This window comes from Corvus kubaryi, unplaced genomic scaffold (assembly GCF_017639235.1).
Source record: "Corvus kubaryi isolate FWS band 111438036 unplaced genomic scaffold, C.kubaryi_AGA036_p1.0 split1-37374, whole genome shotgun sequence".
In the NCBI taxonomy this organism is placed as follows: domain Eukaryota; kingdom Metazoa; phylum Chordata; class Aves; order Passeriformes; family Corvidae; genus Corvus; species Corvus kubaryi.
The window spans coordinates 896,992-961,352 of NW_024582079.1; the positions used below are offsets into that span (position 1 = coordinate 896,992).

The 64,361-nt window shown below is 43.0% G+C and overlaps 4 protein-coding genes across 9 annotated transcripts in view; 3 read left to right on the plus strand and 1 right to left on the minus strand.

The window, feature by feature from the left end:
* LOC121657855 (leukotriene C4 synthase-like) overlaps positions 1–3,791 on the minus strand; it is a 6,371-nt gene extending 2,580 nt beyond the window's left edge. The window contains exons 1-3 of one of the 3 annotated variants that reach the window (XM_042014024.1): positions 3,535–3,791; positions 922–1,093; positions 24–123 (exon numbers count right to left, since the gene is read on the minus strand). In XM_042014024.1, coding sequence (XP_041869958.1) covers positions 24–123; positions 922–979 — 158 coding nt within the window. In that variant the 5' untranslated portion in view covers positions 980–1,093; positions 3,535–3,791. Of the gene's footprint in view, positions 1–23; positions 124–921; positions 1,098–2,957; positions 3,462–3,534 lie in introns of those variants that run through there. The other 2 variants (XM_042014023.1, XM_042014021.1) reach the window with 2 other exon arrangements.
* A 13,017-nt stretch (positions 3,792–16,808) lies between these two features.
* LOC121657793 (calnexin) lies at positions 16,809–36,949 on the plus strand. Of its 3 annotated transcripts, none has more exons than XM_042013894.1 (15): positions 16,809–16,871; positions 24,550–24,738; positions 25,203–25,276; positions 25,785–25,843; positions 26,076–26,217; positions 27,530–27,611; positions 28,748–28,940; positions 29,839–30,028; positions 30,773–30,886; positions 31,342–31,498; positions 31,806–32,021; positions 32,440–32,559; positions 32,663–32,801; positions 32,936–33,027; positions 33,623–36,949. In XM_042013894.1, exons 2-15 carry the CDS (start codon positions 24,553–24,555, stop codon positions 33,674–33,676), a joined length of 1,818 nt encoding a protein of 605 aa, XP_041869828.1. In that variant the 5' UTR covers positions 16,809–16,871; positions 24,550–24,552; the 3' UTR covers positions 33,677–36,949. The 3 variants fall into 3 exon arrangements, with proteins under 3 accessions (XP_041869828.1, XP_041869829.1, XP_041869827.1); XM_042013895.1 differs by lacking the exon at positions 16,809–16,871 and adding an exon at positions 17,102–17,205; XM_042013893.1 differs by lacking the exon at positions 16,809–16,871 and adding an exon at positions 21,688–21,747.
* A 571-nt stretch (positions 36,950–37,520) lies between these two features.
* LOC121657767 (mastermind-like protein 1) lies at positions 37,521–60,007 on the plus strand. 2 transcript variants are annotated; one of them, XM_042013840.1, is made up of 5 exons: positions 37,521–38,157; positions 46,746–48,143; positions 50,170–50,433; positions 53,349–53,463; positions 55,622–60,007. In XM_042013840.1, exons 1-5 carry the CDS (start codon positions 37,789–37,791, stop codon positions 56,611–56,613), a joined length of 3,138 nt encoding a protein of 1,045 aa, XP_041869774.1. In that variant the 5' UTR covers positions 37,521–37,788; the 3' UTR covers positions 56,614–60,007. The 2 variants fall into 2 exon arrangements, with proteins under 2 accessions (XP_041869774.1, XP_041869773.1); XM_042013839.1 differs by having other exon boundaries at positions 37,522–38,157; positions 46,743–48,143.
* Positions 60,008–62,347: 2,340 nt separating this feature from the next.
* The window catches only part of LOC121657769 (leukotriene C4 synthase-like), an 8,817-nt gene continuing 6,803 nt past the window's right edge, over positions 62,348–64,361 (plus strand). Inside the window, exon 1 of the mRNA XM_042013844.1 lies at positions 62,348–62,551. Within this exon, the coding sequence (XP_041869778.1) occupies positions 62,494–62,551 (58 nt within the window). The 5' untranslated portion in view covers positions 62,348–62,493. The remainder of the gene's footprint in view (positions 62,552–64,361) is intronic.

Sequence of the window (64,361 nt, forward strand, 5' to 3'; positions counted from 1 at the left end):
GTCAGATAAGAGGAGTTTCTTACTGTGCTCGAAAGATCCTTTCAAATTCAGGAGGGCCTGAAATCTTTGGAGGTGAAATGCCAAACAGCCTCCTAGAATAGATCACCTGGAGGAAGAAGTAAGCTGCAGCAAAAGAGAGAAAAGTAGCAGTGGTCAGTCAAGGTGGGGTCAGGAGCTGGCCAGAGGCTGGGGAAAAAGATCTGCAGTCTCCTCCTAACCCCACACCCCCACATAGCAGAGAAAGTTAGAGTAAAGTCCCAGGTACCTTTTAGATAAGCAAAAGGAATGACCCAGAGCTATACTGAAGCAAGGAATATCAATCACGTACCACCAGTGTTATCTGCTTTCTTGCATAATCTGCAGATGGTAATTTCTACAGAAATTGTTACACAATTCAGATGCACTTTGTTACTGACAATTTCAAGGTTTTTTCAATCTCTGAATTTTTTTCCCCTTCTGTATTCTGATATCTGTGTAGGGATGGAACTAATGCCGCAGATAAGCCACCCAAACACTGAATTAAATTGTCATGCAATGTGGACCCATGGCTGGGAGATGTTCCATGTGATCCACCACAGCCCATCCTTCCACCTTTTCACATCGCAGAGCTCTTCGTATGCACACATATTCATGCACTGCAGGAGCTGCTGTAAGCCCAAAGAGGGAAATCCTACATGTTTGTAGAGGGAAAGATCTACCAAAAAATTTCTGAATGGAGGGGGTAGGTCAGTTCAGAGAAAAGGCTTCCTATTCACCATTTGGTTGAATGTTTTCCAGAACCCAGACAAGATATCAGTTCACTGTCTGAAAAGCAGTGCCAGTGCCACAGGAGACATTAAATATGAAAGGAAAAGAAAATCAGTGGAGTTACAGCAGATTGATCCAGCAAGTATTTGAGCACACACATCCGATCATCCCTACCTTGCTCCAGGACTCCCAGGACTGTCACAGCGGCCAGCCAATGAATCTGATCCAACATACTGACTTCTCCAGACCCTAGAAAATCTTATTTCTTGATCAGAAGTTCCTCTGGCCAGGTTCAGTCCTTCCTGATGTGGCAGTTGGCAATGGTAGCTGGCAGCCTAGGTTTGTTCTAACTGAACAAACAAAGCAAAGATTTTGAGTGTGTTACTGACACCCAGGAGGAGCCTGGCTTGCCCATTATCATATGCACTGTGGAAATGTAAATCAGTGGAGACAGGCTTAATGGAGTATTTCCGTTCCCACCCACCCTTTTCCAGGAACAGAGTTATGAGGAAGTGGAAAAGCCAAGAGAGAGACAAATGTGAGAGATAAGGGAACTGGGAGCTGAATGGATGGACAAATCTCAATAGCCCACTAATCCACTCCCCCCAGGGCATCTGCTTTAGGCCAAGGCACATCCCTTTCGATGATGTTGCAGGAGGTACCAAAGCCCTGCTTGGGCTGTTAAGTCGCGCCAGAGCACAGGCAGCATTCCAAGGTATATATCCCTGTGTACATAATCCGACGTACACTCTGGGTAGCATGTGTTGGGCACAGAGAATGACTTCGGGCCACAACACTGAGACAGCCTCAAATAAAGCCCCTGCATGAAAAACCCTCTGAGAGGGTAAGACAGGATGTGATAAAGTATAAAAGGTCTTTAGATCTGTCCTGCACAATGATATTTTATCTGATGATGGGTCCTGCAGAATGACTGTCACCCACCAAGGGAGTTTCAGAGCCAACCCTTGTCCCAGAAAGGCTGGGAGATGTGCACTTAAGGCTTCTGATCAATCCTCAGCCCAATGAATTCTCATCATAAACACCAGAGTGAGTTCTTTCTGGGGAAAACCTGCAGAATTCATCAGGACATAGCAAAAAGAAAATTACATTTTCACGTGTCAGGAGAGACCCATTTATTTAGTTCCCATCTAACAGCACAAAGCTGGCACAGACAAAAGCTGCTGGGACCACCAGGTTTGTTTCCTTCCTCTCTCTTCATTTGAAGAATTCTCCCATCAGACCAGGGAAAAAGGAAAGTGGATTAACACAAAGTGATCGTTGAACACCACTATATAGAAAGTTATATTAAAGCAGTTTACAGAAATTACATCATATGCCTGATGTCTTTGATAGGCTTTCTAAGAAGCAATATGCTGGTTCTGGTTTTCTGCCTCTCTATAAGGTGTAAAGGCACCCGAAATGGCTATAACAATGTCCCAGCTTAGTATTTTTCCAAATATCAAATACACGCCCCATTGTTTTTCAAACACCAGCTCTAAGATTAATTCCTTTATTTCAGAATTGAACCTTTTTCATTGCAGTGACTGTTTAGAAATATGAGGAACATTGTGTTTTGTTTTCTTCTATTTAGTTGTCAAAGAAATTAAGAACTCCCCTGTGTCAGCTCAAGAAGGGCAGAGGCCTTGCAGTGCATAATGATGTTTGATTTCCCTCTGCTCCTGTCTGATAACAGACTGTTAGTGAAAGAAAATAAAGAAAACAACTGAACAGAAAAGATTTGAGTTTACACCTCCATCAGATGACAGTGCAGTGTAAGCTGCATCAACAGTGTGAAATGTGTGTAATGGAATCTGGGCCAGGAGGAGCTGCACAGGCTGCCATAGAGCGTTCCTGGTCTCCAGATCATCATCAGACACAAAACACTTCTAGTGTCATCATCTAGCATGGTCTAAATATAATAAAGGCCAACAGAAATATGAATGAATAAACAAGCACAGATGTCTCCCCCCTCCTCCTCCCTCCTCCGTAAGCATAATTTTTCAAGCTGTTTTTAAACTCCTGAAGAGCACAACGTTTTTCTTGTCCCTGTTTCTCACCATCAGAACTCGTTTTATTTTCAATTCTCCCTCAGTGTTTACAAGGAAGAGGCACAAGTATCCCGGTCCCAGCACCAAATGCCCCTGGATGACAGACTGCTGTGGGTGGGCAGCCTCCGCACCTGTGGACCGCAGCGGATTGCAAAACCTTACCCTCCGAGGCTGACACGGACCAGTTCCCTTCTAGGCAAAGACAAATCCTGCAGTCCTAGGTGCACCTCAGGATGGATTTGTTGAGCAGGAGCTACTGAAATGCTGTAACCCTGTCCCAATCCCCAGCTCTGCACTCCAGGTTATGCCCTGTGAATGTGTCCCTGCATCAAACGGCACAGACCAAAGTCCTCATACCTCCCACTGAGTCATCACTGGAGGCATTACTCTGTGCCCATGGCTGCCTCTGCCACCTCTTCCTGCAGCCAGTAATCCTTTCTGCCTCCTAATTTTCACTTCAGGGATGCACTTTGAGGTGGACTGCGACACCAATAGGGATTAAAAATCATCTTTGGGGAGAAAAATGATCAACACAATGCCTTGGAGGAGTTTTAAGCATCCATAGAGTTTGCAGCACCTATTACTTGCCCGGAGCAGCAGGGCAAGGAGAAGCCAGCAGTGCTGAGTCCAGCACCATTACATGCAGTAAGATTCCCTGGAAATGTATTTCAGGAGCGTACAACAGCTTGAGAGCTTTCTGTCAGTGGAAGGGAGAACATTTTGCAGATGAGCAACTTACCCTTCAGCTGTGAAGCATGGAGGTGCCTCGTTCTTCCAATCCTATTGCACAAATATGGAAGTATTTTCTAATGCAGGTCATACTTGTGCTTCCTTTCCTCCGAATCCTTTTGCAGCCACTGTGGATATCCAAACCCGTGACTGTGGAACTGCTTGTGAGAACAATTACTGTCTTTGTAACAACCACACAGAAAAAAAGAGGGGAGGGTTTATTCAAAAGAATTTTTTCTCACAGAGAAGAAAGAATTTTACTAGTTCAAGAGAAAGAAAGAGAGCTCAACTCCCAGCAACTCAAGTCTGTTCAAGACAGCTCCTCAGGGTGGGGTGGTGGGGTTGGCGATGCGCCTTCCTGAACTCCCATTCATTCCCATGGAGGCTTCTCTTAAACTCAGACTAACGTGTTGAGATTTTCATGGAATTCTTGGATTTTCCATCTGTGAAAGGAAGGACAGGCTAAAAATATGGCAAGAAAAAACCCCAATTCATTATTTTTCCCCTTAGGAACTGGCCACATGTTCCCAGGAACTGCAGAACAGCTGCATACAATTTCTGCTCTGTGATTCCCAACAGGACTCAGAGGAAGCCATGAGCTGGCTGAGATCTCCTGTGTGCTTTGAAATGTGTCCTGGGTTCTGCATTTTGATATAACCATAAAAACTCTGCATAACAAGAAGTACCATATCTTCCTAAAATGAGCATCTATCCAGAGGTTCCTCCTCTCACAAAGTAAAAGAGCAGGTGGTTGGTTTTATCAGCAACATCCAGGTTGGCATTATACAACGCACTTCTTGGAGTACAAACTCAGTGCGTATTGGAGATGTGCCTTAGCCTGTTCATCAAGACTGATTTCAGACCATATTCCTGGCATTTATATATCTATGGTGGATCAAAGCGATCACATAAATGTTCACAAATATTTAGTTACAGCAAAATTTCTAGGGGCCAAACCAATCTCTGGGCTGTTTGAATGCTACTACTGCATGGAGCAGGACCACAGCCAAGCACCTATTGACAGCACTTCTCATCTCAGTAAAGGTGAAGGGCTTCACTTTAGAGATCAAACAGGGAAAACATACAAAGTAATTTTCTAAAAAGCAAGATGGAAAGCCAAGTCTTTGGAAAGAATATATATACTCATTTATTTAGGGATAGTTTGGAGATATTTTTTTAAAGCTTTCTTCTGATGGAGTTTGGTGAGCTTTATCCATATACACCTTAAGTCTGACTGGAGGGCACATCAGTATAAAAGCAATGCCAAAAACTCTCCCCTTAATTCATCATCAGAAGGCACTGGTATATGCAAATGAATTATATCCCTTCATTTATGATCAACATCTGTTAAAAATATTAATTAAATGTCTCTCTTGCCCTGCCTTGTCTTGTGTTATTGTCACACAAGGTAAGCCTTTTCCATGTGTTTTGCCAATTTTCCTACCTCCTGTTCAACAGAAAGTCAGGAATAGCTAATAAACAAAAAGGAACAATGCCAGAAAGTGGCTAGCTCGAAGAATAAATCTCTGGAGTGATAAGTGCATATATCAGGGAGGGGACGGATTTCCCTTTGCAGAGGGACAAACAAGCCTTTCAAACATCTTTGGAAGCTCTTATGTTAACATACACTTAGTATTATCCTATAATGATGTGGGGGGAAAATTGCAAGTGTACAGGGTACATCAAAATACATCAAAGGCTGCAGAGTGGTCATGGAGTACAGCTTCCCTTTTCCTAAATTATAGAGGTGAAGAAATAGAGCTGTTTAGCATTTCTATCTTGTTTGGACCAGCACACCCAGATGCTGGCTGGCCCTACCCGGTTATGAGATAAAGCTGGGAAAGGCATTGGAGAGGGGCAGAGTGAGGACAGCTCTAAGGAGACATTTTTCAGGGGGAAGATTGGAATTCCTAATAGGTCTCCTGCTAAGAAGAGACTCTTGGCTTGTCAGAAACAGGGAAAGAGTCAGGGGAATTTGCCTGAAGTGGGGAGGTGTTGCTGTGCAAGGTCGTATCTTCACGGACGGGGCAATCAGGAGGGCACTGGTCCCTCTGCATTATGGTGACTTTTCACACCAAAGTTCTGTGCCTCATGGGGTTGGGGGAAAGGAGATGGTCTGGGGGGAGATCTGCCATAGGTCCTCACTGGAGATGCTCTTCTGTCCTTGCTTAGTGCTGTGGGACTGTGCCTGAACCCGAGTCCTGCTGAGTGTCCTGCCCTCTTGTCACCCTGCCCATAACACTGGGCCACAGCTCAGCCAGACAAAAACAGAGGGTAAGACCACAGACTGTCCAGCATCAGCATGAGGCCCATGGACAAGCTTGTGCAAGGGCAGAAGGCACCAAGGGCAGGAAACAGGCATGTTTCTGTAAAGCTCCTCTGACGTCAGCAGTCTCAAAAGTTTTGAAATATATCTTCAGAATGAATCATAGGTAAATGCTGTGGATGAGAGTAGATCATAATTTGGACTGTTCTTTTAACTCCTTTACTGTCATGCCCCCAGAAGATGCCCCAAGTGATGTGCTGGCAGGGAATGGAGCCCAGGTACCGGGTGGGACACTGCCAGTGAGGCGCACACACACCGTGCTGCAGCTGTGAGGCTGCCAAGTGCAGTGGAAGCAGAGTGAGGAGTCTGCCTGGGTTACATAAAGCCCTGAGCACAGAGGAACACAAACAGGCTCTGTTTCTGCTCTCATCTCCAAAGGAGAAATTAAACAGAGCCAGCCACTACATCTGCTGGCACAGGACCAGGGAGACAGCAGCAACTACGGGTCCTGGGAGCAAGATGTGAGTGTGGGAGCAGAAGGGTTTTTGGTTCCTGGCCATCATTTCCTGTGGCCTTTGTGTGTCAGAGACTGGCCAAGGTCAAGCTGCCCTGTGTGTACTTGACACTGGTGGCAACTGCATGGAGAGTGGGGCAGGGGACAGTCCCTGGGGAGAGCTGCCACAGGAATGTGACTGCTCCAGCCTCATATGGAACCCAGATGCTGTGTGAAGGCTGACCCAGCTCTGCTGTCCCCCAGCAAGGGCAGGTAACTCCTATCCCCAGCATCTCAAGTTAGGGGGCACCATTTAAGGTATCAAAAGTGGAAACTTCATCTGAGCCTTTCCCTTTCTGTCCCAGCTCCTGGGTTGCAAAGTTGGGCTAAGAGCAGTCCCAGAGGTGCCACTGGGACCAGACACCCATGCTGGCACCAGTCTTCTTCCAGCATCTTCTGAGCAACTTCAGCCTCCCCAGCTGTGGGGGTGCTGGCCCACAGATGCAGGCAGTGAGGGGCTGTGCCCTGGGATGCCAGGACAGACAGACAGGGTTAGAAAATCTTTCTGTTCCCAGAGGCCTTTAAGAAGTATCAACAACAGGGAGCTTTGGCCAAACATGAGAAGCCACCTCTCAGCAGTTGTAAATTGGTGACCAATCCCACACTGGGACAAAGGACTTGCTTTAGAAAAAAGCTGGGTTTATTTTAAGGGTGTGAAATGGTTGCATGACACAATAGTGTAAAAGAATTTAATGACCAGAAACAGTGCTAAATACCAGACTTGCCTGCACACCCTTGCTTTTAACCACTGGGAGGCTGAAATGGCAGTTGAAGCGATGCTAATTTGGTCACTCTGCCTCCCAAAGCCTGGAAGCAGGATAGATGGTGTCTGTAAGTGCTCTGACAAGAAGAGGATTCATTGAGTGACACGGGGCAGTTATTGAGCTCCTTGCTAGAGCTGTTCTACTGGCACCCTGGACCTCTGCTGGGGAGAAAGGCAGAAAGAACCTGCTGTAACTCCAGAATTTCCTGTAGCCTTTACACAAGAAGTATTCCACTGTTCCAGTTTCCTGACATAATTCCACTGCCCTCGCATAGCGAGGTGCATTCAATGTCTAAGGAAGACTTTCTTAGTGATACAAATCCCTCAGAAGCCATCACGCTTGTCCTCAAACCATGTGGTCACAGTGGTTTAGATTTTTGCCTGTGAGGGCAATAAGGTGAGATGGACAGTACTGGGATGTCCATCCCGCTGCCTGTTGCGCCACACTTCAGAACACCCATTTTCCAGCATCCACCTATCTGCTCCATACTGCACAGGATACTGGGATGCTGCCTAACTTGACATGTCTTGATGGTGGCCACTCCTGTTAGGAAAATTCTCAGTGCCAAGCCAGTGCTTGATGCCTCCTGGCTATGCCAGCTTCAGTCTGCAGGACAGCATCCATTCCCTGCCTCCCAGCACTGCAGGATTGGAGCAGGCTTTTATCCAGGGTCTGGGGAGGCTCCAGCACACAGGAGCCTGGGCTGTGCTGTTTGAAAGCCCTGATGTGAGTGCTGGTATTAGCTGTTTTACATCACAATTTAGTGCTTTTGTTCAGTACTTGCAGAGATGCAAAACGAATACAGTCTTTTGGTACAGCACTTATCAGGGACCAGTGTTAAAGTTACTACTAAAGCAAACAGAAAAATCTCCACCTATAATTTCCAGAGGTTCAATATTTACAATAACACAGTCAGCTACTATCTGCAGAACACTTTTTTTTTTATTCCTGTGAAAATCAGCTAAAATCACTCCCAAAGTCCTCAAATGATCAACACTTCTGGAATTTAACACTTATCATACCAATGGATCCTCTTCATCCTAAATATAGGGTTTCTTATCCAGATACATACAGGTAGACTTTTTTATGTATATATATGTTTTTAATATATATATAAAAATCTATGAAGAGCTGGAAAGCAGACTCTGGCTTGTAATCAGTTAAAAAAATTACTAAACAATTAGAAACAAATTTAATGCCAAATTTAATTTGGGGATTTTTGAGTTTGCCTCAGATTTACATCTGTATATTCATAAAAGGAAAAGGATCTCTGATTCTTTTTGGTGCCTTGTAAAAACATATCAGAAAACATCCTATAACAAAAGTCTGCCTAGGATTGCAGAAAGCTCACAGCTCAGCCCACTTTTACCTTGGATGGGGCTTGTCCAGCAGAAACAAAAGGAAAGGCCCTTGTCACTGAGTTGATGGACAAATTAAAAATGTACCCATGCACAGGACAAAGTCTTAGATTAAAGTACCCCAAGAAAATGAAGAGAATGTTGAGCTTCTACAAAGTAAGTCAGTGAGTGATTCCAGTTCCACGTATATGCACTTGCAGAAAGGAGAGTCTGGTGGGGGAGACATTTAGAACCAATGAAAGAAATGAATTGGAAATGTAAAATCAAAATAGTGAGCTTATTTAATATGCACTTGATAGTTATAACCCACAGTTTCTACAAAGTCAAATGAGGGGGCAGCTCAGCTCAGCCTCTTCATCTTGGGGGATTTAGCCCACTCTGAAAGAATTCAAGCTCTTACCTAGGCCAGTTTCTTGATGGAAAACTAAAGCACTATATTTTTGACTTTGGAATTTGTGTTTGAGAACACCAACATTCCCTAAGGCACAGCTGGTATTTTTATTAATCTTAATCAGATCTCTCTCTTCATCCCTCCTCATTCTTTCGAGTTTCTATTGAGCCTGGTAGCAACTTGCCTTTGTAATTTGATCTATTTCTTTCAGTTATAATACTTGCCCCATGATTAATTCAAGTCTCGAGTGATAAGATCTAATTCTGAGCTATTCGACTTGAAAATGAAAGGAAAGGCTGTCATGTTTCACTTGTGCAACCTTAACCATTCCCTTGCCTCTTGTGCCAAGCACGTTCTGTGACTGACTAGACCACCTTCATTTCCCTATCTGTCCAAGTAGTAAAGGAAGCCTCTCATCCCCCAACTTCTGCTTGCTTTAATAGCCAGCCAGTTCTAAATCACCACCTCTGCATTCCCTTGGGTTTCTGCATCTCCTAACTCTGCAGAGACTACTGCACCACTTGTTGTACTTGCACACAGCCACAGTGCTGCTTCATAATCCCTCACTCACCATTTTTCCTAGAAACATTGTTAGAATGGCCATGTTTATGGGGTTTTAACAATTTCCAGCTTTCCAGTCAGCTGCACTGAAGACTGGGGTGAAGCTAAAACCAGAACAGTAAAGAACAGCAAGAACATCACACCCTTAGGGCTATGCTGCTCAGTCTCCTTACTCTGAACTGGAAGAAAACCCTGCGGATCCCAGATTCTCAATTACTGTCTTCTTAGGTTGACATGCTCTTGCCTATATTTGCTTTTAAAAAAGGTTATTCGATTGCTGAAATAGCACGAAGCATTGTTTCCTTTCATTCCCCCATAATCAAACAGCAGTGGCAGCAAGGCTCAAACTCAGTAGGTGAGCCTAGAGGACAGGCTCTGCTATTCCCTTGGAACGAGTCAGAACGGGCAGAAATGTTTGGTGTCAATACAGTTATCAGGGCCCTTGTCTCTACTTTGCCATGAACAAGCAGCTCCAAAGCAAAGACCTCTGGTGTGGAGTAGGGCTGCAGGGTTCTCAGGGTGATTGCTGGTGATGTGGACAGCCTTGGCTTCCCACCCAAAGGGTTTTCAGTTGTCTACAAAGATAATAAGGACACCACAAGCTGTATCTCAGGTTCACCCTACACTTCAAGGGCCTCCTGGGCAAGATACAATAAAAACATAGACATTCTCATAAAAGAAACCTCCAACACATCTCCACAGTGCACACCTTTTGCCCATTTCTAGACACTTTTTGGACAGAAGTTCAGACTGACAACAAATGAATGAAAATAAATTTTCCTCTGTAACCAAGGGAGGGAATGCACACATCACTGTAATGTTATTTTGGTTTTGCCAGCCACAGCAATGCAAGAAAATGCAGCATATTCCCACAGAAAATTCCGGAGGATCACCAGGTTGGACCTGCCAAGGTTGCTTTCACTGCACACAGCTCCATGCAGTGGGTTGGAAGCAGGGGCTTGACGTGGTCCTTCCCTTCACCCTGCTGCCACATCTGTGTTGACCCACTGCTGTCCCTGGGCACAGCATGGCTTGGCAGCCAGGCATCAGGCAGTGACAAAGTCCTCAGCACACTATTTGTTCCTGCTGGGCTTCGAAGGCCAGGCAGGCGTGGGACCACCTCCGGACCCCGCAGCTAATCCTTTCCTAGGAGATGTCTATGACAAATAAAAGCAGCAGCAAATCCTATAAGCCCTTCACTCCTGGCTGCTTTGCTCCCAGCAACCAGGGGTGGAAATCTGTTCACCATTTCTGACCAGCTAACCCTGGGCATCCGGAGTCTCAGAGGTGCCCACACTTTTTGGGGATGTTGACAAAGGGCTGCCAGGAGCTGGGAGTTCCTGCGAGGCAGAGAAGCGCTGGAGACATGTCTCATTTCTGGAGGCAGAGTTGGATCCTGCAAAACACAGGGTTTGTTTACCCCCTTCCTTCCTGGCACACAATAGAGCCTTTTCCTGCAGAAGAGAGGCGGAATTTTAGTACGGCTCTGCAGGGAGGGGAGGGCAGGCGAGACCAGGAAGGGTGTGAGACGGACCCCAAACCACACGCCCAGTGCAAGTGCCTTGGCGCCGGCTTGGGAGAATCCCGGGCCACGAGGGAGAGCCATAATGCATTTTTGCCACCAGAAGGCAGCGGGGAACTGCGGCTGGGAACAGCTGGTGTTCTCAGGACCTGCCCCAGGGAGAAACAGCAGAAGGAGCTTCTGCCTCTGCTGACTATAACCTGCCTTGTTACACTTCCCTCGTCTAGCCCCTTTCGCTGTCCTTAGGAAAGCACAGGAGACTACAGTTTACAGAGAAAGCAATTTTCTTATGAATTTCTTTGGAAAATAGATGTGCATCAAACTTGCCTTGCCCTCCCATCTGCTGAAACCCTCCGGGGGGAGCATAGGCGTGGATTCCACCCCGGCATGGACCACTCCCCTTGAACAGCTGTGGCACTGCTGTTGTTTTCGGAGAGGGAGCTGAATGTGTGAAGTCCCTCTGTCCTGCAGCTCCAATCTGTGACTCAGTGGTTATTAGGGATACAGTGAATGTACATGAAATCCTTGCTGGCTGGTTGCAGCCACCGTAGCCACAGTGCAGTTGTGCCGTGAACCCTCCCTGTGGGCACTTACTGCTCCCTACATCTCATACAGGATGGGGAAGGAGCCATTACTGGAAAGAGGTTTTCCCTGGGAGGGTTGTTTCTCAGAAGCAAGTGCCTCCTGCACCTTACAGAACTCTCTGACCTACCAAGCACTTGATGGCAATTTAGTAGGTTGTCAAGCTCAGTTTTCCACGTGGGCCATCCACCAGAAGATAATGCTCCATACCAGGGACAACTGAATAGGACATATGTCCCACCTGGGCCGCTCTGACGTATTTCAGCACTTGCCTTCATCAGCAGTTGCATTGGGCATTAGAGGTTCAAGTTCTCAAGTTGCTCAGGCACATCTACATCTGTGCTGCTCCTCAAAAAGCCAATTCTGCTTATCCAGCAGAGATCAAACCATGTGCCTTTTAGTTGATTTGCTTTCAGCTGGGACAGGTGCCCAACACCAGCCACGGAACTGCCACAAGAGCATGCAGGAGGAAGCCACATGGAGGGTGGAACGCTGGTAATAGAAAGAGAAAGAGGCTCAGTGTAAAACCACATGCAAGATTTAAGTGAAAACAGTAGGGAAGTATAAAAAATAGGGATCAAAAGGACAGCGTGCAAAGTACCGGCCACATCTGCGTTTCTGTTTTCCTTAAAAGAAGAACGTGGTGAGGTTTGATCAGACACAGACAAAGACCCATTTAAATGACTGAAATATGTGTTTTCTGTTGTCCAGCGTCTTCAGGTGCAGGAGCTGATGAGTGCAAGTGGGAGAGTGGCCAGTCTGCAGAGGTTACTGAGTTAAGTACAGCTAATTGCTTGTTTACTGACTTCAGTAAATTGGGATTAGGATGGGCCAGGGTTCCAGGTGGTGGCCTTGTGCTGTTTACATAGCAAGTCAGGAATGCAGCAACTCTACATGATTTTGCTTGCTTTTTAAGAGGATGTGATGGGGAAAGCAGGCAGCTGAGAGGGAGCACAGTGCTGAGGCCAGCTCGGTAAGCCCAGAGTTGCATCTGGCTCCAGATGCCTGGCTTCTTGTGCAGGGCTGGAGCAGTTCTTGTCCCCTGAAGCCAAAGGGTGAGTGGGATGTGGGTGGGGGGCTCCTGGCCAATCCTGGCCATGGGGCCTCACCGTGCTTCAGAGTAATCACATGTTGTTATGGGAGAAGAAGATCCTTCCTTTCTTCCTTGCTTCTTTCCTAGAGTCAGTCCGGACATCATCCTGCCCCTCTTCCCCCTAAATAATAAACCCATTTACCTCTTTCCTTTCTCCCTGGGTTATTCTATGTTTTAATGGAATTTCAGTTGCCATTAATCACATCCAATCAGTCTGTCAAAACTTAAGACATTCAGCAGCTTGACCATTGAAAACTGATTTTGTGTTTGTTTGGGGGGCAGTTGTGGTTGGTTGGTTGTTTTTGTTGTGGGTTTGTAAGGTTTTTTGTGGGGTTTCTTGGTTTTTGGGGTTTTGTTTTTTTTTTTTGTTCCTCAAAACGAAGAACTGCTTCCAAACAAAGAAAGCACAAGCCCTGAGCCAGACAGCCCCCAGCAGTACCGTGCAAGGTGGTACTGACTTGTAGAGGAATTATCACAGAGCCATGAGCAGCTGGGGGAGAGCAGCTATTGTCAGTCACTCTGCTCCAGTGAATTTGAAATGTGTGAGCTAAAGTGGAAAGACTGTTCCAGCATAGTGTCTCTCTTTTGGCCTTGCTGCACAGCCTCTCTCTGTGTCCTGGCTCTCAGCTATGGGGATCAAGTGTTTTCTTCTTTGCAAAAGGTTTTGAGCATTGCTGATGCCCTCAGGACACCAAGGTGGTGGCACCTTCTTGCTGTTGCTGGCAAGTCTTCAGCTGGTTGGAGGTTAAATCCAAAGGGTAACCTGCATTTCCCTAGTGAGGGAATAACTCCTGTTGCATGAGTTGCAACCATGCTTGGATACAAATGCCTCAATTATGAAACCCTCAGGGAGGACACAATTCTGGGGATATATGAGGGCCACTCTCAAGCAAACCTTTATCAGGTCCATGAAAGAACTGGTGGAAAGAGGCACAGTAGAAGCCAAATGGTGCCCAGCAAACTGGTGCAATGCCTATGGGAGCCACAAAAGCTGTGTACAACCCATAGAAACCATCAGGATTTCCCTGCCTTATGTCCAGACAAAACCTACACCTACTGTCTTGTCTTGGGTAACTCTGAATTTGTGGGTCCCAGAAGTCTTCTGTAAAGTTCCTGTTCTCAGGGACACTTCCCAGCTTGTGCAAATGGTATCAGGTGGATAGATTGTCTTCTTCCACCTCAGTACTGTGTCTGCCTGTCTCCTTCCACCCCTCTGTGAGTGCTCTGCTACTGCTTCTCTGCTGATTTTTTCTTCTATTTATCTGCTGCATCTCATTACAATTAATTTATAACACTTCTTACATTCCTGTTTATTAGCTCTGAAAATGGCAGGACTTCATTATTACCCTTTTAGATTATTATCCTCTCCCCCCTGTGATAATGTCCGTGCATCTTTTCCCATCCTTTTCTCAAGCATGCTCTCCAGAGATGTCTTTGTATTAAAATGTGTTTTCATGGAAAGCATTCCAGGGCACATGGACATTGCCCCGTACAGAGATGTGAGCTTGTCTTCCCTCCTGCAGTTCAAAGTTTGAAAGAGCAAAAGTCAGTGTTCTCTCACTAGTTGTCTGCCTTGACTGCCTGCTCTCTGCCAGTGTGGTGTCCTTCCTGTCACACTGACCTGCTGGATTTTCCACTCACTTCTTGCCAGTTTTCCAGAGGAGATGAGTCTGAAAAGATGTACTACTAGTGCTTGAAATGCAAGGAGAACTCTAGCAATGTGGCAGTGCCCCACAGGGATTAAGGAAGGAGAAACTCTTCAGAGACTGAGTTAGAGGGAATTAAAGTACCAGTGGAAAGCACATGAGGTTTCTCTGTCTGATAACACTCAGGACAAGAAACATTCCCCAAAATGGAATTATTTAAAGTTCTAGTGCATTTATAGACTGAGCATTGCCTCTCACCTCTGAGGTGTGCATATTCAGGCTCTGCCAGTCTCACCACACTCGTTGATTTCTGCCTTTCCAACTGTACTGCCAAAGTCAGAGAACAACACACTTTCCCAACTGTTTGTCAGTGGGACAAAGCAAATCTGCTGCAATAAAGCCTGAACACACAAAAATGTTTTTCCTTGACAATGTCATGTTTGCCATGTGGTATCTGCCAATCTCTTTCTCTCGTCTTCTCTGCCCTGGCACTCCAGAGTCTAAAAATACCACCTTCTCAGCTGCCAAAGCAGTTAAATCTCTATGCATGTTTCTTCTGTTTCCTTTACTCATCCATTTTGTTCTCCTTCTGGATTATCACTCTCTTGTGTTCATTCTGTATTCCTTTTATCTAAGTTCAAACATCTCGAAAATCCCTGCATAGGATATGCTTTTAGCAGATTCTTTTTTTTTTTTTTTTAACTTACATTGCTCTGTTCTCGTGGATGACAAAGCAGCATAGGCAGGAGCCAGCTCCAGGGCTGCCTGCCTGTGCCATGATTCAGCAGGTTGTAAAAGGAAGGAATGTTTTCTTTTTGGGGAAAGGGTGGGAGAGAAAGGGGAAGCACGCGTGACAGGCATGTGTGTATATTTGACTTCCTGGTGCTTCTGTGATTTCAGTGGGAGTATTATGTTGTCCTGCAGTGGTGTTGGAGTTAATAACCTGTTTCAAAAGAAAGGCTTGAAAGACACTTGGTGGAAAAATGGGTTTACCTAGATTGAGGAGGGTGCTTGCTAAAATATACCGCTTTGTTACCCTTTAAAGTATTTTTGCATGGTGTTTTTAGGTTCTTCTTTAAGCACTTGGTATCTCTTGCACTGCCTGTTGTTTGTGACTGTTTCCCTACCTGTCTGCATCTTCTGCTCAGTCTGGGTATAGCTCAACAGAGCAGTTTAGGAGCCAGCTTGGTGTCTTTCCGGAAAAATGTGTTTGATTCCAAACTTCAGTGCAAGCAGGGATTTGCTGATTTCATTTATGCTGAGCCTTATTTCTGAATGCTGGGGCCCTGCTTGTTTTGTCCTAACACGGTGGAATTTTCTCTGTGGGGAAACTTATACTGCTGACTCATTGCATCAACTCAGAACAGATTTATGTTTACAGAGGAAAAAAACACCACCCATTTCTTTCTTTTTCCTGCCCCTCCTAGTAATACTGGATTTGTTATTCCTGCAGAATACCTCCTATCTCCTGGAACAGGCTGCAGCCCACAGACCCCACAGAAGCTCGTTTTGAACTGGGTGATTCAGACACAGCTTTTTCCATTGAACTGTTCTCAGCTGGTGCAGCTCAGAGACAACTCAAAGGTGCTGTAATTTCCAGGGTACCAGGAGCCTGTTTTCCTCAGGCCGTGGGGCCGTGTTCCCTGCCCTCCCACATGGCTGTGTGCGTGGCAGGACATGGAGACTCCTCAAGTTTAATCTTGACCACGTTCATATGGTCCCATTAAACCTGGCACCTCCTTGGCCCGTCTGTCCCATCGGCACACCAGGGACACTTATTTCTGCATTTTCCTGTGTTTCTGTACTGATTCGATGTACAAACATTCAACATCTACATGGTATTTCACCTCTAAAGAACTACATTACTTTCATTTTCAAAATACAGAACGGCTTAAAGGTTCCAGAATTGCACAAGGCCTTTGGGCAAGCAGCTGCTGAGCAGAACTGCCATGTTCCGAACACACTGGAGTGCGTGTCACTGTTCACTATTTTATTAAACCCACGGCTTGTAATTGAGGAAGAAAACCACCGGATACACTAAATTTTCTGAAGAGGCAAGAAAACCTGAACACCTTTTCTAAGGAACGAGAAGACATAAAGATGCCTTTTTAATACAACGGTATTTTTGAGGCAGAGGGTGAGGGACGTGAGGGGACGGGGGGGGCCTCGGGGAGGCCGTGAGGCGGCGGTGGCCCCGCCCCCACCGCCCCTTACCGCCCCCTACCGCCCGCAACACCCTGTCAGCCGCCGCAGAGCCCCAGGACCGAGACCCGTTGGGACCCCGCCCACGTCCCAACGGCCTCCTCGCGGCACCCAATCAGCCGGCACTTCCTGCAACCCTGCCAACCAATGACAGCGCTCCACGAAGGGCAGCGCCGTTGAGGGCGTGTTTAGAGGCGGGCCGGCTGTTGAGCGGCGGCGACCTTAGCCAGTCAAAATGCAGGATCGGAGGCTGGGAGGGCGGGCGGCCGCGCCGTCCGCCAATGGGAGAGGCTGAGCGCCGTGAGGAGGGGGTGGGGCTGGCGCGCGGCAGATAGGCGGGTGGCGGCGGGCGCGCGGGCACGTGACGGAGGTGAGGGGAGCCCGGCGGCGGCGGCCGGGGCGGTGGAGGGTGAGTTTGTCCGTCCGTCCGTCCCCTCCGTCCGCTGCGGCTTCGGAACATCGGGGCGGGGAACGGACCCGCCCGCGGCGTGAGGCGGGGGGGGAGCCGGGCCTGTCGGAGGGTGTGCGGCGGGGCGCTGCTGGGCCCTGGGGGGTGGGCGGCCCGTGCATGGTCCCGGCCCCATCCCGGGGGTGGGAGGAGGCGGGGACCCCCGGGAGTCAGGGCGAGAGGGGCGGCCTGGGGAGGCCCCTGCGGCCGGGGGCGGGCGCGGGGCTGCGGCGGCGGTGCCGGCTCCCGCTCGGCACTCGCTCGGAGCGGCCTGGGGGGAGCGGCGGCTCTTCTGGTAAGTTCTGGGAGCGCCGCTCTGGGCAGCGGCCGGTGCCAGGGCCGCGGGGTGGAACCGGGAGGGAGGCGAGGGTCGGAGGTAGATGTGGACAGCGCGTGGTTTAGGTTTTATCTGGCTACGTGTTCTAGTGTCGGAAATAATGTTGAACGTGTTCCTCATGAAGCCCCGCAAAGGGAGAACAGGAGGGGCGTGCTGAGCGTGGCGTGGGCCTGGTTGGGGCTGTGCGAGGGGAAGGAGAAGCCTCTGGAAAGGGGGAGCTCAGGGCGTGGAGCTGGGGGCCCAACAGGTGAAGTGCGGGCGAGGAATCTGCAGCAGGAAGATCTGAGAATTTGAGGGAATTGAAATGCATGCTTTGATTTTTGTCCCCCAAATATTGTTCGCGTTGAGTGTCTATAAAATTGTGTATAAGTGACATCTCGGTTCTCATTTCTGGCTGAGGATTGTATTGTGTGCTTTCAAAAGAAAAAAACCCCACACCTTTGAATTAAAGCACGTACAGCACACTGCTTTCTTACCTATACTGATTCTGAAGAGTGAACTTACACATGCAGGTCTGTGGTTCAGAACTTTCTAGGCTGCAGAAAGAGAAATGCTGCAGGTGATTTGGTTGTGAAGGGAAAAAGACATGTAGTAATGGTAAAGGTCCAGACATCAGTATGATGAGTACTAACATAATTAATGCTGCAGAGCCTCTGCAGATCACTGTGGAAAACTCTTTCTGGAACTTATTTAGAGTATGTTAGATGTCTGAAAACTGGTCTCTAGGCATGTAATGTATTTCTAAATGCAGTGTGTTTACTTAACGTCGCCAAGTAAGCATACTTAACACATGGGTTTTATGGGACAGTTTTGCACATTGTGGTCTTGGTTGTTGCTAAAATACCAGAAAGAGACAGCAGAACTATAATAATGTATGAGCTAATGCAGATAAAATAATGGTAAAATTTAGGTTGAGATATATATATATATATATTGCTCTAGGTTCATGCTGAGGTACCTGACTTCAAAGACCACCTTATTGTTAATTTAGCTGTATTTGATGGGCTTATGCAAAATACTTAATAAAATTAGGAAAAGCTTTGAGTAAAACTTCGTATTAAATTTTAATGTTTTAAAAAAAACAACGTTATGAAGAAGATACTCATACAATTTACAGGCAACATCACAAGCTGTGTATAATGTGTAAACTGCTGCTTGGGATCAACTGCCATCCTAGGAAGGGAATCTAATGTAAAATAGTAAGAAAGTTTGCAACTTCCATCAGATTACCCTCTCATTTGGTGTGCTGCAGTACTTTCCCCTGAGCAAGTGAATAAATCTTTTACAGAGAATACACTGAGACTTGTACTTAGCCCTGCCTTTTACTTCCTTTTCAGGCCTTTGGTTTTCTGCCTCTGGTAGTAAACGTGGTAGCAGCCTGTTCTTGCTGGAATCAGTTCTGTAGCAGGGCAAACTTCAGTCAATTTCTAGGTGTGATGGTCTGAAAGATCTTGGGGTGCCTCCAGATGTGCCCCCACCTAATATAATTTTCCTAGCAGCCTATCTGTTTTATGATCTAAAAAAACTACAGTTCTGTCTTTGCCCTCCAAGGACTTCCAGTTCTGCAGGAAGGATATCTGTGCTGACAAACTGTATCTGCTGTTTGCTCCTGTACTGTATCTGCACTGTTGTACATTATTTTTAGAAACTGGCATATTTGAAATGCCTATTAAAAGCAAGCTTTGTTGCTGTCCCTTTTCACACCTAATCCCTTGCCTGGTTTGTGCTCTCTACAACCCAAACAGGAGGCAGCTTTTTTTGTGGGGCTCTCCAGGAGAGGTTTGGCTAATCCTTTCCAGGAGACTTCTTTCTCATGTAGCAGTGTATCTTAGCCACCCCTTACTTAAGAAAAAAATAAAAGGGGGTAGGAGGGCAAACCATGGAGAGTTATTGCCTTTTCTCTTGTTAGTAAGGTGGTTTTCTTTAGCCTTGTCTGCTATTGATTTAGTTATGATGTTAAAGGCAGAATCTTAGCAATGCTGGAAGTTGTCTAACTGTAAAACAGTATTTCAGGGGAAAAAGTGTTTGTCTGCATTATATGAGTTGTTGTATATACATGAACATAATTTTATTCTATCCCCTTTAGAGGGGTGCTGAGGCACTGTACTGGTTGTTGAAATTACAGTATTTGGCCACACAATGTTCAGCTTCACCATGGTGTCCATCCCCCAAGTCTGCCTAAAGACAGGTCAGGCAGGTGCAGGTGACAGGCCTGCACTTGAAACTGTGGCATTAAGATGACACTGCTGCCATCAGCTTTATTTCCTCTATCCTTGGCTACTTACTTTCACTGATACTGCTACAACTCTTTCTGCTTTTGCTGCTGGATTGGCCTGGGATATTGATTCAGGGTTAAAATAACATGGCAGGAGGACTTCGAGCCTTCTTAAACCAGCGGCTGGTTCATCATGAGGCTGTGTAAACAGTTACCCTGGCACCGCAGAGGAGGCAGGATGTGGAAGGCAGAGGGATTGTGAGGTGTAGAAGAGATTTCCTCTGCTCTTCAGTAATTCTGACTTTAAGAAATTAGTACACTACCAAGTAGGGTAACCAAGCCTTTGCTCAAAACCCACAGAACTCTCATTTGAGAGGGAAGATGGATATCTGTGTCTCAGCCTTTCTGTTCTTGTCTCCTTGCAATTTTTTTTTGTGTTGTGATGAATCGTCTTTACATTTGACTTTAAATTTTTCTTCCCTAATTCTTGCCTTGAATGAGACTGCGTTGTGCTTGTTTTCACTGGTGTGCTTCTGCTGTAAATACCACACTGAAGCCCAGTGTTTGGAACACAGGACTTTGCTAGTGGGTTTTGCTCTTCCTTTGCTTGAGTCACTCAGCTGAGACTTCGGGTACTGCTGAAATAGAAACCATTGATGCTCATCCAGTTAAATTGCCTAGGTGTAGTTCATAGTAAGTGACTTATTTTTATAAGGTCTATTTAGTCTGACTGTTAATTATTTTTTAAAAAAGGTAAGTAATAAACTAGATAGCCAGTAGCCATTCAAATATATATTCTGAAATAATGCTGTATTAAGAACTGGCTTGATGAACCACTGAAATAGATTAGTAACCAAGGAGATGATTAAACTGGTTTTGCAGGCTCTGTTTGACCTGACAGGGAAGTTACTAAACAGTATGTTCTGGAAGAATGATAGCAAAGGACTTGAAGATCCTTTCTACGGGCAGTTTCGCTCTCTTGTAGGGGACATGTATGTTAGGGAGAATAGTGACAATTGTCTGCTGTATGAGTGTTTCCAGTGTTGTGCCAATAGTAAAGAAGAACTTTCTCCTTTATCGCCAGAGAAAGGGGAATTCTAAATAAAACTTAATCTTTGAAGATGCATGACTTTCTTGAAAGCCTTGAACTCCAAAGGTAGTAATCACTTAACCCTACATGTTAGGAGTGCTGCTTTTGGGGCAAGAAGCTGATTCTGTTTCTGAATCTCACTCCAATTTGGTTTTGATTTTACTTTGTGAAAAAGTAAAGTCTGTGGTGCAGCTGTTCCAGGACACTGCTTCCAGCACTCTGCTATAGATCTTATAAATTCTGGGGTAAAATGTTTCAGCCTTTGGACGATCAGGTGAACAGTGCTTAAATGTCAGCTCTGAAGTTTTCTGGGATAGAAGCCGGCCATGGATATGTGCAGAGAGAGAACAAGTAATCTGTAGCACTGACAGTCTCAAACTCTCTTCCTTGTTAGTACTTTGGGATTACAGTAGTTGTCCCTCGGATCTGAGTGGTGTGCTAATGTCTGTAAGTGACTGAAGTCCTTAGTAAAAAAAAAAGTACAAGTAGTTGTTATCTCTGACTTGAAACGTTGTTATGGTGAAAGTGATGGTTGCACTGAAGTAGAATGGAGATGTCAGAAGCTCTCACCTATTATGAAAGTGTTCCTTTGTTAATGGCTTTCAGCAATTGCATGATCAGAAATACACCAGCCTTCAGAAATACTGTACAGATAAACGTGAAGAAGGGAGGTGCAGGCAAAGTAAAAAATGGCTAAGGATGGTAATTGCTTGGAAATTGGACACTTCTATAAGGGAGAAGTCTGATCATAATAGAGTAGGTGTGTGTGTCTGAGGGTTAGACTACGTTTTAGGTGACTAATTGAACACCTGTAGTTGCCAGCAACTTAAAGTTCCACTGAAAAATTGATTTACGCCTGTTCTGTATAAAACCTGAGCTGCATCTCTCTCCCCCTCCCCTCCTCTTCTGTTTAGGAATAACCTAATTTACTAGGGCATAATTGTGTTTATGTTGTGTCCCTAAGGATTGAGTAAAGTGAATTTGAAATTTTCTCCTGTAGCTGTACATCCATTATGGATAGAAGTAGCTTTTTAAATATCAAAAATGTGTGCTTCACTTAAATTGCTCTTCTGAGAACATAGTGCCTTTTTTTCTATAATTTAGTCAGCTTTTTATATTGTTTCAGGTTAAACAGAATAAGGAGATTGGCATGATAACTGGCAGTTGCAGAAGAAGCTACCAGCCTGTACTCAAGGTATATGAAATGGTAGCTTATGTTGAATTTGAGGCTGATTTAATATGTAGGAAGTGTTCTAAGCAGCTTTCTGCAGGGATATAAACTTGTGACAACTGCTTGCTAATGACTGTAAAGAAGTAAGGATATGAAACTGGATTAGCTTCTCTTCAGACTTTTTTAGCTTGCTTTTTTTTTTGGGAGGTGAAACTTGACCAGAAAATACTTTTCCCTTGAAATGAGGTTCAGCGAGGCCTCAAATTCAGACAGAGCATTAAACAGTAAGTGTAGACCTGCAGTGTAGATACCTGTGGCTGTGTCAGGAGCACGGACGTGCAGCAGCAAACTTCTGCCCCTGCTGTGTGGTCCCTGGCAGAATTGTCCAGTTTCACTGAGATGCTTTGACAGAAGAATTTCTGAGGCCATGCACCTTTGCCACTTGGGTGTGAGCATTTACCAAGGTCCATTTGCTGCTGACAAGTATTTCCAAAGGGTTGTAGTTGAGGTGGGATTGTGAAGTAGGTAATTTATTGCATATGGAGTCAGTACTGGCAGGAAAGTTGTGGGGAATGATTTAATTCTTTCACCAAAACTTTCATGCTGGTTGGCTACTGGTGAGATTACTTAAAGGATTACTTGCATGCTAAACCATTAATACCCTTTCCACAAGGTTGGGAGGAAGGGTGCAGAAACTCCTCCTTCCTCTTAGGAGAGGAGAGAATTGGCTCATTTTTAATCTTGCTATACTTTTAAGATTAACTTTGTTGTATCACTTTCCAAATCATGACATGCTCATTCTATCTTCATAGTATAATTTGAAAGCAGTTATAAAACTGTATAATCTTACTGAATTTAGCTCTATTTAAAAAATATTTAGTGGGGCCCTATTGGTAAGGTAAGACGAAGTGAAACCCTTTCTGTGGAAAGGTGTTTTTGTACCATCTCATCCATGGTTGCTTCAGTCACACAGGGCACATCCAAAGATCTAAAGATCACTTTTTCAGATGAAGTTTCAGGCTCTCATTTCTGTATTGCTTTCATGCTGGTGTGTATGAGTTTATTCAAAGAACACATTATCTGTGCAAGAAGAATTTGCAGCTCCAAGGGTACTGATGTCTGACTGTTTTCAGTCCTTGGTTTTGTGTTGTGGCTCTCACACTAATATTAAGAGCTATGAGCTGTTGAGAGGTCTGAAACTGTTTTCAGTTTTGGCTGTACACTGTGCATTAAGCAAACAAGCTGTGCTCATATATAACAGCCCTTGAAAGTTTTTGTCAGCTATTCCTTCTGGAATGATTGTCCTTTTGGCTCAGAGGTGTTTGAGTGCAGTTGCCTGAACTGAGGGGGGAAGATCTGTGCATATGGATTTGGACAATAATCCTCAAGGCCATCACTGTTGTTGGAAAACTGGCTGCAATTGCATGTTGCTGTAGTGACAAACTGGACATGACCTCAGCTCAAGTCTTTAAAATACAATTTTGTTGTAGTTATAAAACATCCTCTCTGTCATTAGAGGTAAGTTAAAGAATAATCTAAGAATGGTAGGTCTGGTGTGCAGCATAGTTTTGGAATATTGGCTAGTGCTGATAAGCCTTTGAGAATGTAAACTCTTTTAGTTGCCTAAACATGCTTTGGAAAGTTGAAAGTTTGTTTCCTATCATGATCTTAAGCCCCTACAGGCACTGTTAATTCTGCTTGAGTTATGTTTGAACGCCTGCAAGGCTACAGCGGGAGGTAGGTGTAAGGGAAGGAGGAGGGGGTGCTTTATTTTATACTTGTTTTCAAAAAAATTTAGTCTCAGTTATAACTCTGGTTTTGGAAGGAAAATTTGGAGTGGGATTCAAAGGAGAAAAGGTAAGCAAGGCGCAGGTTGTTGTGAGGTTTTTGGACAGATAAAACTGAGCAGTGTTCTAGGAGTGTTGCCTTCTGTATCAACATAAAGATGCAGTGATATTGTTTTTCTAGGTGGAAAGTCAAATTAAAACCCATTTTACTTACAAGGTGTATTTTAAGCTGTGGCTTGCCAATGTCTATCATATTTTAGGTGTGACAAGGTGCTGAGCACATTATGAATTAATTTAAGTGTGATATTTTAATTCTGTAAGGCTTCAGTTAACAGCTACTCTCTTTGGTCATCTTGTTAAATTAGAGATTGAAAGAAGGGAATTGAATCAAGTGGCAATTTCTAGGAGCTTCAACTGCTTATAGGTGTCTGGCAGTAGTATCAATGACTGTTGGCAGTAATTCTACAGTAAAACCTGGGGAAGGAGTTTGATGATTGAAAACACCAGAGTTCTGCATTTGGAAGGACAAAAAGTATATTGAACAGCAGACGAGGACTGATTATTCCACAGGTTGCTCTCTGCTTGAAAAAACTAGGAAATTGTATTTCAATTTCTGGACTGAATGGAAGCTTGAGTTCCTGCATAGTGTATTTAAAGTCTTTCATAAGCACAAAATAGATTTTCTTTTTAGGCTTTTATAGCCATGTATGTTGTGGTGTCATGTATGTGTCTGCTGTCCTGCTTGTGGGCTGTGGCAGTGTAAGAGCAAAATTATGACACTTCTGCAGCATGATCTGCAGAATGTGCATATGTGGTTCTCCACTTAATTAACATCTGTTTGGTATTAAATACTTAGCTTTATGTTGTGTTCCTCTCCAGCTTTTAGAGCTGTCTCAGACAGATGCAGTAAATAACAGAGTTGGAGAGATAAGTTTGCACTTCAGCTGTTGCCTTGGATGGTCGGATTTGTACCAAGAAGCAACGCGTTGCTCTGCTTGCAGTGCTGGCTTGACCTCTTTGCCTTGTCTTATTTATTCAGAACATGGAGCTGAAATGGCTACTGTGTGTGACCCTGCTAGCCCTTGGGATCCTTGCTGCCCAAGCACATGATATGGATGAAGACAGTGATGCTGATGATGTAGTTGATATTGAGGATGACTTGGATGATGGTATTGAGGAGGTAGAAGAGTCCAAGTCTGAAACAAGCAGTCCTCCTCCAGCTCCAAAGGTTTGGCATAGAACTTCTTTTAACAGTTGAATTACTGCTTGTGTTTCAGTTAATGTGGGTCTGATCAAAGTTGTCTTTACTTTCTTAACCTTTAATATGTTGTAATGTTATTAAAGATGTTATCTGGGAGTAGGGCTTGGAATTAAGGTTGGCTGCTTTGTTCCTGCTCTCGTGTCCCCCATGTTCTTCCACAAGACAGATCTAACCTTGAAATCTGTGATGTGAGTATAAAGAGTTAATGCTAGTATTTCCAGCTAGATATATACTTGAGTTTTAGTTGCAGACAAGAGCACAACAGCTTGGCACAAGCAGCAATATTTATGTAATTTCTGTATTTATGCTTCAAGAATGTCCAGGTGAGCTGTACTCAAGTGTAGGAGGGAGTGTGAGCTTTACATGCTTGTATTTCTGTGGAATAGAGAATGTGTCTTGAAAGGTGCATAAATGCCCCTCTTTTCCGATAGGTTACTTACAGGCCCCCCGTCCCAACTGGTGAAGTATATTTTGCAGAATCTTTTGATAAAGGAACTCTGGATGGGTGAGTATAATCTGAAGGATGATTCAGTACAGCAAATCATGTAAAATCTTGGTGAAAGGCAGAGAAACCCTCTCTGCAGAGCCCATGTTATTCAAAACTGAATCAAAGGGCCCCTGTTCAGTTGGGATTACAGTAATGACTTCTTGAGGCTAGCTGTTCAAATGCTGAGTTAAATCAGTATTTCCTTAAGTTCTCGTAATAAAGGGGAGGTGAGGCCATTACATGTGGCTTTTTTACTTTCCTCAGGTGTTGTGAGGATGGTAAGGTGCTGCTCCTGTTTTTTTACGGGAGCGAGGCACTTGCTCATGGGGCCATGGTCCTACCTGGGGGTGGGAAGTGGCAAACACAGAAAAGTTTGCAGGCTTGGGAATAGAACTCCTCCGGGGATCAAGATACTGGGGTGTAGTCCTGAGACAGCAAGGGCTGCCTTATCTTAAGGGCAGGGTTTTTAGTGTGTGTGTGTGTGGAGAATGTATGGTTTTCCAACCACTGGATATCTGTCTTCTAGATGGATCCTTTCCAGAGCCAAGAAGGATGATACAGATGATGAGATTGCCAAATATGATGGTGAGTCAAACCCGGGTTTTGGATGATAAATGTTTCTGATGTTGTTTGTCATATATAAAAAAGAGGTGCGAGACTTTTCTCTTTCTCAGCTAAAATTATATTCACTGAAGAAAATGGGGGGGGGGGGGTGTTTATATAGCTGGCTAACAATATAAAACATAGTTCTGATTTAAACAAAATAGCCACTTGGAGATCTTAAAATAAATTAGCATTTGGTCAATTTCTTCCCCAGGTAAATGGGAAGTCCAAGACATGAAGGAAACTAAGCTTCCAGGAGACAAAGGGCTTGTAATGGTAACCCGAGCCAAGCATCATGCAATTTCATCCAAACTTTCCAAGCCATTTGTGTTTGATACCAAACCCCTTATTATACAGTAAGTAAATAATAATTTAGTGTTCTGTTGTTTCCAGGGTGACATGATAGCAGGCTGAGGTTAATTCCATAACTGAGCTTTTGTTGACTGGGGGTCTAGATGACACAAGTTGCTGTAACATATTATTACACTGTTTTGAGCGAGAGTAAAATAGTAACCCAGATTCCCAAAGTGAGGCGTTAGTAACACCATGGGTCCTTCTGAAGCCTGAAAAAGGAAGAAGTCTCTGCAAACTAGACTTGGTAACCTGTCTTTTGGCTTCAGTGCACTTGATTTAATTGTAGTAACAAGGTCAGGCAACTGACTTTTGTACAGCTAATTGTGGAAGTCCTTGTCCTTTTGAATGAAAGCTGGTCTGTAAATAGGTCAGTGCACTTTCTTATGCAGTAAACTGCCCCTTGTTTCTGAGGGGAAGTGGACAGAGGGATAAAGATGCATTTGTTTCCTCCTTCCTGTGTCTTAGTTCATTTGCCATGGAAGATTAGCACCTTACATAGCTCTGGTCATGACTGTTGTAGAAGAATCTACTTGCATGTGTGTTAGAGAAGCAAGTCGGGGAAAAACGTAATTCAGTGAGAAGAGTTGAATTGTGCATTATTAGCAATGTTATCAATTTTAAACAAAGAGTAAACTAATTCATGTTGGCACAAGATAATGAATTGGTCACTTTGCTTTGCACTGTTTAGTTTTGGCTCAAAATACAAGGCTAAAAATAAAGCCCAGTGGTTATCCACTCCAGCTGCTGGCATTGTGAGAAGATCAAGCATACTTAGCTTATTCCTGACAGAGATGTTATGCCTTTTTCAGGCTCCTTGGCATCCCTAAATATAATGTTGTATGCATATAACCCTGAAGGGGCTTTTCCTAGAATCCAATTGTTTTTGCTTTGGTAGTCTCGCACATTGAGTTGTCTGTCTACCATAGTAGTTGTGGGGAAAAAAATTGGTTTGCCTCGATCCCTCTTGAAGTGTTACATACTGGAAAGCTTTTTCTTCCTTCTCTCTACTTGTAGGTCATTATCTTCTAGGCCAGCACTCAATTTCTTTAATCTTTTCTGTCAAGATAAGTCTTCTAAATCTTCAATTTTTTAACTGTTTCTCAGCCTCTTGTGAATATTTTCTTAGTCTTTATATCTTTATATATCTGTATGTCTGTATCTTTAATATTCACTGGGTAAGTGATTCAAAGCAAACAACAACAAAACAGTGTTACTGTTAATTTGTACTGAAAAAATTGTAATTGTGTATTACATAAATAATTTTTCCTCATGATAACATATGTTCTCCCTTTTTCTATTCAAAACTAAAATTAGGTATGAAGTAAACTTCCAAAATGGAATAGAGTGTGGTGGGGCCTATGTGAAATTGCTTTCAAAAACCCCTGAGTTGAACCTGGTGAGTAATGCTACTAGTTTTGAGTATTAGCTGTGAAAGAACTTGAAATTTTTTCACTTTGCTTCTTCCTGAACAAACCCTTTTAGTGAAGGCAGTGGGGCCTGATTGCCCAAGTGCTTTGCACTCAGCATTTTCCCAGTGCTTTCAGTTGGAGAGGTTAAGTACTGAAACGTGACAGCCCCTTGAGTGGAAACTCTGAAGTTCCCTAATAGCTGAGCAGTTGTGCACCTTTGCCAAACTCTGCAGTACTTCAGATTTTCCTGGGTTCTAGAACCAAACAGGAGGTGCTTAGGAAGTAGCCAGCTCCTAAGGCCTAAGAACTGCTTTTTGTCCTCTCATTCGTTGCATTGAAGTGGTTTAGCTTGCTCGGACAAAGCTGAACTGCTGAATAACCTTGTGTAGGCTCTTGTAGCATGTGGGTTTTCTTTAACCATTTTCCTAGACTTTATAGGATGTACCTTTTATGACTTGTTATCCATCCTTCTTTCCTTCTGCAGTCTCATTGGAGTTGTATTATTAATACAATTTCCAAACTATTAAAAAACTCCAAAACAACCATGAACATCCAAGAACACAACTTGGCTGCCTAATCCGTTTCATATATGCATTGAATTTTCAGATAACATTAGCAAGAACAAATAGACTTGAAGAGTTCAATGGTGATTATATCCAGTTAGATTGAGGCAGTGCCCCAGTTCACAAGTGTAGACTAAATGCAACTTGGCCTCACTTTTAGTGCTGCTTATCACTTGTGTGAAAGAAACTCAGTGGCCTTGCTAGTCTTTCTTTATTGCCAGTAACTGATACGTCTAATTGATAGCTTTTAAAATACTTTATTGTAATGTAGAGCTATACTTAAACATTGTGGGAATCACTTACACTAATCTTTTGGATAACACTTGAATAGCTGATGTTTTCCATGTGGAAAATAGAGCCCAAAGGTGCAAAATGAAATAGCTGGGATAATTCTCAGCACATTATTTTTTTCTGGAGGCTTATATGAGGAATATAAGCTTTAGTGTGGGGACTTCATAGGCTTGATATCCAAGTCGCAGAATAATGTCTAATGAATTGGGAATTCTTATGACAGACAGTGACTTAAGTTGTATTTTTAAAGTATTGCATTGTTTTAAAAGGATCAGTTCCATGACAAAACTCCATATACAATAATGTTTGGCCCTGACAAATGTGGAGAGGACTATAAATTGCACTTCATCTTCCGGCACAAAAACCCAAAGACTGGCAAATACGAGGAGAAGCACGCGAAGCGTCCAGATGCAGATCTGAAGACTTATTTTACTGATAAGAAGACTCATCTTTATACTCTAGGTATGGTGACTGCTAACTATGAGTGTTAATAACTACTACATTTCCTGCACCAAAAGCTCATAAAGTGAGCCAGATGAACAGATGAATACTTGCGCCAATGCACCATACAACTAAAAACCACTTGAAAGCTTCAAATGCAAAAACTGATTGTCTATACAAAGGCTTATTTCATCCTTCCAGAAAGTCTTGATTCATGTAAGAAAGGTCATGCAACTTGAACTTAATACTTAAAGGAGAACTGAATTTCAGGGCAGTTGTAAGTAACTTGAACTAAGTATATTTGAAATAATAATCAGCATTTATAAGCTGCCTGAATGCTGCCTCTGAGTAACACTAGCTTTAGATGTAGAGGCATCATGGTTTGTTTTGGTTTTGTTTGGGTTTTTTTCTGCTTTCATGTATCAGACAAACTCAGGAGTTCTTGAAATAGTGTTTGGTATATTGGCTATGATCAAAATCTTTCAGGAAGTACTTTTAGGACTATCTCTAGCTTTTCCTGCTACAGAGACAGCAGTAGATAAAGAAGTGAGATTAAAATCCTGTCAGTAGTAGGAAGTCTCAGTCTCGAGTAGAATATGAACATATACATTCTTACTAGTAAAGCAATTCTTACTGTGCCAAGGTCAACTTGTTGTGGTAACTGCTAAATCACTCTACAAACCTCTGTGCTTTTAACATTTAAAGTAGGACTTCTGCCAGGAGTCTGCTTTCTCACAGGGTGAGATGTGGTACATCATCACTAGTTGTATTTTGGCATAAGGAGAAAGGTTCTTAACAGTTCTTTATAGCAGTCGATGGGTAGGTGGTAGCTTGGGTTGTACAGTGCAGATGAGTGATGCCTTATGACTCATGCTTTGTATCGTACATGCAATGACTACTTCAACTTCTTTCCTTACAGTCTTGAATCCTGACAATAGTTTTGAGATACTGGTCGATCAAACAGTTGTCAACAGTGGGAATTTGCTAAATGATATGTCTCCTCCTGTGAATCCACCCCGAGAGATTGAGGACCCAAATGACCAGAAGCCTGAGGACTGGGATGAGAGACCAAAAATCCCAGACCCAGATGCTGTTAAACCAGATGACTGGTAAGGTGTTGGAAGGGTGGAATTTGGGGAGGCCTTAGCCTGATGATTTGGTGCTGATCAAAATGTCTTTCTCATGTGACTTATGGAAGGTTTTGAGTCTCACCCTTGTAATCAGTACACTGTCAGTTTAGGCATCTTAACAGCACTTCAATAGGCAGAGGCAGACAGGTTCCACCTGCTCTGGGAATTTCTGTTTAGTGCTCCTGTTCCTGTGTTGGCCACAGACAAAGATTTTAGTGAAATTCCTATGCTACCTGTTGCTTTCATCCTTGATGAGATCAAAAGATGAGCTGCAGAAGGTATAACTGAAGGATCTTTGTACTTGTTTGTGCAATGTATAGATAAGGTAACTGAAAAACCTGACTTCCTAAATCAGAAACTGATCCTGGCTTTCTGGCTTTGTACCTGTGCTTTGTAAGTGATAGACTCAATATCAAGCACAAATGTGTTTTTGCAGCTGTTGCTAAGAATGGCATTTGCTGTAATATGCCATTTTTAGGCTGGTTTTTAAAAAAATTAGTAGTAGTAGTACTTTGCAGTTGGCACCTTGATATGCCGTGAGGCACATGTGTAGGTAAGGGATTGCAAGGCAATCCCTTTCTGAAATCATGGGGTGACCCTGACAGAAGGGAAGGTGGCTGGCTGTCTAGAGCAGTGGGCTTGTTCAGAGTCTGTAGAATCATGCCTTGGGCTTAAGAACTCTTACGTGTTTTGTATGTTAACACATAATGCTCTGCTCTCAAGGGATGAGGATGCTCCTGCAAAGATTGCAGATGAAAACGCTGTGAAACCAGAGGGCTGGCTGGATGATGAGCCAGAATATGTAGCAGACCCTGATGCTGAGAAACCTGAAGATTGGTAAGTTTGCTGCCTGTTGCAAATGGCAGCAAATATTTCATGACTCTGGTACTGACGTTTGCAGTTCATTGTTGCTTACTGACAAAGTTGCTGTTCAGGCTATTTTTCTTCAAAAGTACAAGGCAGTGATCTGAGGACTCATGTCTTGCATTCACCTTTGCATTTTTCAACTCTTCTGTGACTGTAAGCAAAACAGGGCAGGGATGTTCATCTTGAGGTAGAGCTTCTTAGAAAAGACAGTGGGAGACGCTGTGCTCAGGGACTGGCTTTTGTTGATCTGTGCTTCACAGTCTTTGAAATCCTCCTTCCTTCTCCAGTATATGTATCTACACACTTATGCTATATAAAGTTTCAGAATCTCCATTTTGTGGTAGGAATTTTGATTTTTCCCAGAAATCAGACATTGCCTGAGCCTTACTCAGGGGTGAACTTCAAAACTGAGCTTGTCTTTTCAGGGATGAAGATATGGACGGTGAATGGGAGGCACCTCAGATTGCAAATCCTAAATGTGAGACAGCTCCTGGCTGTGGTACCTGGCAGCGCCCAATGATTGACAATCCAAACTACAAAGGCAAATGGAAGCCTCCGATGATTGATAACGTGAACTATCAGGTTGGTGTTTTTTTCGTTGCTTAAGCTGGTGGCCAATGCAGCATTTCCCTTACAAAAAGCAAAATTACTTAGATTAAGCAGATGTAATTAAGAATTCAAGTGCTGTCATGGTTGTACTGTGTTTCAAGTGGACAGATTCAAAGTGCTTTCTTACCAGGCATCACTTAATTGTAGTGATTCCCAAAGCCTGGTAAGTTGCACCTGTAGATGTTGTAATTGAGTGCAATGGATTGTTATATCTCTTCATTCATAATGGGCTGAAAACTAAAATTTGTCTTCTAGTTAGTGAGTCTTTTGTCTTTTCTAGGGCATATGGAAACCTAGAAAGATCCCAAACCCAGATTTTTTTGAAGACTTGGAACCTTTCAAGATGACTCCCTTCAGTGCTGTGGGACTTGAGTTATGGTCCATGACATCTGACATCTTTTTTGACAACTTTATCATCTGTACTGAAAGAGCTGTGGCTGATGATTGGGCAAGTGATGGATGGGGACTGAAAAAGGCAGCTGATGGTGCTGCAGAGGTGAGAGAGGAGGGTTTAATTGTGTGCTGCTGAGTGGAACTGGCTGAGAGGAAGCACCTCCACTGTTCTCTCTCACAGCCTTTGTCAATATATATCTGTATGTGCCAAGGCTGAGGATTTTGGTAATCCAGGTTTGAGCCTTAATTCATAATGATGGTATGTTAATGGTTGCTATAAGTAACTAAGAGTACTCGCTGCTCTCTTCTGAGTTTTTGCTCTGATATTTGGACTGTTTAGCCTAATGCTTAATTTCTAAGCTATGGGAAAAGTACTTGTGCAGGTTAGCTTGAGGGTTTTTTGAGGTCTGAAATATAATGTTTAAAGTTGCAAAAAGCCTGTTTGAAAATTCTGTAGCTTAAACTTAGCTGCTACAACTTGCTGTATGGGATGAAATTTGACAGTTCTTTTGGTCTTACAGCCTGGTGTTGTGGGCCAGATGATGGCAGCTGCTGAAGAACGTCCCTGGCTTTGGGTAGTCTACATCCTCACTGTGGCTTTGCCAGTGTTTCTTGTTGTCCTTTTCTGCTGTTCTGGGAAGGTAATGCATTTCCTCTGATAATTAGTATCATGTTTAAAAGGAGGTTCAGTAAAATGTGCCTGAATGTCACAAATAATTGCCTGGGTTTGATATTGCCTTTCAGAAACAGCCAAGTGCTGCAGAATACAAAAAGACTGATGCTCCTCAGCCTGATGTGATGGATGATGAGAAAGAAGAAGAAAAAGACAAAGGGGAAAAAGAAGAGGAGGAGGAAGAGGAGGACACAAATGAGGAAAAGCTTGGTAGGTAAACTAGATAATCTTGAACAATGTTCTCCTTGATAGAATAAACCAGCTGGATTTGCAGATGTAGAATAAAGCCAATGTGAACTGAAGATAAGTCAGAAAGGAGAATTTTTTTTTTTCCCCCCCCTTAGAAGAGAAGCAGAAAAGTGATGCTGATCTAGGAAGTGCTAGTCAAGAGGAGGAAGAAGAGGAGGAGGAAGAAGACAGGAAACCTGCATCAGAGGTAAGAGTGCTTGATCTTTGAAGGAAGCTTGTGCATTTTCTTTCATAGGCTATGTAGAACAGGCCTTAACTACAGTGTTAAAAGTTAACCTGGCTCATGTCACCCCCCTCCCAGTTAAGAACTTTGGAAAACTTAGTCACCCTGAAGAATAGGAATTGCTGTGGCTGACTTCAGCAGTTGGGCACCCTGCTAAAGGCACTGCTGTAGAGCCTGCTTTGAGAGAGGAGTGGGACTGTTGGAAGGTGTCTTCTTGAGGCAAAAGGCTTACTCAGCTTTGAGTGCAGTCAGGATATGACCTTAAGTGCTCCCCACTGATAAAATGGCTGACTTAAAAACGGGTGGAGTGTTGCTTGAAGTTAAAGGATTCTCCCAGCAGCAGAGTGTTGAGCACTCCCAACAGATAGTGTACATCCACTGTGAAAATGAGGAATTTGCCTGTTTGCCACAAAGTACTTACAGCAGTAGGTCTTTTCAAGAACTAAATTCTAATGTAAAAGTGAAAGTAGATTATTCTTCATAGATTTTCTCAAAATGGTTTTTAAGGGTATATTTAGGTTTTATTTTGTTGATGTTTACACAAATTGCTTTCTTGCAGGAGGAGGAAACTGTGAATAGATCACCCAGAAACAGAAAGCCAAGGAAAGATTGAAAAAAGTCATAAGAACTTGATCTGTGATTTCTTTTTTTTTTTTTTTTTTTTTTTTTTCGGTTGTTGTTGTTGTTGTTACTTTCAAACGGGGTTCTGGGAGAGGACCTTGGACACCTTACATTGAAACTTGGACAAACCTCAAGATTTCACCATCCACAGGTTCCAGTCACACTATCCAATGTAATGGAGTGTCTAGCAGTAAAATATTTGCAATCATCTGTTTTAAAGAGCATCTTTCCTGTAGAAAGAAAGCATTTAATATAATGGGCTGTGGATTTTGGAATGTAACATAACTAACCTTTTCATTTTTGGTTTTAAATATTCTTTTCTGTTCTTAAATAGATTGGTAGAATTTTTCCAGTCTCAAACCTTGGCTTAATTTAATATATTAATTAGTGAAATATAACAATGAATCTTGAAAGTGCTAGGTGATAAAAATGCAGTTTTATAACTAGTTTTTTTTACAAATATGTAAATTCCTAAATGCACCAATGTCTTTATACCCCTTGAAATTTGGTAATTGTTTGAAGAAAAGTTGTCAATGCATTTGACACCCCCCCTGCTCTCAAAAGAAAAGAAAACTAGGGGGATGTATGGGGAAACCAGTAGTGAAACTCTCTAATCAATCAACTTCATTCTTTTGGGGGGAGGGGAAAGAGGAAGAAGGGGTGGAAGGGAAGGGGTTAGGCAGTCTATAGAATATATGCATACTGTGCATGGCTAAAGCCCTGTTAAGTGTTGACAAACAATCTAGGATTTCGAGTGGGTCATCTTAATGTGGCATTTATTCCTGCAGAGCTTGCAGACAACCAATTTTGTTTGTTCTTGAACTCTTTTTGTAAAGCTGAGGGTTGTTGGGGAGGTGTGGTTAGGCTACTTCCCCCTTTGCCCTCTGTTCAGCCACTGGTGTTTTCCTCTCTGTGACGATACAGCTCTTCCTGAGAGCAGCTTTGCCTCAGTTGCTGAAGCACTTCATGTTCAGCTCATTGTCAAACTCGATTTCTCAGCTAGGCCTATTCCTTTGTAGGGCCCAAACACTGAATAAGACAGTGTCCCATATCCCCTCACTGTTGTCACTGTATGTCTGCTGTAGAAATGGGGGAGGTAGGCAGGTAGACAAGTTGAACTGAGTATTTGTTAGGGAAAAAAACCCACAACCAAGATGTCAGTATTGTAGGTGGGGAAGGAGCATGTGGAGTATCTTAACTGGTATGTGAAACTGTTTTAAGTCCTTTTATCTGCTCTTCATGTAACAAGTGCATTCTAAATTATATTGTGAATGTTAGGAAGTTCCAATTCCAGCTGAATAAATTTTTTTTAAAGTGTTGAGTCTACCATACTACACTGTTTCAAACACTTTTTTTTTTGTGGAATGCAGGTGAGCACTACAAGAGCATTACCTCTGAGGGTGAGATGGATGTAATTCATTACACTGTACCAAATATGTTGGCATTTGGATGTCTATATAGATAAACTTTTGCCTTTGTTTAGAATGAAATTAAATGTCCTGAAATTATTCTTCTTGCACTGAACTTAAACACTCCAGTGTTGTTTGGTCATATGATAAGGTATAGTGTGTGGAATTATTCCCAGGGGTTATGGGGGGAAGAGTGTTCCAATTACCTTGCAAACAATCTAACCAATTACTAAAAGACTCTTGTTTAGGGTTTGGATTTTTTTTTTTTTTTTGTAAAACACCTTTTGCTGCCTGTCCTTATGTTGTATCCCTTGGTTGTTGTGTTTGAAATATTAGTGATCACAAATGCATAGCAGGATTTCTTGATCTCTCTGCAGTGTACAAATAAACTATTGTAAGCAAGATACTGGAAGTAATTTCAGACTTCTGTTGGGAGCTATTGCATGTTTAGAATGCCTTTGCCTGTTGAACACCTGGTCAATACTGCTCCTTTCTGCAAAAATAGCTTATACTCTGACATGGAAGATGTCATAGCTTAAGCATTGCTATTAGCTTGTTCTCAGGACTGTATTTTTATCAAGGAGCAGCTGCTATTTATGACTCTCAGTCCTTTGAGATGATCTATGTGTAAATGGTTTCAATTCAGCTAACATTTTGAGCACAACATAAAAATCTAATTAATCTAATGGTTTTTTATCTTAATATGCAAATTGCCTTAAACTCCCAAACAAACCATGTGCATACATGTTCTTTCAAAGCATCAAAAGTGAACTTGAGATCTGCTATCAGCTTTTAAATAGTATTATATTAAAGCTAATTGTAAATCTACATTTGCTTCTGCTAAATCTCCTGAAAAAGTCTCCTGTCTGCATGTTATGGCTTTTTTTGATACCATAGTGTATGCTTTAAATAATCACTACAATAAATGAAGACTTTCCAAAATGGATAGACAACTCAAGTTACTTTTTATCCTGCTTTCTGGCTCGGGTGCCTCAGTTGGACCTTAAAATTGCTCTTATTTTTAAAGTCTTGGAGGGAAAAAAAAAAGCTACCTGCTTATCCTGAGTGCATAAAGCATAGCTGTGTTTTTTCGAGTAGTGAAGCTCCACCTGGCTGTAACCTGTGAACTGGGTTTGGAACTGTTACAGATACTTGAAGGTGTATTTGGGCCTTTTATGTCTGTGCAGCCAAGGGTGGCAGCTCTTGAAAAGGATGCTGAGCTTGACGTGCTGTGTCTGACAATAGCGGGGGAGGGGGGGGGTTGTTAGGCTGAATCAAAACAAAACCCGTGGGCTCTGAAACACAAGGCAGAAGTGCTGAGAGCAGTTTTTCTCCTGGAGCCGATGCTTGGTAGGGGCAGTTCATAGATCACGTTGCATCTAACCAACTAACCCCTTCCAGCAGTGTCCCTGGATGTGATCTACCCTCGCTAGTGCTGCTCAGTACTGAATTGTCACAGCTGGAGGCTGTGACCTCTCCACTGCATTATGAGTGTCTGTTTTTAAGATTGACTCCTGGGCCTGAGGAGCGTTTCTTGCAAGTGCTGACTACTTGTACATGTCCATGGTTTTGTCTTGCTCTTTCCTTACTCCTTCCTCACAAACTCAGCTGTGGCTACGTACGTGGGGCTTGTGACTGCTCTGCTCATCCTAAACTGATGGTTAATACCCCTCTTCCCTCATGGTTTGTAAAGGGTGTTTTTGGTTGATTGGGTTTTTGTTTTGGTTTTTTTTTTGTTTGTTTTTAGTGTTGCTGGACACAACTACTGTGATTTCATGACCATTTCAAACAGGTACTTGTAGAAGCAACTTGAAAAAAAAAAAGTAAAAACTAATCAATAAAGAAACTTAAATCTGTTTGGATTTCTTTGTCTAATTAGCAAAGCTGGATGAGTTTTCATTAGGGTGAGGGTGAGGTGAACCGTGCCTCTCCTCCAGGCTTTTGCCAGGTAAGCTCGCGCTTTGTCCCGAACGCAGCGGTTGTGCAGGGCCGAGCCGTGGCTGCAGCGGGCCGGCGGTGCCCGGGACGCGGGGCGGACACTCCCGCCGGGCCGGGCCGGGCCGGGCTCCGCCTGCCCGCCCCTCCCTGTCAATCACCCGTGGCTCCGCCTCCCCGCTCTTCTGATTGGCTGCGTCGTGGCCGCCCGGCCCCTTCCCTACCTGTTCCTTTTAACCGCGCCGAGCACCGCCTCCAGCTCGCCCCCGCCGCTTAATTCGCGCCTCCGCGCCCTTCTATTGGTCGGGAGGGGTGTCGGTCACGGCTCGTGACGCGCCGCGCGCCGTGACGTAGCCCCCCACCCAGGAAGCTCCGCCCATTTATTCTCAACTCGGCTCTGGAGGGGAAAAACAATTTCAAGATGGCGGCGGCGCGGACAACAATGGGGGGCCGGGGGTCCGGGCCGGCCCGCGCCTGAGGGCGGCGGCGGAGGAAGCGCGGCGGGCTCCGCCAGGCCCCGCGGGGCGGGCAGGGCTGAGGGAGAGGGGGGCAGCGTAGCGGCATCGGGTTCAGGGCAGAAGGAGGAAGTGGGGCGGGGGGGAGCGGAGCGGGCGCCGGGCCGGGCGGGGGGAGGACCCGGGGCGATCCCGGCGGGCAGCGCAGGTAAGGCCGACGGGAGGGGCGGCGGAGGCCCCGCCATGGCGGGCGCCGGAGCGAGCAGCCGGTGAGCGGCGGCGGCCGCCCCTTCGCCGCCCGGCCCATGGTGCTGCCCCCCTGCCCCATGGCGGAGTTCGTGGTGCCGCGGCACAGCGCGGTGATGGAGCGGCTCCGCCGGCGCATCGAGCTCTGCCGGCGGCACCACAGCGCCTGCGAGTCCCGCTACCAGGCCGTGTCTCCGGAGCGCCTGGAGCTGGAGCGCCAGCAAACCTTCGCCCTGCACCAGCGCTGCCTGCAGGCCAAGGCCAAGCGGGCCGGCAAGCACCGGCAGCCGCCCCCGGCGCCGCCGCCACCCGCACCCCCTCCGCCCGCCGCCGCCGCGGGGAGCGCCGAGAGGAGCGGAGCCAACGGGCTGGACGGTGAGGCGGCGAGCGGAGAGCAGCAGCACGGCCGCAGCAGCGCCCTGATCGCGGTAAGCGCCGCCCGGGGCCGGGTGCTGGGGCCGGGGAGGGACCGGCGGTCGTGCCCGGCTGGTACCGGGACCTCTCGTCTGGAGCTGGATAGGGGAAGGAAAACAAGCTCTCGCGGCTGGTGTGGTGGCCTGCGGTGCGAGGGCTGGGGTTGGGGCTGCTTTGGAGAGTACCCTGTCCGCTCTGTTACAACTTCGCAGCCGATAAGGGCTGTTTTGTTTTCGCTCGTCACCTCTGCATGCTGGAAGAGTATATAAAAACTGTGGCGTGGGGGGGTAGGGATAGTGGCAGGATTTCTATTGATGCTTAAATAATTCAGAATATTTTGTGAGTTATATTTCTGGCTAATTCACCTAAAATGCCCCTGCAGAAACTGTCAGAAGGGCATTAATACTGCGGTGCCTTTGGATTTTTGTTTGCTTAAGTCTTTAATTTGGGTTTTCAGGGTTTTGTGGAGTCATTTGATAAGGATATGCTTATTACTGAGGGGGAAGTTTTAAGACAAATAATGTGTCTGTTAATTTTGGTACATATTGGAAAGAATTTCAGTGGCAAGGCAGCTGCTTGTTTGCCACTCACTCTAGTGGGTGTGAACACTATGAGAATCCCACTCCACCCATTAAAAACTGGCTTAGCTCAAAATCTTAATGTTTCTCTGGCTTCTCTAGCATTTCTGGTTGTCGGGACATATTCACACAGCCCTGTTTGTATATCTAGATAGCTGTTGCTTAACTTATTCTAGGCCCTTTAAATATACTGCTGTGTGCTAATGTGTCAGTAATGTAGGTTAGTAGGATAACCTCTTAAAGGCTGCCTGTCCTAATACCTGTCTGCCTTAAAACCAGGTATTTTTAAATGGTGGCCTGCATGAAAATGATTCAGTACCTCTCTGAGCGTCTTTAAAAGGGGACACTGGATTAGCCTAAGACATCTTCAGGTCAATATATGGAATAAGTCGTATTTTTAAGTTGCTCTGTGTATTTGATTGGATTAGAAAGGAAGGAGGATATACATCTCTCTGTCTTGGACCTCATTTATTGTTATTAAAATAGAAACACGATAGAGCTTATTGTATACTCGAGTGTCCAGGGCATGATGTGAAATACTGAAACACCGGGTGTATCAATGTCATTCTTACTGTGACCAGCACTAGACAGCCTGGGTGCAGTTTGTAGTATTTACAAGATAAACTGAAAGCGTTACTTAACTGAATTACTTCTGTTCTTGCTAATACACCTATGAGACTCGAGGACTTGCTGACTGTTGAGAAGACTGAGGTCCTTGTGACCCAGTTAGAGCACTTCAGAGGGCTGCTACAGAAGGGTGCTTGAGGAAGAGAGGAAACCTCGTGCATTCCTGACATTGATTCTGCAAAACTTTACAGTTAGCTGTTGTTTAGCAGACTGATCTTGAATCTAAACTTGTGTCAAAACAAAAATTACTCAAACTTGTTTTTTATTATCTAAAGACTTGGTGGGAGATTCTGTTTATTTCCTGCTGGGCTCTGAGGCTTTTTGCATATGGGGCTCTACCCCTTAATAATGTGTATTTTCATTACAGTCAGGGCTCTTTAGCATGTCAAATCCTGTTGCTTAAACTGCCACCACACGACTTCATATTGATCTTCTAAAAGAAAGATGATTCTAATTCATTGGTGTTGTTTCTCTTAAATCACTTTGGATGTGGATTTGATCTAATTAGCATCCATTATAATGAAGGCTCTCAACAGCAGCAGGTTCTGAAGTGCACTGCACATCTGGGAAGCCCTTGTACAGGAAGCTGCTGCCAGTGGCCAATTTGCACAACAGAAGAGGGTTTTAGTGTATGAATGACTCTTCCTCGGGCTGGCCTGCTGTTTCCTTCCTAGGATCCATGACTGTGAGCTTAATTGCAGCTGCTGATTCATCGCCTCGTTACTGGGGTGTAAAGTTGGTTTGCTTAGTAATTCAAGTCTTGGAAAAAAACACAACAACAACAACATCACTTCTGCTGCTAATTTAATTCCCGTGGCCCAGAAGGTCCCTCTCTAGGTTGGCATTTTACCTCTACCCATCATGTTGCCATTATCAAGACCGAGCATGTGCTTTGAATGAGAAGGACATGAGCTTGATTTCCAATGTTCAATGAAGTTTGGATGAACACCAAAATTATCTTGTGTTAAAACATCCTGAACACATTCCTTTCCAAAGAATGCTGCTAGCTCAGTGCAACGTGCATTATATCAGCTGTTGCTGCTGTAACAATCCAGATTTTTCTGTGAATCTGCATATGAATCTACTCTTGGAAATTGGTACTTTGTGTTGAACATTAGTGAAGCATTTATTTTGGTCCCTGAATGAGAGAGCAGTTCGTGTAAAGGTGAAGGCTTCTTGATCTAGCATCAGAGGGCTTGTAGTAGTAGGACATGAAGCTGCATTGCCACAAGTGTGGACAGTGTGGGCACTGCCAGGTGCTGTGCTGCAGAGCACCTTCTGTAAATCCACAGTAGTCACAGGGAACAGGGTGGCACCGCCACTTCCTCCTTAGTGTCTTGTATGATTTGTCACGTGGACAAAATCAGATATTTTCTCTTCCAATTTGAGCTATGGAAACTGAGAGAATACAGTATTGATACAGAAGTACCTTGGAGTTTTTGTGTGTCATGTAGGCCTGTCCTTCCTTTGAGAAAAACGTTGAAAAACCTTCTAGCTTTCTACTTTTAAAAAACTTCTAGACCATTATTTAATGGGAAATCCAAATGTTGACATCCATTTCCCATTTCTGTTGTTTAATATGACACTATTAAGGCTGTGTTCAAAGTAGAAGATGCTTGATATTTGGATAATGTGTTTGCTCTGTTAATCTTACATTTTTGAGAAACAAGGAAGCTGGGAAGAGACAGAGCTTGTATCCTAGAACAATTTTTCTCTGCCAGGTTCTGATACATGAAAGTTCATCTAATAATGCTGTTTAAATTCTCTACAGGAGAAAGGTTGACTTCCTTATATATCTGTGGTAGACTGTAAGGCAGTGTATGGCTCAGCTGAACCAAAGGCATTTCACTGACGTGAGTGAGGAGAATGGCAAGATCTGGATTTTCATCTCCTTGTTTTATGATGTGGTGTCTTGGAAGGAGAGCTGCTCCCTGTTTCTTACTGGGTTTTTTTTCCCCACCTGAGAGCAGTTGTTGTGCAGAGAGCTTGCTTTGTCTAGGACTGCCACAAAACCACAAACAGTATTTCTGGAATGAGCACTGAAGGTCTAGTCAGTGGCCTGTCTTGAGAATGCTTTGTGTTAAAGCTGAAGAGCAGCATTTATTTGGGAGTGATAGATGTTTTACATTAATATTAGTTAAATTCTAAATTAAGCAAAGGCACCAAGTAAAAAGTTTAAAATGAAATTTAAATCCGAGGAGAGCAATGCAGTGTTTCTTGGTTGAAAGACCTAAAGTAATAAATTAAGGGGAATAGATTGCCCAGAGTGTACTGACAAGCATTAATGACATTCCTCTAACGAAGCTCAGGCTGGTACTCTAACAGTTCGAAAGACCTCATTTTTGTGTAAGCTGTGGTATAGGGGTGTTAAATTGTGAAATTATGTTTTACCACAAAAATAGCAAATTATTTGCATGTTATTTATATATAGCTATGGTGCAGTGTAGTCTTGCCACCATTGTTTGTTTTTGCTGACAAGTCTGATAGTTTGTTGCCCAACAACTCAGACAGGTTTTTCTTTGTCTCCTTTTAATTCTCTGTGAGGTATTGTTTTATGTTTGAAACATTTCCCTTACCAGATTAGTTAGATATGCAGTGATGCTTCCTAAGTTGTAAGGATCTGGGAGTGACTGAGCTGCTGTGGCTGCTGTTTAAGTTCAAGTGAGGTGGAGGATCTGGCATTGCAGCTGAAGGCACAGGAGTTTTTTTGATTCAGCAGAACAATTCCTGTAGCAGAAGCTGCCCCTTGTGACTAATGCAGGCTTGAGATATTTATAGACATGCCTATCCACAGCCCTTCTTTGCTCCAGCAGGCAGTCACCCAAATACAAAAGTCTGCTGGAATTAAAGTAAAAATTAAAATGAGTCCAGCAGTTTGGTTCTGACAGCACAGTGGAATGCAGGAACACATTGGGTAATAAAATGCTTTCCTTGCAGGGGGAATGCATCTTTGGAAGCTGTGGGTAGATGCACAGTAAATGGAGAGTTCTTACTGTTGTGTGTACTCAAAATGTTATGTTTTCTATCCAAAATTCATACACTACTGTCTGGTATTTGCACTGTTATTCCAGCTTAAGCAGTTGTCATCTTTGTTGCTCCTGTCCTTGGCGAGGCAGGGGAGGAGAGTCAGTGTCTATAGAGGACCTACTGTGAACTCTGGTTCATGGGAGCTTATCTGTGCTGCAATACTGCCACTTCCATGGCAGAAAAATGGATGTATTCTGATTTGGTTTCCTCTTCTAGATGAGAATGCTAGGAGCCGTATTTGAGCTAGTTTTTTATTATGCTTATAGGCTGATATAGCATTTCTTCTTTGAAAATGTCCAGCATTATGTTTCTCTTGCTGGCAGATCAGGACAAGTCTTTATAGACTTAATTCTGATATTGAAATGGTAAACTAATTTGAAGTAAAATACAAAAAATTGAAGCTCTACTGAATCCTGTAAGAATGTTTAAATCTCTATAACAGATGCTTTAAAAAACTAAGTAAGAACATTATACAGAGCCTGAAAGGCACAGTATGAGTACCAGATTTTTAAGAAGTTTCTTCTCTGTCATGTTCACTAGGTGGTTTGTTTTTTTTTAAAATGAAACCTGCATGCAGTTTGTATTTTTATGTAGATATATTTACTGTCTTCAGTTACAGGACGCAAAGTATAGCAAAGTAGTGGATTTTTGCAAAAGGACTTTAGCTGACTGTCCTCAGTTTAACAGTCCTGACTGGTAAAGGATTTCTTGCTTTCAAGCAAACAATGTGAGCTAAACTTTCATGCTTGTTAAGTTCTAACGCATTGAAATGTCACTGGTTTCAGATGATTATCTAAATCTAGTTTCAGGTATTGAGTCCACAGAAAAATAGCCAACACCAAACAAACAAACAAACCTGAACCAAAAAACCAACAAAACCAATCAGAACAACTTTGTACCACTGTTTTGGTCAGTGATTCATGCCCCTTCCCACCAAGGCAATAAGAGAGCACTGCCCTGGCCTCTGAAGTTTTGAACTCGGCCAGTGCTAACAGACAAGCAATAGATAGAGCAATTTGAAGCTTTTCTGGTTTCTTGTTGGGCTTCAGTAGTAGGTTTTGGACAGCTTTTACAAAGTCAGGCAATTTGCCCCTGCAGTGAGACTACAGTAGGGCTGAGCATCATTGTGGTAAAACTGGTGGGTTTTAGACAGAGATTGAATATATCAAAATGCTTTGTGTGCTGTCTGTTTTCTGCTGGCAGCCTTGTCATTTGCCTGGGCGTGCATCCATCTCTGGCACTGCGGGCCTGTGTCCTTGTCAGTGTGTGAGTTATATGGCCAGAGGCTGCTGTGTTGGACACCTTTTGTTGTCATGGATGGCACCTGGGTTTTGTCAGCTTGTGTTCTGTGCATGAGGAATCCACAGTTGGGCATGTGTGCTCCTGCCAAGGAAGTGTTTATGACCACATTGAGGACTGTGTGTTCTGCTCACGTGAATAAAATGCAGCTCAGGTGATGTGATGTGGAGGAGGTGCAGCCTGTGGCCCCTCAGTGGCTCTTTGACAAACTCTGTGTCCTGTCCTGGGCCAAAGGACGGAGGCCTGCTCACATCCCCTGCCTTGCATTGCTCCTACAGTGATATAAATACTTCAAATAAATGCTTTTGGGGTAATATTTTTAGGCATCGCTAGATAGCAGTGATCTCAGAAGTTCATCTTTTGTTGGAAAATTGAATACGCTGAGAAAATGAGAATACACTACTGTATCTGATCTTGTGACAGTGGAAATTATTGGCTCAGTGTTATAAATAGAATTGATTGATTCTGCTTGGGAAACCATGGACAGCGTACCAGAGGACCACTGTGCCTTACAGGATGGTAATGAACAAGAAAATGAAAGCTGAAGGGGTTTTCTTAGTGAGTAGCAAGCTATGCTTTACTTCATCCGTGTGTTGGTTGGTTTTTCCCCTGAGTTTTGGCAGAAGAGAACAGGTTTTTCTTGCCTTGAGAACTCTGTTGGAGCAGCTTGATATGTAGATTGCTTGCAGTCTGACTTGTATCTCACATGCAGCTTGTTATTTTCCCCCTCAGACCAGATTATTTGGATAGACACAGACAAACTGGGGAGGAACTTAATCTCCCTTTTTTTTTGCCAGAGGAATACAGTTTTAGGTGAAAGGAGGATTTTGTCTCGAGCAACTTACAGTCAAAATGTCTCCAAGGGTCAGATATCTGAGTGTTATGACTGTTAAAACCCATAGAGATATGAGAGTTCCTGTGCTGGATATTAGGGGTCTGTATCTTTTTCTAGACTGCAGTGAATGTAGCTCACAAAACTAAATTATTACTTTTATGTAAGTTTTCAGGGAGTGGGTTTTTTCCCTAACTATTTAGAATTAAGGAGGACCCATTCCCAAACTTTGAGTAATTTGACTCATCATATAACCTTGGGCAAGTTACTCATCCACCTTGAGCTTCAGTTTTCCTGGTGGATATTAAGTAAACAACTGGAAACTTGCTGAAAGCCAAATGTTGTGATGGAGTTGAGCTTCTTTGCCCTCTGTTGTTTTGCCTTTTTGCAAAAAAGTAAATTTCCACTATTTTTTCAAGTTGGTATTTGAAAAGTTCACTAGAGAGCTGCTACTCTAAGCTGAAGACCTAATGTTTAACTTAAGAGATTTCAAGTTCCAGCCTCCTCTCCAAATGTACACCTCACCTCATCCTACTCAGTCTTCTGCTGATCTTGCTACTCTGCTGCTATTTCCATGAGCCATCTAGAAGATCACAGTCTCTGGGGAAGCTGGAGGCTGTCCCACAGATAAAAATACGACTTAGCTCTTACCTATGCAAGCATTAAACAAATAATGGGGATTTTTTGCTGTTACCTGTGCAGGAATTAAACAGATGGTCTGAGGTTGTTTTCCCCCAAAGAGCAGCTAACTGTAGACTGTTAAAAAAAAAAACAAAACAACTATTAACTGTGAACCAGTCCTTCTGTCTGTAAATCAAAGAATGCTGTTGCCCAGGCAAGTGTGTAAAATTCTTCTGATAATTTATGCTGGCCCTACATACAACCTCTTGCTTGAATGCTGAGATCTTGAGGTTTCCCATTTTTCCTTGGATGAGACAGCTTTCCCCAGGGGTTAGTGGACTGCCTTATGAAGACTGCAGGTAATATGAAAAGAACCATACTTGTCTTGAGGTTTGTTTAATGAGCTGCTTTCCTGCCATCTGAGAGGGCTGTTGTTCAGCGACCCCATGCCTCAGATGGGTAGCTCTTGGTGGGGATTCCTGTCGTGTGTCTTGCTGAGATGTACCACGGTGTCTCACCCGGGTCGGGAGCTGATGGCAGCTCCCTCTTTAAGTTCCCTGCGCTGTCGGAGCAGTGTCTCTGCCCTACAGGTTTGTCTGCGTTGGTGGAGTGTTCCAGCACCAGCAAAGCTCAATTTTTTTAATAGAATGCACCCGAGGGAAGGAAAAGTTTATAGTCACCTTTGATGTGCGCAGGAATTCTGTTTTCAGATGCTTTTGAGGTCAATAGAAAGAACTTTATATTTGCAAGAATGCTGGCAGGAAGGAGAAAAACAGGGAACAAAGGTGCTCAGGCTGTGGCTGTGAAGCTGCTGCTGTAGCTGCTGGTCGCTTCTAGGTGGCACCACGAGAAAAAGAATCTGTGCCTTCACCATCTGTGAGAGGCCAACTGTGGAGCTGCTTGGGGCTCTGGTGGTCAGAGCAGCTGGAAAATACTTCAGCAGAAAGGAGGAAAAGAATGAACTTGCTCTGCTGTAATAGAACTGGCTGAACTCTGAATTGCATTTTCCACAAGTGTGAAGCAATGGTCGCTAAGTGACAAATTGGTTTTGCTTCAGTGCCAAAAGTGTGATTGTTTACAAAATTTATATACACAGTTGTTCTCTAAAAGTTATCACAAGAGAATCACTTGTTTTTTCTAAATATTTAAATGTGAGACTGCTTTATAAAACAGTCTCATGGAACAATTACACAGTGTCTGTACATAGATCAAATAAAATATGGGGTTTTATTCTCATCTAAAATTTGATTCTTAACATTCTTCAATATTTTTTTCATTTTGAATAGGAAAAACCATAACGTATTCCAGTTCACAGCCATTTCTCAACTTTTTGTTGTTGTCAGAGTATATGGCACCTTTAGTTTTGTCTGAAAATCACACTACTTCTCTCTTTGAAGTAGTACATGTTTTTTGAAAATTTTCCCTAAGAGGTTATAGTGAGGAAGTCATCTCATGTGCTGACTTGTAAAACAAAATGTTACCAGAACAAAGATACAATCTTTGATTTTTTTCTGAAGTGTTTTATTCAGAGCTAGACAATGTTCTGGTACGAGATAAAAATCCAGATCTATGTAACATAGAACTACATAAGTAAAATATTCCTTTTGTTTTTCAGCAGCTCCATGAGACTGTGAAAAGAAAGCTTGACAGTGCTGCTTCCCCTCAGAACGGAGACCAGCAGAATGGCTATGGCGATGTGTTTTCTGTGTCCAAGAAACTGCGTCGTGATGATGGTCTTGGAGTGAGTGGTTCTTCCAATGGAATACCCCCTGTGTCTCCACTCCATCATCTTGACAAGAAATCTGGCACTGGAGATACCTTACAACTTAATGGGAAACATCCGATGGGGCTCGATGGCATCAACAAGAAGTGTCTTCCAGATTCCAGCCTGCAGATGAATGGAGGTGGTGATGCAGATGACTCATTTCCTCTGAGTTTGAACAAAGAGCTGAAGCAGGAGCCCGTAGATGAGCTTCCCTGTATGAATCCTGTAGCAGGAGGTTCTATATCTCAGAATAATTTGATGCCTGATCTTAACCTAAATGAGCAAGAATGGAAGGAACTTATTGAGGAGCTCAATAGATCAGTGCCCGATGAAGACATGAAGGATCTCTTCAGTGATGACTTTGAAGACAAAAAAGATGCAGATTCTTCAAATTCAGCTGCACAGACTCCATTGCCACAAGATATTAACATAAAGACTGAGTTTTCCCCAGCACCCTTTGAACAAGAACAGCTGGGATCTCCCCAGGTTAGAGCCACTTCTTCAGGTTCAGCATTTATTGGTGCTGCTTCTGTACCTGTAAGTGCTGCTTCTACAACAGTTGGTACTTCCCAGGCTATGTTCCCATCTTCCAGTCAGTCAATGACTGAAAATCCTAATCAGCCCATGATGCAGGCATCAAACCACTCTCAGAATGTCCAGAGGCCTGTGTTGTTACCTGGGAAGTGTGCAGGAAGTGCCAAAGAAATGTCTTCTGCTCATCAACTTCAGCAGATTGCTGCCAAGCAGAAGAGAGATCAGATGTTGCAGAACCAGCAACAAGCTTCACAAGTCCACCAAACAAATCAGATGTCTACGTGGCAACAGTCTGGGTCTTCCCATAGTCCACTGGCTGTCCCATATACCATGGAAAATCCCACTAGCCCATCGGTTTATCAGCCAGACTTCAACAATCAGAAACTCATGATGCCTAATTTGGGAAATAAAAGCTCACCGAGGGCTGGAGGCAACTACCATGTGAACATTTTGGGTCATCAGCAAAACAGCTTGAACCAGAACCCTGTGAATAGTCAAGGCTCTATGCTGGACTATGGGAACACCAAACCTCTTTCCCATTACAAAGCAGCGTGTGAGCAGGGGGTGGCAGTGCCTGGGCAGAACAAGACTCCCATGCTGGCATACCTCCAGCAGCGCCAGCAGCCACCACTATCCCACGTGAGTGATGACCAAAATGGGATGATCCTGTTGAAACCCAAGTCTGGAAACATTGCCTACCGACTGCCACATGGTCAGGTGAATGTCCTGAATTACCTTTGTTCAGTAGCAGATTTAAGGTTGTTGGGTAGGTAAGGCTGGAGTACAGATTCCTTGGTGTAGTTTCAAGTGTTTTCATTGATTTTAAAGAGAAAATTTCTGTATACAATAAGCTGAGACAAGAATCATAAGGTCTTTTTTCCACTGGGGACAGTTTTTAATTTTGGGTTCTAGGTCATGTAACGTGTGATTTCCAGCTTAATATACTTTGTGGGCAACAAATTATGTCATGCTTCACAGAAGCCTCTGCTTAAAAAGATAAATAGATGCTTTGTAAACTTTTGACTAAAATAACTCATATAAAACGGTAGTGTTAAACAGTGTTCTCAAAGAAGCTTTGATTTCTTTACCTTGTTTTTAGTCCCTACTTGTGTCAGAGTTGGCTTACTATAAAAAGACCTACTTTTGCAGAGAGGTGGAAGTGGGGGCTGCATTCCTCATTTCTTGGGTGTTCCTTGGCACCTTTCAGTTCTAAGGATTTTTATTGGCTAAGTCTCTGGGCATTGGGGAAACATGGCATAGGAGAGAAATACATCATTAAGAATGAATAATAGTAATGTTTGTTTGCTTGAAGCATATGCTTCAGGTTTTTCTGTAACAGAAAATTCCAGGTGGTGCTCCTTTGCCTTGTATATAACTGTTACTACAGGTGTGCTGCAGGTGAAAATTTATGTAGTGGGTGGAAGTATAGACTCATTGGGATTCTGTAACATGTACCTGCAATGCACATACGAGAGGGCTTGTTAAAAAAAAGGTATTTGTTACAAGGATTAAAGCTCCTCCAGCAAAAGCTGTTTGAGATCCAGCTCTAGTCATGTTTCCCTCAACAAAACAAAAAACCTGTGAAAAGGCTCTCAATAGTCTGTGATAAAGACCACACCGGTGTACAAATAAAAATTTGAGATCAATGTTTGCTTCATAAAGCACAAAAAAAAAAAGAATCTCTTTGAAAGCTGGCAGAAGTAACTGTCTAACAGCATTTTGATGGAAGAAGAAGGGTAGAGACGACTGTGTGTGTCGCATCTCCCCCTCACTGAAAAACAATGAGGGTGACCTTGCATCTACACTGCCACACTTGCACTGAACTAACAGAAATACTGATGAAAGCTTCTGGAGAATTTCTCAAAAACTTGCACACAGAACAACTTAGCACAGCATTCCTTCTATTTGGTCCATGATTCCTTGTGAAACTGCAAAGTGAGAACCAACAGCCAAACCCATTAGCTAAATTCTTAACTTGAACATAACATTTGTTTGTGCAATTAGAGATGAGGCTGAACTGTGCTTTCTAATGATGAAAGCTGTCAAATTTCAAAGGGATTTGCTGGTACTAAGAGGGCAGTATCGGATCTTGAATGATAGTTGTTACATGTTATTTTTGCTTATCCCAAGTTCCAGTCTCAAAATGCCAAAAAATGCAGACTTAAGAAAAACGAATACTATCAGACTTATCTTTAGTAGTATTTTTGTCTGTGGAGTATGGTGATGGTTGGGCTGCTGGAAAAATACTTTAAGACCCATTTTGACCAGTGGAAGCCTTCTCCCCTTCACCTGCAAATAGTAAATTCTCTGATACTAAAAGAAAGCAACTTTAGGGTGGGAGACATAAACACTTGCAGTATTAAATGTTGACAGAAGAGGCAGGATTTAAATAAATGTTTCATATAATGAAAATAGAAAATGTAGTGTTTGAAAAGCTGCTACCAAAGTAAACTAAAGCTGGGGTGTGTGAAGTGCTGTTTGTAACTGCCTGAAAAGGAGCACACAGAGCTATACTCACCTGTTTGAGCTGGAGTTTGGGAAGTACTTTGAGACTGAAGTTAAAGCCTCTCTTCCTAAATGTTGTGGAGCTTCTGACCCCAGCTCCAAACTGGCAGTTCTGTGTCTGGCACTGTATAGATGGGTGTTTGGTTGTCTTTAATTAGCTGAGCTTCCATAAGAAGCTTCACAAGTGAAAAAGTTACTGCATTTCTGTAAGTTTTTTTGCTTTTCCTGTGTTCTGCAGGATCAGAACCCTGCTCCTACTGTTCCTCGTGTTCCTGTTTCTGTCCCAGGCCCTGGGGTGGGTGCCCAGGCTCCAAACGTCTCCATGGCAGGTAACCACAGCAACCCAGCTTATCAGCAGCAAGCAGCAGTGATGAAGCAACACCAAATGCTGATGGACCAGCAGAAGCAGAGAGAGCAGCAACAAAAGCATCTGCTCATGGAGCAACAGAAGCAGCAGCAATTCCTAATGGAACAGAGGCAGCAGCATTTGCTGGCAGAACAGGTGAGAGCAGCCAGCTATCTGTTTTTTTAATTTGTGCTGCTTTGCTTTGGTGCATAAAATAGCTTTTGATGTTTTAGAATCAGAGAATGGTTTGCTTGGGAAGGACCTCAAAAATCATCTCAGTTCCAACATCTCTGCCATGGGCAGGGGCATCTTCCACTAGACCAGGTTGCTCCAAGCCCCATCCAACCTGGCCTTGAAGCATTTCCAGGGATGGGGCAGCCTCAGCTTCTCTAGGCAACCTGTTCCAATGCCTCACCACACTCACAGTAAATAATTTCTTCCTAACACCTGATCTGAACCTAACCTTCTTCAAATAGAGGTCATTCCCCCTTGCTCTATCACTTTTGAGACACCTTCCCCCTCCAGCCTTCTTGTAATCCCCCTTTAGGTACTGAAAAGTGCTCTAAGGTCTCCCTGAATCAGCTGCCCATCAGAAGCTTTAAGAAGGAAATGATACAGTCTCCTCTGAACAGAAAATATATGAAAGCTCATTTTGCGGGGGAAGGTTGTAGTAGAATCTGCAGGACTGTGGAGCTGTGGCTGTGCCAGGTCCTAGCCAATGGCTCTTTTATCACCTGGAGACATCCAGTTAAAATTGAGGTCTCAACAGAGGTGACACAAAAGCCCCTTCAGTTCTGGAGCCAGTGTAGACAAAACATAGTAATGTGGTTGTCAGTGTTTGAGTGTGGTAAAGATCTGTTTTTGATATTTGAGTTAAAACAATTTGGACTAAGGGAATACTGTGGGGGAATTACATTATCAAAGACCGAAAGACAGAGAATGCCCAAATCATCAATAAAATCACGTTTCTCCATGAGTTATGTGATCTGTGAGCTTAGAGTACTTTTTAGTAAATCAATCAGTCTTTGGTAACTTGTATGTTAATATCAAATGTCAGAAATGAGTAATCATTACTCTCCCAAAATGTTAACAAACAGGTATTCTTTGAGAGCAGGTGGGGAGAAAGGAAATACAGGGTGTGACCTCCTGCTTGTGATTTTGCATGTCTGGTGGATGGTGGTTATTAGAGCTTTGTTAGAGCTCTTAGAGCTGTGGCCCAGTAGGTTTCCTTAGGACAATAATGGACCTAACAGGTGTTAGATATCTCTGAACAGTGGGGAGATGATAAGTAGCATATCTCAAACACAGCATTGAAATATTTTTTTTCCTATCTGTTTGCTTCTGCTTTGCCAGCACATGTTGCTGCAGTAAATATCAGTATTATGAAAATATTTCATTCATGTCCTAGTAATGGTAACTACAACTAACTTCTGTAATTTCCATTTGTGTATAGTGATGCTGGGACTCTGGTCCCGAATAAGGAGCAGCCTTGCTTTGGAGCTGAACAGTTTTAGATACTGCATTTGCCACATTTATTGGCCCTGTACTGCCCAGTCAAGCTAGGTCTTGTTAGCATTCTGATTTGATGTTTATTTCTTTGGATACACATGATACTGGATGCAGTTTTACAAAAAGATTTCTGAACTTGTTGATGTCTACTTTGGAGGTTTGTAGTTTCAGGTAGCTTCAGTGCCATTCCTTGCCACTATAAATTTGTCTTTTCACTTGGTATTCTGCATATTTTTTACTTTTTTTCCGCAAGCCAGGTTCTGCAGTTCTTGGTTTCTCTCAGAGCTATGGCATCTCTTGTTGGCTTCCGTGGTCAGCCTCTTTCAGGTCTGACTGGTCCTGCAAGCAGCAGGTCCTCTGTCAAGCGGCCTGCCCTCTTCATTCCTGTGCATGTCTCAACAGCTTCGCAGCTGGAGACATTCGGGAAGGGTGGTAGAGATGTGTATCTGCTATTTGTTACATTGCACCAGTCTCTTGTTTAAAGTGTCTTTGCCCCAACACTCTTGGAAGGGAATTTCTGTCCCCTGCTGTGCTCGGTGTAACTTTTTGGATAAGTAGGTGGTTGTGCATTGTATCACTATGGGCCTTTCTCAGAATTTCAGTCTCGCTGAAGGTATCTGAGTAAGAAGAGACAGAAATGCTGTGCCTGATACATTTCGTGTTGTAAAAGCAGCCTATTGGCTCTTAAGACTGTCAAGATCTGAGTGTACTATCACTACATCTACACTCCCCTCAAGATTTTAAATTTCAATTTTCCCTAAAGTTTCCTAGTAGAAAATTCGTTTGGTTTATTTTTCAAATGGCTTGATCATAAATTTCTGTGCTCTTTAAAATGTGCTTTTAAAGAGGCACAATTATTTTGTGTCATGAGTAGGGTTTGTTTTAGTTGATCAGTGTGTTGTTAAGAAAGCGATTTGAAACAATGGTTGCAAAATTGTATGACTTGTATTATGGACTTAGTTCTGCAGTTTTCCATAATCTTGTAGGAAAACCTGTGATCTATGATAATATGGATTTGTGTATATTTTTTCATATTTGCAGACAGGATTAGAAAATATTTACATGTTCGGTTTTTGTATTTCTGTGTAATTTTTTTTATATTTCTGACTTGCACTTTTACTGGTTTCTAAAAAGGCATCTAAAATACATTGGAAATAAAGACCAAAAAAGTAAATGTTATTATTTTTATACACTCACTTTTGCTCTTTTTGTACCTGTACTTCTTTTTGTCTTTAAAGTGTTGCTAAAAGTACCCGTTGATTATGTTACTGATTAGGCCACTAACATCTCAGATTTTCGAAGTTTGAAAGGCTTCAGACATGCACTGCAGTAACTCTTGTAGTGCATGCTGTTGTCTCTGAGATCCTGGTCTTGTCACTCATCAAAGTAAATTGACTGTGTTTGAGCCTTGAGAACAAAGCCTGAAGTGACTTTAGGGCTGCAGAAGCCCCTTTGATTACCAGCTGTGCATAGAAATATGCAGACAGCTTGTTTTTATCCAAGATAGCCCTTGGAAAAAGCTTGATTAGTTTTCAAATTGTCTTGCATTGGACCTTTCTTAGGAGAAACAGCGGCAGCAGCAGGAGCAGCAGCTGCAGCGGCATCTGACACGGCCTCCTCCCCAGTACCAGGATCAACCACAGAATCCATACCAGCAACAGGTTGGACAGTTCACAGGTGAGTAAACGTGGCAGTTGAAATAATAGCAGAAAAAATATCAGGAGTAAAAAACAAGGTGTCTTCAAATTTCCTGGATTGGATAGCTTTTAATTAATTTACTACACGTCACTCTGCCTTGAAAGCTCTTAACCTATACTCTGATTCAGTTGCAAACAGCTTCCCTGGTCACAGGTATTTGGGACAACTTAAGCTTCTGTTTCTTAGTGTTGTTTGGGAAATGAGTAAAATTCTTCAGTACCTTTATTGTTCTACAGGCCTTTTTTATACTACTATTTCGTTGTGCAGGTTGGAAATTCTCTCTGTCTTTGATATATTAGGATTCAGAGGGTTTTTTTCTGAAGCCTGACGTCACTACTGCCTGTATCTATCACAGGCCCTCATTAAAGAAAAATAAGTCGTGTATTATTTCTCTCATCTCTAGGATGAGTTTAAAAGTCTCTAACGTTCTTATCCCTGCTACCTTTAAAAGGGAATGCAGTTTGAATTCTCTTCGTTACATGTTAAGTGTCCTTCATGGGATTTTTTTGTATGAGAAGCACCTTAGTATGTCTGTAGTGTATTAACTCTGATAAAAAATGTTGTAACTGTTGATCTGGAATAGCTTCAAAAATGTGGAAGAACTAGAAAGCAGTAAAAACTCATCTTCTTACTTTAAAAGCTGTTAATTGATGGGGCATCAAGAAGTCACTTGCCTTTTTTTCATAAACCTAGAGTACAAGAATAGTGCTAATTCCCTTTGTTTTGTTTCCTTACTCTCCATGTTCCTTCAGAAATAAATACTGAAGGAGAAGGATGCAAATGGAAATGTAATACCTTCACCCTGGCAGCGTTCATGCCTGTGCAAGTGTCAAGTGCAGTTACAACTGGGTTTTGTTACTTAACTGAAAGAACTTGATACCAATACAACAGGATTGTGTGCTAACAGAGGGACCAGTAGCATCCTTCAAATATTGCACTGAAATATTTCTTTCTCTTACCACTTTTCTACAGAGATAGGCATACAGCTATTAGAAATAGAGTAGGTTTTGCTATAATGGACATCAGTATTATTAAAATTATTTTTTCCATGTAATGATGATTGTAACTATTTTTTGCACCTTAAATCCTGATATGTGTACTATCTTTTCATTGTAAATATTTTTATAGTAAGACTCTTCCCCCACCCATCCATTCCCCCAACACTGATCTTTTTATGATGTGCTTTGTTGATAATGAATTCAATCTAATTTGAATTCTATTTTAATTTGTTTTTGATAATTTGGTTTTTATTCAAATATAATAATAATGGAGAGCCAGTACTCCTTAGCTATCATAAAACATGAAAAAATTCTGCAGCTTTTTGTTTTGAAAGTAGAGAAATTGTGTAGGTAGGTTTCCCCTGGTCAGCTGTAAGGAGTGTGGAGGGTGTTACATGCAAACTTTACAGAACTGTTCTGCTATTTTTGCTTCAAGTAGGGGGCTGTTTCTTCTACAGGAAGAAACTTTTTAACTCAGAATTTGCAAAAACAAAGGACCGTATTTGGTTTACTGAGAAGACATTTTTCCAAATCACCTTGCTTGGTTATCAGCATTGCATATTGACATAGTGAATATTTCACTGTGGAAATCCAAAAGATACTTGACGAAAAATTTCTGAATTAGATATTTCTGTATTAGATAAATAAAAGATATTCCTGGAATTGGGAAAATGCCAAACTGGCAATCCTACAGTTGTCTGATAAGAGATGCACTGTGTATGCATGGAATGACTGACACTGTGTGTATGTGTGTGCAGTTAGAGGTATTTTTTAACAGCTTAGTAAATTGTGCACGCACTTCAAAGTATATGTGGTAACCTTTGTTCACAAAGAAATATCAGAGTCCTGCCTTTAAAGTCATAATTTTTTTTTTAATTAATGATACTGAACTCTTAGAAGTGGTATTCAGATTTTTTTAGGATGTTGGCATATCTGTGTTTGAGATCAAGGTGGAGGTGCTAACTGGAGCAACAGTTGACACTCTGTAATTAAACCTCTGCTTTCTGTGTGTTGCTTGCAGAGGTCAGTTTACACTAATGTAGCTGCACCTCCTTTCTGGGTTACTGTGCCTACAAGCCTGGCTTGGCTCTGGATGAACGTGAGGTATTTAATGTACAAAATATTTCTTCGTATTTCAGGGTCATCTTCAGCCATGCCTGGGGTCAGTAATTTAGGACAGTCCAGCTCCGGTAGTCCGCGGATGTTTCCTCAGAGCCAGAACATGATTCAGATGGGACCCGGCCACACTCCTGTTGCTCCACTCCAGTCGGGCTCCAGTCAGCAGGACCGGGGGGTGTCTCAGTACCCCAGCATGCAGAACATGCAGCGCGGGGGGTTGTACAACCTGGCATCTGGCATGACCCAGATGGTTCCCCAGCACGCGACTCCGAGTGCCAATGGACAGACACCGATGCAGAGACAGGGCAGCTTGGGCCAGGGCGCTGCTGTTCCTACTGGCTATGGGCAGAACACCTTACCAAACTCAAGTATTTCTCAGCAGCACAATAAAGGTGCACTGAATCCAACCTTATCTAAGCCACAGATGGCAAGAGTACCAGCTGCTATGGGGGCTCAAAATCCATCTTGGCAACACCAAGGTATCCCTAATATTAACAACCAGACACAAGCAAACAGTGGCTTAGGACCATTTACTGCCAACTCCTCTTTCCACATGCAGCAAACACATCTAAAGATGTCCAACCAGCAGTTTGCCCAGGGAATGCCTCAGGTAAGCCTAAGCACCAGCAGGCCCATGACCTCGATGAATGCTGCTGTCTCTGGGCAGATGTTGTCGTCGTCTTTGGGAGCGCAGCCGCGGACAAACCCACCCGCACAGCAGCAGGTACCCTCACAGCAAGTCTTGCCTGGCATGAACCAGACTGTTCCAGACCTGAATGCTTTCAACCAGAACCCAAATCAGCAAATTCCCAACAGAGGAAACCTGCACTGTAGCCAAGGGTACCCTGTGAGGACGACTAGCCAGGAGCTGCCTTTCGCCTACAGCAGCCAGTCAGGCAATAATGGACTTCAGAACTTAACTGGTGACACAGATCTGATAGACTCTTTGCTGAAAAACAGGACTTCAGAGGAGTGGATGAACGATTTGGATGAGTTGTTAGGAACTCATTAAAATGGGGCTGGGGGCGGGGGTTCTACTTTTTTTAATTATTTCATGAGATATAAACAACTGTTGGACCAAAAAACCTGTGGCATTGAGGAGACTTGCAGGCATTAGAGGTAAATGGTTGGGAAAAAGACTGGAGCTGCTTCTCAGCAAGTGTTGACACGTGGTCACGGCGCACCAAGCAGGTCTGCAGGAGGAGTGTGCTTTGTCTGCGGTCTCTGAGGAGTCGCACACTTGAACAGGTCAAAAAATACTGTGTCCTAGCCAGCCTTCCAGAAATTTCACTTGCAGTGTTCTAAGACTAAATTTTTTTAATTATTTAAAAACAAAACAAAAATTCCACAGAAATAGTGCAGAAAGAACGCAAATAGTTGCACAAATTGTGTTTAGGGCTTAGTCTGCAGCTATTACTTGCAATAATTATTTGCTCATAGCTTGATATGCTGTTATAGTAGTGTCCATCAAACTTCTGACTTTTTATTTGAGAAGAGGCTGTATGCACCTGAGTATGCTTGCAAAATGTTTGGAACTGTTTCTTTTCCCCATTGCTGAAGCATGTGCCTGTACTCTCAGTAAGCAAGTGATATTTCACAGTAAATATTTCTAGATGCTGGTAATAGTTGAGAGAAAGTATTAAAACCTGGCCAGTTAGTCTAGATAGTCATCTTCATAGATTGTAGTCTTTTAAGCTGCAGTTTGCACTCTGTTGTAGAGAGGCACAGTTCCTGGCTTGTACCTTGTTGTGTTTAAAGGGGGAATTTCTTACGGGAGAACTTTTAAACTATAGTAGGTTTAACGTGAATTGTAAAGCCATTTACTTTGCGCCTGTTTCTTCATAACTTATTTCCAAAGGTAGTTGTATTTAAATGAAGGCTTTGCTTCATGACAGCTCATCTAGTTTTCTTTGTTGTAAAAAGTAAAACTAACCTTCGAGATCAGTTCATCCCCCGAAGTTAGCAATGAGCACAAGACTTTGTCACTTCAGGATGAAAATGAGGAAAAAAGAATTTGGCTGGGAGGTGGAAAGTCCTTATTAGCAATAATAGCACAGGAAGCCAGGGAGAATACTTTTATCAGGGTTGCTCCAATGTGGAAGTCTCCCCCTTTAAATGCTTTGGTTTTTTAATACTGGGTTACAAGTTTGATAATCTTTCTATAGACTGGTGGATTTACTTTTTTAATATCCCTTGAAGCAGATGCTGGTTCTTCAGCTCAGCCCAAGGAGACCTCTTATCCATATGTTGGGGTTGGTCCCAGAAAGGACAACAAGAACCACAATGGGAACGAACAGTCAGTGTTCCGAAGTCCTTACTCTCTACCAAAAAAATCCCTTATCCACCAACAAACCACCTTGCCTTAACGTTTATTTTAAAATGAAAATAAAGTTGAAAGCTTTTGTTTTAAATGCACAAATACCTCTTCCCTTTCTAAATCCACTTTCTTGGAAAACTCCTCTAAACTTTGTAACCAAACCCAGCATAGTGATTTCAAAGCAATTTCCTTCAACACAGACTGGCTTCTTCAGGAGTTTTCTGCATTGCAGAATTGTGAGAGAGGATTTTTTCCAGAGGGGGTGAAGGGAAGTGAATGATATCATTGGTTTCAAAGAAGGAAAATATTTTACTGTATCTGCAGCTCCTTTATGAGACAATTTGCACTTTTGAAAACTGCTTTTTTAACACTAATACTTTAACCCTTTCCAAATATGCATGGAACATGGTTTGTCCAGCACACTTAACTAGTGTGGATGAATTCCACTCTGTTGATCAGATTTGCTGTTCTATCATATTGAACTGTTGATGAAAGATGTGCATTGATCAGTGGATCCCACCTTTGAACAGTGGATAAAACTTCACTGAAGCAGGCCTAATCCCTCATAGAGCTTTTGAAAAGATAACATAAAGATTGTTTTTGGATGGGAAGATGAAGGTGTTGGTGACTTTGGTTGTTGACACTTCTGATATTTTCTAGAATAAGTAGTTGAGATGCAAATAACTGATGCTAGCTTTTCTTATACTGGCAATCTAAGAAAAGAGCTAGTGAGCTTGGTTTACTATTAAGTTAAACCAAAAACTGGTCCAAGGTAAGTGTCATTAGAAGAGTATAGATATAAACTAGCAATGGCAGGGGAAGGAGTGTTTGCTGTATTTTTAATTTTAAGGGTTAACTTTGCACCAGTGTGCCTTCCCTTCCTGTTGGGGGTGCTTGGGACCTCAATTTCAAGTGGCATCCTTCCATGTCACTGGTTTTTTTCTCCCCCTTACAAACACTTGACAGAAATAACAGGGTGGTAGGATTCAGCTTTTCTTTCTCCCTGTTTAGGTTGTGGTGAAATCTGCTCTGTTTTCCAGTAGATTTTGCACAGACTTTGTTCTGAATAAGTCAAAATATGATCCATCCAGTTGTGATTTCTTAACTGGAGGACAAGAACATCTGCTGTTTGCATTATTACTACCAAAAAGGCAATCCAGCGAAATGTCCAGGAAAACGCAGGTGTGCTCTTTCCTCCACTGTTTCTGGAAGCTAAGGTGGATATTGCTCTGCTTGACCAGAGGGTTTGTTCAGGAAGGTATCTGGGTTTGATGACAGGGCCTTTTCATGGTACTGTTGGAGTAAAATTAAGTGTGATTCTAGACAAACTGGCTTACAATGCCCATTGGTCTCCATGTGTGAACAGGATCCAACAGCCCTTGGCTCTGGCTTTGGTCCCTGTGCACAGAACGCTGTGGGACCCTTGGGAATGCGGTGCCACTGGAACAAGGTTGGAACAGTTCAATGGAAATGAAAATATGGTTTTGATGTACATGGGTGCATGGGCAGGGCTGGGCTCTGCCCTCATGCCCTGTAACGTGTCACTGTCTGTGTCTGCACTCGGGCTTTCCATTTGCTGCAGCTTCAGAGCAATAAAACCAATCTCCCCTGAACTGAACCCAGCCGGCCGCCCATGGCTTTATTTATGAACTGCGGTTTTGGTTGGGCAGGCAAGGTGAGAGTGTCACTGTGCAACATCCACTGCCTTCCAAAAACCACGATCCAATTGAAAAGGGTGCTCAAAATTTTGTTATACACATTTCCTTTGTGTAAATAAATGTTTACAATTTTATATTAAAGATTTGAATAAGAGTTAGATCTTCTGACTGTATATTTTTTACTTTTTATAGATTTTAAAACTATAATTCTTTATATATGTGTTTGGGGGGTATTATGGTAAGTTTTATGCTTGTAAATGGAGAACAGTTGAATTTGATGCTAACCTTTATGAATTTTTGTCATTGAAATGTATAAAGAGTCCATTAATCCCCTTATTCTTTTACTACAATTACTGGTGCACACCAAAAAGAAATCCTTCACTTCTGTTTTATCATTATAAAATAAATATTTTGCTAGTGTATTAAATATACATGGTGTGACTTTATACATTTGCGTGAGCTGAGCAGAGTTCAGCATTGTCATCCCTAGCGAGATGGTTCCTTCCCTTCATCCCAACACACAATTTTTGCTCAGCCTAATACTAAGGCTCTCATTCTGCTGCTGTGTCTTACCAATTCTTACAGTTTCAGAAAGTCCATTTAAACAGGCCAGAACTGGATAAAAGGGCCTTAGAAAACTTAACTTTGAAAATTAAGCTTTATGCTACTCCCACTTCTTTCAGGCTTTTGGTTTTTTCTGGAATGCAGTTGTAGGCCTTAAGCTGGGCAATTCAACTGCAGAGGTGGTTGTTAGTAGTGAAAAAGATGTTAACTACTGAGACCTCACATGTGCAAACTATAGAGTTCCAAAAATGTGCCAGTTCCCTCAGAATAACAGCCTTTAAAGGTTCACACTGATTTCCTCAAGACTTGTCTGATGCAGGCACATGGCACACACAGGAATCCAGCTGAGACATGGGACACGTGCTGCAAGCAGGAGCTGATGTTTCTGAACAAGGAACAAAGCACTGGCAGCAATGTGTCTGGATATTTTGGCTTAAGGCTGGTGAAGTCCCATAGCCAGCTTCTGACATTGATGGATCATTCTCCAAGCCTTGGAGTTGCTGTCTTTGTCTAGCTGTATTTGCAGCCCCAGCTCAGCCTCCTGGTTTCCTCACAGCATCCTGACTTACCAGAGTGTATTTTTAGTGTATTCCTACTCTACAAGTTTTGTGTTCTGTTTGGGAGAGGAGGAGACCTGTAACTTCAGAAGCTTATAAAGAACCAAATGTAATAATAAGCAGCAGTACCAGAATCAGCTGCTTTTTGCCCATTGGGAACTGTGAAATTACATTAATTCTTGCTTTATTGTCCCATTGAAAATGCTGCATTTTAGTTATTGTTGAGTGAAACAGAAATTTTCCAAACCATCCCCCACTGGAATGACGTGTGGTTTTCCAAAGATTTTAGAGTCAGTGGCAGCTTGTGATGAACCTTTGCTAAGAACCTATTTTGATTATTTTTTTCTTGATGTCAGTGTTTTTCCTGAGAGTAATGGAAATCTGTAATGGAAATGCTTTCTCAAGCCTGAATTGTTTGTTGAAATATGGTGTAAGAAGACCCCTGGTGACATTTCCCCTCTGACTTTTATATTGGACACCCCAGATGCAATCTTTGGTCACCAATAGGTTCGGTTAAGGTTAATTTTTAGGTTTTAGTTCTATTTTAGTCTGAGCCTGCTGCACCTTGGAGAGTCTGAAGTTACATCATATGAGTGTTTTTTAGAGACAGGGAGTGGTTTTGCTGTTCTACATATGTGGTTATTTATAAAAAGTGTAACATTGGATATTTGATTCATTAACTGAAGTTTTCAACTTGATGAGCTGTCACAATGAGGTTTTGAAGTGATGAAGAGCCAAACCAGAAAAAAAACTTGCTGTGTCCCACTTGGGAGAAACTATAGGTCTGGTATGTGCACAAATTCTGTAGTGAGGGTTTGTGTGTGTGACTGAACAGAGAGAAGTGCAATGGCTCAGCACCAAAATTAAGAGAAAACCTTCCTCCTCTTTGATTTCAAAAATTTTAAAGTCACAGTAGTCTTGTGTATAAAGTTGCTCAAAAACATAAGGTAACTTTTTGAACTGATGCCTGTTTTACTTTTGTGGAGCAGGAAGAAAAGTTACTCAGGGCTAAAACATTGGTTTTCAAATTTTATATTTTACAGTTATAACTCTGATGTCAGTGTAACATTTCTCAGGGTCTGTATGTTTCTACATCATCTGCTGCCTTCAGAACTGAGAACTTCTATTTTGTATGTTCGCCAGGAAAAGGTTTGTGTTGCTTTAAAACATTAGAAAACTACTAAGGGTGAGTGGGTGCTAGAAAAGACCTCCTCTTTGGTAAACTTAGAGTAGTAATGAGTAGGATAAAGTATCTGAATGTTCTTCTAAAATTACAGAATCTGATAACAGAATTAAGTTACTTCAGCTGGAGTGTATCAAATCTTTCATGGTCAACTCCACTACTTGAAATAAGAGCAGAAGGTCAAGTCATTAATTTGTAAATGCTTGTTAATAATTTTTACAACCTTGCACATAATTGAGACGCTTCAGAGCTCATTAAAACTAGCAACAAAAGGGCTGGAAAGAATTCCATCATCTTTCCATTGCTGGCAGCATATAATTCAATCATGGTATAAAATCTGTAAATGTTATTAGGAGAATTTCATAGTTTGCTCATGCAAAATTCTTCCCCATTGTTCAGCTAAAGGCACTTGGCTGGAATAGGTATTTTCTCGTGGGTGGCTGCTTTGGAAAACCACGTGGTGTGGAGAGAGTTAAGGTGAGTTAAGGTGTGGGTGGAGGAAACTCAGGAGGAAACAGAGGCAGCTCTGTGGAATTTGGTGGTGGTGGGGAGATAGGATTGGGACGGCTGTACCCATCGCATCAGGTTGGGGTTTGCCTCCACAGTCAGGAGCATGAGAGATCAGATAGACCTGCTGGCCGTGGTCACAGTTCTGGGAGTCCTGGAGCAAGGTAAATGTCCTTTGTACAATGCCAGATAGTATTCAGCTAATTATGTTAAACTTTGTGGGGTGTGGTTCCTGTATTTTCCTTGGAGTGTCTGTGGAGTGAAAGTCACTGTTTTCCAGCGTGGTAAAATGATACAAATGTTTGGCTATCCACGGCAGAAGTGTCATGCCTGAGGGTGATCATTATTTAACAGGGACTGAAACGATCCTCAAAGCCAGCAAGTAAAACTTTCAGACTTAAAGCAATTTCAACAGGATGTTCTTAAAGTACACCAGTTTGTGATTGAATTCTAGCAGGTAATTTGTAACTTGCAGTGGCTGGAGGTAGCCAAAATAAGGGCAGGTTAGTAAATGTGCTGGTGAGGAGGTCAGTGTACAGACATGGAGGAAAGAGCCTCGTGCACACAGGTGTTTCTCTGTGGCTGATACCCTTGTATGTTCATATGGCACAGCGTAGATGACAAGATGAACTGAGAGCACAGTAATTTGGAAACTAATGCAAGTTCTGGTCAGAAATAGACACAGAGCTCTTCAAAGGAACTCAGTGACTTCTAATTTAAATAGATGCATTGTGTTTAGACCATTTCGAAAGAACAATGTTGTTGCCAAGCTCTTTGTTTGTGGGTCCTTTGGGCAAAGTCTCTCCCTCTTGGGCTTCAGGACGGTCACTCCCCTGCCTGGGATGGGGACAGAGCCCCCATTTTATTAAAATCTTCACATTTCTATAAGGGAAAGTTTGTGGGGTTTATTTCTGTATTAATTCACCATACAGCTATCACATCTCTGCTTGCAAATGGATGTGAATCTATGAGCAGCCTGATGTGCTTTTAGCCATCAGATGATAAATCTCTTAATAGAAGCATTATTTAAAACAAAATATGCCACCTAAAAAAAAAGACCTCAGGACTTCCGAATTATCTGTAATTTCCACTCAATTTACAGAGAAATGCTGTGACTACAAATGGAAGAAACTTTTTTACTATGAATTTTTTTGTTATTTAACTAAGCGGAGGTGGAGCGAGTGTTTAGTGTGCAAAGAGAAGCCATGAAGAAAACTTGAAATTGAGTCACAGAAATCCTGCTGAGCCCTTTTCCTTTGGGAAACCCTCAGCAGCAAATCCGTACATAGCAGTTTTGTCTCAAATGTTTTTGTTTAATGAGAATTTCAAGTACTTTGTAAAGGTTGCAGCCTTAAGCATTTTCCTTTCATGGCATGCAGGCCAGGTGTGAAGCCAGCAGATAAATAGCAGGCATTGACACCCTCCTATCTGTGTTCGATCGGATAAAGTATCCTGGGTTTATGGTCTGTGCATGGGAAGCCAAGGAGCAATTGCAGAATCCTGTGTGTTTCCTTTCCATCCACTATGAAATACGTGTGCCTGTGTCACTGGGGTTCTGAGCTGTGCAGTGGCTTTCTCTGCATGTTTTGAAAGGGCATTTGTGTAGGTGAGTTACAGGTCTGGGGCTCGCTCTGAGCACGGACATGGGCTATTCCCTGTGACACTCCTCCATCACATCCTGGTGTGGGAGATGTAATTTAATGGCTGACCTTGGTACAACGTTGGTTGATTTTTATGTTTCCTTTTAAATTTCCTGGAATCCTGCAGTTTCCACATTCTTTTAAGTAACTTTCCCCTTTTTAATTTAATCATTCTCAGTTTAGTGAAACTCTTGAGCTTAGCGCTCTATAGGTACGTGTCCCAGCCTTGTGGTGAACATTGTACCACAGAGCAAAATTATTCTACCAGTTTCCCCTTCCTCCCCTCCCCCCCCAACCAATGGGAGGATGGAGCGGCCTCCTATCTGTGTTCGAT

Coding starts and splice junctions, on each gene's coding strand:
- LOC121657793 (XM_042013893.1), top strand. CDS start 21,703: ATGATAACTGGCAGTTGCAGAAGAAGCTACCAGCCTGTACTCAAG. Junction 24,739..25,202: donor GTCCTCCTCCAGCTCCAAAG/GTTTGGCATAGA, acceptor CTTTTCCGATAG/GTTACTTACAGGCCCCCCGT. Junction 30,029..30,772: donor GCTGTTAAACCAGATGACTG/GTAAGGTGTTGG, acceptor TCTGCTCTCAAG/GGATGAGGATGCTCCTGCAA.
- LOC121657767 (XM_042013839.1), top strand. CDS start 37,789: ATGGTGCTGCCCCCCTGCCCCATGGCGGAGTTCGTGGTGCCGCGGCAC. Junction 50,434..53,348: donor AGCATTTGCTGGCAGAACAG/GTGAGAGCAGCC, acceptor GACCTTTCTTAG/GAGAAACAGCGGCAGCAGCA. Junction 53,464..55,621: donor ACAGGTTGGACAGTTCACAG/GTGAGTAAACGT, acceptor TTCGTATTTCAG/GGTCATCTTCAGCCATGCCT.